The sequence below is a fragment of the Lathyrus oleraceus genome, chromosome 1 (genome assembly GCF_024323335.1).
Source record: "Lathyrus oleraceus cultivar Zhongwan6 chromosome 1, CAAS_Psat_ZW6_1.0, whole genome shotgun sequence".
Taxonomy (NCBI): domain Eukaryota; kingdom Viridiplantae; phylum Streptophyta; class Magnoliopsida; order Fabales; family Fabaceae; genus Lathyrus; species Lathyrus oleraceus.
The window spans coordinates 71,795,915-71,868,003 of NC_066579.1; the positions used below are offsets into that span (position 1 = coordinate 71,795,915).

At 39.1% G+C, this 72,089-nt stretch overlaps 3 protein-coding genes across 3 annotated transcripts; 1 reads left to right on the forward strand and 2 right to left on the reverse strand.

Annotated features, from left to right (window-relative positions):
• Positions 1–18,048: 18,048 nt before the first annotated feature.
• On the reverse strand, positions 18,049–19,128 carry LOC127115993 (uncharacterized; the record flags this gene model as incomplete). The annotated part of the gene is made up of 2 exons (XM_051047352.1): positions 18,049–18,226; positions 18,278–19,128. Coding segments are annotated over 2 exons (1,029 nt in total), but the record flags the coding sequence as incomplete, so codon positions are not given.
• Positions 19,129–29,555: 10,427 nt separating this feature from the next.
• On the forward strand, positions 29,556–30,740 carry LOC127091953 (uncharacterized mitochondrial protein AtMg00810-like). Its single transcript, XM_051030705.1, has one exon. It carries the CDS (start codon positions 29,556–29,558, stop codon positions 30,738–30,740), a length of 1,185 nt encoding a protein of 394 aa, XP_050886662.1.
• Positions 30,729–33,767, reverse strand: LOC127116009 (nudix hydrolase 20, chloroplastic). The gene is made up of 9 exons (XM_051047353.1): positions 33,412–33,767; positions 32,968–33,032; positions 32,688–32,865; positions 32,494–32,574; positions 32,190–32,315; positions 31,664–31,743; positions 31,287–31,402; positions 31,084–31,204; positions 30,729–30,969 (listed from the first exon to the last, which is right to left on the reverse strand). Exons 1-9 carry the CDS (start codon positions 33,682–33,684, stop codon positions 30,900–30,902), a joined length of 1,110 nt encoding a protein of 369 aa, XP_050903310.1. The 5' UTR covers positions 33,685–33,767; the 3' UTR covers positions 30,729–30,899.
• Positions 33,768–72,089: the final 38,322 nt, after the last annotated feature.

Consider the following 72,089-nt stretch of genomic DNA (forward strand, 5'->3'; position numbering starts at 1 on the left):
GAGCACCTTTAGGATTGATCAATACTGCCCCAACACCGTTACCGTTCATATTCACAGCCCCATCAAACATCAGTGTCCATTTGTCATCTGGATCCGGTCCTTCCTCGACAAGAGGCTCTTCGCAATCTTTCATCTTAAGATACATGATGTCTTCATCAGGGAATTCAAACATCATAGGCTGATAATCTTCAATCGGTTGCTCGGCGAGGTAGTCTGACAGAATACTACCTTTGATGGCCTTTTGTGACGTGTACTGAATATCATATTCTGTTAGAATCATCTGCCAACGAGCAACGCGTCCGGTGAGAGCCGGTTTCTCAAAGATGTACTTCACTGGATCCATCTTAGAAATCAATAAGGTAGTATGGTTCAACATATACTGCCTCAGTCGGCGAGCAGCCCAGGCCAAAGCACAGCAAGTTTTCTCGAGCAGTGAATATCTTGTTTCACAGTCGGTAAACTTTTTGCTAAGGTAGTATATGGCATGCTCTTTTCGACCAGACTCGTCATGTTGTCCCAATACACACCCCATCGAGTTCTCTGTCACTGACAGGTACATTATCAGAGGTCTCCCTGGAACTGGAGGTATAAGGATTGAAGGTTTCTGTAAATACTCTTTAATCTTGTCAAAAGCCTTCTGACAATCATCATTCCACTTGATCGCCTGATTCTTTCTAAGCAGTTTGAAAATTGGTTCGCACGTGGCTGTTAGATGAGATATGAACCTTGCAATGTAGTTCAATCTCCCTAAAAACCCACGGACCTGCTTTTCCGTTTTTGGTTCAGGCATCTCTTGAATAGCTTTGACTTTCGCTGGATCAACCTCAATCCCTTTCTCACTGACAATGAAGCCTAAAAGCTTCCCTGATCTCACCCCAAACGTACACTTGTTCGGATTCAACCTCAGCTTAAACTTTCTCAACCGGTCAAACAGCTTCTGCAAATTAACCAAGTGCTCCTCTTCTGTCTGCGCCTTCGCAATCATATCATCTACGTACACTTCAATTTCTTTGTGCATTATGTCATGAAAAAGAGTCGTCATTGCCCTCTGATAGGTAGCACCAGCATTCTTTAGCCCAAATGGCATCACCTTATAGCAGAACGTGCCCCAAGGTGTAATGAATGTCGTCTTTTCCATGTCCTCTGGCGCCATCTTGATCTGATTATATCCAGAGAAACCATCCATGAAAGAGAATACCGAGGATTGAGCCGTATTATCAACCAATACATCAATGTGAGGTAATGGGAAATCATCTTTCGGACTCGCTCTATTCAAATCCCGGTAATCGACACACATTCTGACTTTGCCATCCTTCTTCGGCACAGGAACGATGTTGGCCACCCATGGGGGATAACTTGTAACAGCCAAAAAACCCGCATCCCACTGCTTCTGAACCTCTTCCTTGATCTTAGCTGCCATATCAGGACTCGTTCTACGAAGCTTCTGCTTGACCGAAGGACATCCTTCTCTAAGAGGTAATTGATGCACCACAATGTCTGTATCTAACCCAAGCATATCTTGATATGACCAGGCGAATATCTCCACATATTCTCTCAGCATCTCAATCAGCCTCCTCTTGACAGAGTCCTCTAAAGCAGCCCCAATCTTGATTTCTCTTTTGGCGTCCTCAGTACCCAAATTAACAACCTCCAACTCCTCCTGATGAGGTTGGATGACCCTTTCCTCCTGCTTCAGCAATCTGACCAATTCTGCTGGAAGTTCACAGTCTTCCTCACTCTCCTCTTCAGCTTGGTAGATGGGATTGTCGAAATCATACTGAGCCATAACAGAACTGTTCATAGTGAATGCCATAAGATCGCTTCTGCATGTTTAATGCTTTGTTTTAGAAAAAGAGTTCAATAAAGTCACAAAAAACAAAAACATTGCCATTTTTATTGTTTTTGAAAAAAGATGAAAACAAAAAATAGAAAGACAGGGATCACAAAGTTTGATTGCAAAAAATGTCCTTCATTAATGATAATCATTAAAACATGATGAGGCCCTACAATGAATCACTACGCCTTGGGCAGATCGTAGGATTTTCATGCAAAATGAAAAAACAACAGAAAATTACTCTGTCAGAAGAGTAACTTGAACCACTTCTTCAGCCGTCCAGTTGTTGATAGACCTCCCTGGTGCACACGGGCGAACCCAGTTGTCCAAATCACAATCACTGTCACAGTCTTCACTACCGGTTGCAGAGACGTCGCCATGATTCATCAGCCCAGCGCTGGTAAAGGTACTCGGACCCGCTTGACCATTCTGCTCTGCTTGGAAAGGCTCGTAACCAACGCCAAATTTGTCTTCTTTGACAGGAAAATCCACCATCTTGCCCCAGCCTTCAGCTTTGCCAGAATCAACAACCTCCTTAGCCTGCTTGTAAGAAGTAATTGAAGCACCTGGCTTCCTCTGCTCAGCGTACGCCACTTTCTCAAGAGCCACAGTCTCAAACGCCTGGCATAGAGTTTCGTGGATCTCGCCATCCACCTCAACATATTTGAACGAGGATAGATGACTCACCAGAATCTCTTCTTCACCGCACACGGTCACAATCTGACCGTTCCAGACATACTTGAGTTTTTGATGGAGAGTCGATGAGACTGCCCCTGCTGCATGAATCCATGGACGCCCCAATAAACAACTATAGGCGGGCTGGATGTCCATAACATAGAAGATGATATCGAATACCTCAGGACCTATCTTCATAGGCAAGGTAACTTCCCCACACACAGAACGTTTGGAGTCGTCGAAAGCACGAACGATCAGGTCACTGGGAGTAAGCACAAACCCTTCCACATCAATCTTCTTCAGAATCTGCTTAGGCAACACATTCAGCGACGACCCGGTGTCTACCAATACGTGAGACAACACTGCCCCCTTGCACTCCATGGTGATGTGCAAGGCTTTGTTATGGTTCCGTCCTTCAGGCGGTAAGTCCAGGTTGGTGAATCCTACACCATGCCTGGTGCTCACATTGGCCATCACACCCTCCAGTTGATTGACAGAAATCTTCTGAGGCACGTAAGCCAGATTTAACATCTTCAGCAAGGCATTACGGTGTGCCTCAGAGCACAACAACAGTGAAAGTATAGAAATCTTGGACGGAGTTTGATTCAACTGATCTACAATCTTGTAGTCACTCTTCTTGATTATCTTCATAAACTCCTCCACGTCTTTCTCAAATGAGCCCTCGGGCGCTTCCTTCTGAACAGGTTCTTCCTCAACCACAACCTGTTTGCCCTTTGACTTGGCAGAAGCCTCAGCATTATTGTCCCTCAAAGGCTGCGGTGCGAACAGACGACCGCTTCTGGTAAAACCTCCTGGACCCCCTACATTATCCACAGCCGGACCAACAGTTGCAGGAACTCTATTCGGTAAACCAATGGTCACTGGAGTTTGATTCACTGGTCTCGTCTGACTTTCAGCCCTTCTGTTACTGCGGTAAGCATTATCATACTTCCACGACACGACTCTACTATTCTCAACAGCCCTTCTTCCAGACGCAACGATAGTAGTCGGAGCACTGATGGTTACAGGCACGGAAATGGTAACTGGGGTACCATTCGTTGCAGGTGCACTAACGACCCTTTGTCCACGTCCTTCAGTTGGTTTAAAGTAAATGGTGATAGTTGACACTGTTCCACGATCTTTTACAGCCCTACTGAATTGCAAACAACCCTCATCCATCATACCCTGGATACCGGCCCTTAGCCGGTCGCAACCATTCTCAGATTCTGCACAGCCCAAACAATCCTCATCACAGCCCGAGTAGACACCCCCATTCAGCAGACGGCCCTTCACAACTAGCAGAGAAGTCTGAACATCATCAACATTAACAACCAGATCTTCAGCTTCTTTCCCCTCAATATTGTTCACTCTATGCCCACCATGCTGAGGCATAGGGTTGTTTACGACGTTAGGCACTGGAGCGAAGTTGATCGCCTTGGCATCGATCAAATCTTGGACCTTGTGCTGGAGAGCCCGACACTTCTCAGTATGATGCCCTGGTGCCCCAGAGTGAAAGTCACAACGGACGTTGGCGTCGTACCCAGGAGGCAATACTGTAGGCGGAGCCATTGTACGCAACTCAACCAACCCCAACCTGAGTAGTTCGGGCAGCAGTTCGGCGTACGACATGGGTAGCGAATCAAAACGTCGATCAGGCATCCTTTGTCTGGGCTGATACGGACGTTGCTATTGTTGTTGTTGCAGTTGTTGAACTCTTTGTTGTTGTTGTTGACGAGGTTGAGGTGCCGGAATGGTCACTGCAGCAACCTGACAGCGTTGACTTCTGCTCTGATCTCTGCGGTATTGAACAACATTAGTTTCACCCTCTCTTCGACGAGGTGCCCCAGCAAACGGCTTCTTAGAAGAAGAGGAACCAGCATCTTGGATCTTCCCAGTTTTAATCAAGCTCTCAGTCCTCTCTCCACAAATGACGACATCAGAAAAACTACCGAATGGGCAGCTCCCCATCCGGTCCATAAACACACCCTGAAGAGTACCGATAAACATATCTGTCAACTCCCTCTCCAGCATAGGGGGTTGAACTCTAGCAGCCAGTTCACGCCACCTTTGGGCGTACTCCTTGAAGCTCTCTCCGGATTTCTGACATAGACTCTGCAGCTGAGTCCGGCTAGGCGCCATGTCCATGTTATGTTTATATTGCCTCAAGAAGGCCTCACCCAGATCCCTCCAGCATCGGATCGAATCTCTCTTTAATTCCATGTACCAGTCCAAAGAAGCCCCAGATAGACTATCTTGGAAAAAATACATCCACATCTTTTCATCATCGGTATACGCAGAGATTTTTCGATAATAAGCCTGCACATGGGTGCGAGGGCAAGAAGTACCGTTGTATTTATCGAAGGACGGTGCTTTGAACTTGTAAGGAATTCTCAAGCCTTCCACCAACCCCATATTGGTAACATCAAAACCGAGAGAATTTTGACATTCCATAGCCCGGATCTTCTCAGCAAGGGCATCAACTTTACGATCCCTCTCGTCAACCCTTCCTAGAACGTCTTCGTCTTCACTGAGCAGAGTGAACATATCCTCTTGTCTGTCAACAATCGGAGCAGGATTACGGGCCGGGGCACGGACCGCTCTGGCATTAGCGGCATCTGGAGCAATAGGTTGACCGTTGATTCGAATACCCCCCAACTCATCACCTACAGCATAGTTGTTGATGGGTACAGCAGCAGCAACATTATTATCATTGACCGGGCCTCCCTCTGGCGGAGCATGGTTGACCGGTGGAATTGCAGCCTCTTGTCTCTGAACCATGGCTCGAAGTTCTTCTTGACCTTGTGCAACCCCTTGCATCATATTCATAAACTGGGCCATGTTAGCCTTCATCTCAGCCAACTCGGCTTGAACTTGATCCATACCTCTCTGTTGATTCAGTCTTGTTGAGTAGCGGTGCGGACGTTGATCAGCTATCCTGCCTGAACAGGAACCAAGAGTGAGAAGTCACGACCAAGAACACCTGTTATGCAAAATGATATGAGTATGGTGCTAATGATGCGTATGATGCACATGATATGTTCATTCCTCAGGCATTCAAAGAGCCTGAGTCATCCTCAAAAGATGGCAACCTGCAGCAAGAACAACATAGAAGCACAGAAACAACATACACAAGAGTGATGAGTACAAGGTGAAACCAACAACCTCATCAATATGAGTAACAGGATCATACAACAAAGTCGACAAAGAAAATCCAAACAATCGGAGTACAACAATGAATCCCATCCAACAAGCCTGGAGGTGATTCTCAACATACATATCAAAGATACAAGCTAAGACAAACGGCCTCCCGGAATGAGAGTCTTCAAGTACTGACACTGGTCTATCAACAGGTCACATTCTGAACATTCTGGCAAAAGAGTGATCTTCTCCTTCAGTTGTCGTCTAAGCTCTACCACTTCTCCTCCAAGGTGGTTCTCTGATGCCTGTCTCAAGTCTACTTCCTTCTTCAACTGGATGTCTTTATCTCTGAGTTGCTTCTCCAAGTCTCTGATCTTCTTCTGATAGCTGGCCTCAACTCTCTGCAACCTCAAGCACTCCCGGTGTTCTGCATCTAACATGCTCTCCATCTCCTCGTAGGATCTCTTCTTGCTTCTTAGTCTGCTAGCATCTTCTTCTCGCACTCCTCTGAGTTGATGAGCCAAGTTCAACCTATCAGCTTTGGCTTTGTACAGCTCCATCTGGGTATCTTGCTCCTTCTCTCTCAACCAGCGATTCTCCATCAGGGCTTGCTTGTAGTGCTCCGCAGGCACACTCTCAGCAAGGATCAAAGGTGGTTGCTCCTGCAACGGCTCCATCCTATCGTAGGGTAACAACAAAGTTTCTACTCTCTCCTTGACCCAATCAGTGTAATCGGGCATAGCAACGGCAAACTTCTTCCCTAAGACAGATCCATCCTTCATACCAATAGACTTCCAAGCTCTTCCTATCTGCTCCAATCTATCCGGGTCACTCTGCTTCTCAAAATACACACTTTCTGCTACCTCAGCCTCAAGTGGTCTTCCCTTCATCACAAACCCCAACTGGCGAAGAGAAAGAACCGGGTTGTAATTGATGCAACCCCTAGTCCTACGAGTGGCACATTACGGAATCCTCCACAGCTCATAATGACGTTACGCACATCCATCCGGTAAGATTGCCACCTGATATCATAGGAGGTAAGAGACATAACCCTCTGAGTCCACTTATGCGTGCTCTGAGCATCCACAAAAGGTCCACTGACTGGCAGGAGAGACAAGAACCACCTGAGCAAAAGCGGGAGACAACACCTGATAGCCCCACCCTTACCATGCCTACTGTGAATAGCATAGTAAGTGTCAGCTAATAGAGTAGGAACTGGATTTCCTCCAATGAAAACACTGACTGCAGCATAGTCAACAAAATTGGGCATACTCGGAAACAGGACGATCCCATAGATCATGACGGCCAACTGAGCATGAAAGGCTTCCCAACTTCCCTTCTCTGCTTCTTCTCTAGCTACCCTCAACAGAAACTTCAAAGGCAATCCTACAACATCCCCACTGGACTTCCAACTATCACTGACTTCCTTGATACCCAAATGGAGAGCTCTGGCAACAACTCCGAAATCAACCTCCTTGGGCACATCCAAGAAAGGAACCTGATACCGGACCGAGACACTCAGCAGAATGGAGTACTCCTCAAGAGTAGGCACCAACTGATAATCTTGAAAGGTGAAACAATGAAGCTCTGGGTCGTAGAACTGTAGAAGAGTCTGCAACGGCACCGGATCGACTACCATCTTCAACAGTGTCAGAATATCTCCATACTGGTCAACAAACCCCTTCTGGTTACCACTGGTCATAAGGTTGCTCAACTCAATCAGAGACGTCAAAGGTTCACGGTGAAAGCTGTAGGAACAAGTCTTCCGCTTCAACTCTGGGACTGTTGCCATCTCTATCAGTGAACAAGCTCTGGAATGTACCTGAGAAATGATATGCATGCAGGGATTAGTTTTTTTTTCTTTTTTTTCTTTTTTTTTTTCTCTTTTTTTTTATTGCGTATTTTTTTGAAAATAAACATGTTATGATGCAAATGATGCAGACAAGACTGGTTGGCTGTGTCTCTCGGAACACAGGATCAAAGCTTCGGCTTGAACTCGGAACCACAAATTCATCTGAAACCCAAAGTCATCTGAGACCCCAAACTTCTGAACCAATAGTCACCAACAGGATCACAAGTCACCAACAAGTCACCAACAAGTCACCAACTGTACCTGTAATAATGATCATTCCCTCCCCACTCACGGGTGTCATCTAGGCCAGGGTAAGGTCGAGAGAAATGCAGCATAAATAACCTTTCGCAGAACATCATCATATACACACCCGAAGTATGTAACGATAATATCCCACCAGGGTCTGAACTGCTCGTGATATCAATGTTCTGCTAAGTGGTGCAATACCACCCGCTTCCCATGAATCACTCTATTCCTAAGTATCCTAGATTTCACTCATGGCCTGGGTATTGGGCCTTTTACCTCATGTAACTCCCACCCCAACAGAGAGAAACAGACAACCAGCCAGGTGAACAGATGAATATGAATGCAAACATTAATGCAAACAATAAATGCAAACAGTAAATGCAAATATATACAAATGAATGCAATAAATACAACAGCAAACAGCAACCAAAACCCTAACCTAGAGAGCGCTAGGAGAGACTCGCTTAGGGAAGACGGACCAGCACAGGTCAACTTCTCTATGGGTCCCCGGCAGAGTCGCCAGCTGTCGCATTACGCGAAAAACCGGCGGGAAAAACAAGAACAACAGAGCCGCCACCGTGCGTTATTTATCCCAAAAGAGGGAAAGGAAACGCTCAGAGTAAACCTGGAAAAAGCATGGTCTCGCGACCAAAGAGAATGGGATCGGGAGTCGGTTATGCGAAGGGAAGGTATTAGCACCCCTACGCATCCGTCGTACTCGACGGGATCCACGCACAATAGGAAGGAAAATGGTTGCTAAAAACGCTGCTCACACACACACACTGGCTGAAAGAGACACAAGAAAACAGACAAGACTGACTCGGCAGGATACCGCATCCTGGGCCTACTTAGTCTATCAGGCATAGACATCAGAGTCAAAGTAGTTCGGACTGGGGAAACGACACATGCTCGCTAGGATATCGCATCCTATGCATACGTATCTCCTCGGACGAGAGAAGAATCAGAGCATTCGTAGCTCGGCTATCACACACACAAACAAACACTGGCAAAGGCAAACGTGGAGCCTGAATGCCAATCACTGGACTTACATCAGCATCCGAACCAAAACACACATAAAGAGGCAAACGTGGAGCCTGAATGCCAATCACTGGACTTACATCAGCATCCGAACCAAAACACACTCAAAAAGGCAAACATGGAGCCCGACTGCCAATCACTGGGCTTACATCGGCATCCGAACCAAAAAAACCCACACTGGAACCCGAATGCCACTCGATGGACTTATATCAGCTTCCAAGCACACAACAAGGCAAAACAAAGACACGGGCGCCCGGAGAGATCTGCTCATCTCCTGCCTACGTACCTCATCTGGTATGAGGATCAGGGCGACGTAGTTCCCCTACAGAGGGATACAGGACTAGCCTAACCAGATAACAGAGGGAGACACAACACTAGGGAGACTACGACTCGAGCCTAGATGTTATCATGCAAAATCAACCCTAAGTTAAGGTTTCTAGCTAACTGGCACAGGGAGCCAGCCTATCCTAGTCATGACTTGCACAGGAAGCAAGCCACACACACACTTAACTTGCACAGGAAGCAAGCCAAGCAAAACCTAACTTGCACAGGAAGCAAGTCTAAACTAACCCTAACTTGCACAGGAAGCAAGTCAAACAAACATACAAGCACAGGTAGCACACACTATACACAAGCAAGGGGCTCAAACAAGGCTAGGTTTTGGTCGAGGGGTCATATCAACCTCAACAAACAAACCTCTGGAACTGGGTAGATGTTGCTCTTAACCTTGACATTGAGAGCCAAGGTGAAGCATATGAAAGGAGATGAGGGGTGTACCTCATTGCTCTTATCCCTGGCCAGGGAGAGCATTTGAATATCAGAAGGTGTGGGAGTTCAGAAAGGGGGAACTCTTTCCACAAGTTAGACTCTATAGATCTTGGGCTTTTACTCACTATGCATCAACACAGGTGTGTGAGCAATGTGAGTGACACACAGACTAGCAGGGGATAGATTGCTTATCCCTTGGGTTCTGCCAATTGCCTCTTCACTTAGGAGGACTTTGCATATGTACAGGGACAAATTGTAAACATGCACAAACATTGCCTCTTAAGGAGGACTTCAGACAGTTGCCTGGCCAAGTAACAGGCCAGGTCTTCCAGACTACATGAAGATTAGAAGTATACCTCAATGCAAATTGCTTATCAAGCAAAGCAAAGCAAAAGTTCACAAGGAACTGAGCAACTAAAAGCACCTGAAATAGTCAAGCAGACATTAGTATGTAACTTCAAAACAAAGCAAAAGGAAACAGACATCAACAGTTAATCATAAGCAAGTGAATGTGCAAGGCACAAGGCTCAAGGCATGTGAGCCAAGCCACCTACAAAACAAACAAGTTAATCAATGATTTTCAAGCAAGCTCAATCAAAAGAAATGGTCTCATTGGTCATTTGTTGGTCAACCTGAAAACATAAGCTCAAAGGTGAGTAACAGGACCACTAGGACAAGCCTAGGGTCAAAAGGGAATGAAAACATTAAAACAGCAAGTGGCAAGCATCCAAAATCATGTTCAAACAATCAAGAAACAATACCAATTGGTTTCACATTCATATCAATTATCATCATCATTTCATGAACAAGCTAGGTCAAGGTATTGTAAACAGAAGCTCATAGAAGTCAACAGCAAGACTTAGCTCAAAAGCAATCTTAAACATTTCCAAAAATCACCAAATAAATCATGATCAAACATAATCCATAGCATGGTAAGCACACCAAATTTCAGCTCATTTGGGTCATGGGAAGATAGTTAATGAAAATCAGAAAGGCAAGGCAAGTTTAAACATGCTCAAAGAAGTCAACCAAACATGTATCAACTTCAAAAAATCATAAATCAGTGATAACATATGATAAATGAATGGGACTAAAACCATGGCAAAGCTTAGGATTTCTAGTAATCATATGTCAAATTTCATGTCCATCTAATAAAGTATGAGAATTTCACAAATGATATGGGAACATGTGTCACAAAAAGTCAACATATGACTAAACAGGGGAGAAAATCTCAAACAATTAGGAAATGCCACAAATAATTCCAAGAAAATTCACATGTAAACTAGACATACAAGAGTAGGTTCATGCAAATATTCACATCAATTTGAGGTCAAGAAGCATGGTATCAAAAATCATGAAGTTGCACATCAATGGTGTGACACAAATTGTCACACCCTAATTCAAAAATTCATAACTCAACAACCAGATAAGATAAATTCACAAACTCTAAACCAAAATCACCATGAATGTGTCTAGTTTAAGCACAAAAAATTTGGGAGTCATTGAATAAAGCATCATCATTTCACAATTGTTTTGGCAAAAGGTACAAAATATGGACACATGAACAAAACCCTAATACCAAATAAAATCCACTTATCCAAAAAATCAGGAAAAAACATGATAAAAAAGTAGAGATCAAGCAGAACATAATGCAAAAATTCCCATGAAATTTGGATTTAAAATGGATGAGTTATGAATTTTGAAAGTTAGAGATCAAAAGTGAAATTAAAATGAAAAGAAATAACTTAATTCCAATAAGCCATGTGCCACGAATGGCATTTTTGAAATTCTGGAATCCACTTATCAAAACACAGCCGTTTTGCTCACTGAAACGAAATAATGCTATTGGCCCTTATGAATGAACAGCGCCATGCACGTGAGAGACAAAAAAATTCTGGGCAAGGCAATGTTCTAGGGTTTATGCGTGTACAGTATGAACTTCATCTTTCCCAAATTTGATCCGACCAAAAAAATTTCCAGAAAATGAAATTGAGCATACCAAAATGATCAGCAAGGCATAACTGACACGAATCCATCATTGATTTTCACTAAAACACAATACAACTCATGAATCGAGCAAAAATACATTTCATCTTCAAACTTAAAAACAACATATCTCCTAAACTACTCAACCAAATCATGTGATTCGAAGCTTAATGTACTCAGGGACAAGAGATCTACAAAGTACATATCATGGTTTTGAGAAATTAGAGATTCGTGTTCTTACTTGTTTTTGAAGAAAGTAGTGGAACAGTGGTTGTTTTGATGTTATGAGCTCGAACAGATGCAGACTCATGCTCCAAATGATGAATGGTGAAGATGCTTGGGCTTGAAACAGCTTGGTTTGGCTTCAATCACACTTTGCCATTGATGATGCTTTGGAAAAACAGTCCATGGAAACGAGCTTACAGTTGGAGAACATGAGTTGGAATGGGCTCACCATGTGGTTTAGATGATGAAGCAACAAAGGAGGGCTCGAGTTCTCTTGAGGTTTTGCAGATTTTTCAAGAATGAGAGAAAATGAAAATTTGGAGAGAGTGATATTTTCTGTGTGCACAATGGCTGCTAGGGTTTCCTTCAGAGAGAAAATGATGAATATATACTCTGTTCAATGGTACTTAATCAAGGTTCATGAAAAAGTGGAATGGAGTTGGTGAAAAGTGTCCTATTGCCAATTTTCAAGCAAGTTGGTAATGGGTGTATGTACTGCACAAAAATGGGCCTTGAACATGTCCAAAATATGATTTCTGAACATATTTGATTGGTAGAATTGGTTGGAAGTGGTTAATTTTGAAACTCATTTTTCAACCTCACTTGAAATTAATTCATGCAAGTCCAAAAATGCCATTTTGATTGGTAATGTTTTGGTGAATGATGGTTGCATATTTGGAAAGAGGGGATCAAATGTGACTTGTTGCAAAAAACCCCACCCAAATTGGCCAAATGGTTTGAGAGATATGGCCTTTTGAAGTTAAAAAATTTCTGAAAATGATTCGATCATAATTTGCCAACCATACATGGGAATCGAGTGTTCTTGGACTTTTTGGAAATGGGAGAACAAGATCTTCAACTTTCATGTTGGGCAAAAATTCATTTGAAGCTTGTATCATGATGTAAGTTTGGGATCAAGAAATTTCCATTTTTGGCAGGTTTCAATTACAGGTCCAGTTTCTATTTTTGGAAATTTCTTGTCTGGCTTCAAATTCTTCCATGATGATGTTTGACATGATATATGAGGCTTATATGGACATGAATAAGCTCTCTCAAACCAAATCCCACCATCAAAACCATAAAATCAGACACAGTTGACCAAGTTTGACTTTTTAGGGTTTCTGGTGAACTGAGCCATGACTGATGACTTCTGAACATCCAATCCTTGACCAAAACACTTCAAATGGATCCCCAAGTCATGTGAACATGTTGGACTAACCCTAGGGCCTTGTCTCCTTGGAAATTGTACTTGCTTGCTTGATTGACTGACCTCCTGACCAGTTTGACCTAATTCTTCTGACTGGCTTGCACTTGAGGCAAAGGGACAATGCAATGTTATGCAATGGACCATGTTATGTTATGACCTAATATGAGAATGTATGTACAAGAAGTAGGTGCAAATTTGAGGTGCTACAACAGGCTGTTAAAGATGTGCGATGGATAAAAGCCATGAATGAAGAGCTTCAAGCTCTTCAAGAGAATTTCACATGGGATATTGTCTCTTGTCCTCATGATGTCAAACCTATAGGTTGCAAATGGGTGTATTCTGTGAAATTAAATTCTGATGGGTCCCTTATGTAACACCCCATTTTCTACCCACGAGTTATAACAACAAAATCAGAGTCGTAAAATTTTCTATAAATGGAATATTACATGTTCAACTTTAAACAATTTCCACTTTAAGGAAACATCACAATATGTAACACTTTTCTTAATTCGACAAAACAATGTCATTCACTCCAATAATTCAACTTCATAAAATCTTACGCAGCGGATTCATAAAAAAATTCTTATCATCTCTAAGCAACATAAATACGACTTAACTTAAAGAGTAAACAACTATAATCCTTCAAACAATTTAAATTTTAGTAACAATTAAAAGATCCACAAAGCAGACACGCGACAATCCCCCCGAGTGCTACGTATCAGAGCGACTGACCACTGACCCGACCAACGGTAACCGGCTACTTCTCAGGATTACCTGCACGTTGTCACATAAGGACAACATTCAACAGAAGGGGTGAGTTACAATAATTATAATCAGTATATGAAAAACAATACAGTAATTAAGAATCGTACACAAACACCACTTCTCAATTAAATTAAATACCCATACAACAAACCAACAAAAATGCAACTCTAATGAGACTCGACTCGTCATGCATGTGGTACCATTCGGAGTAAAACTCCCAACTTAAAATTTGCCGATTTAACGAGGCATCAAGGCTTAAGCCTTCAACTTTCAACTTTTGCCAATCCAGGCCAACGTGGTGTGAGCAAAGCTCCGACTTAATGCATATGAATTTACATGACATACACGACTTTAAAATTCCGACAACATAATAATAATAGCAACACAACAATGTTTTCAACATAATCAACTTATAATCAACTTTGGCTCACCAAGCTTACAACTCAGTATCTTTAACAACTTTCCGTACACGGAATAACTTAACAACTCAGTCATACTTGTATCGACACTTCATAACATAAACCCAACAAAATTACTCATCAAAATTAACTATAATATTACCCGACTCACCCCGACGAACTTCATTAAATTCTGAGCAATTCGATTTTTCACTTTTCCAACAGCGTTAACCCGTTAACGCCCTGGGTTAATCCGTTAACGCAAGACAGAATACAATTTTTCAGCTTTTCAACAGCGTTAACCGGTTAACGCCCTGGGTTAACCTGTTAACGCAAGACAGAATGCAATTTTTTTCAGTTTTTCAACAGCGTTAACCGGTTAACGCCCTGGGTTAACCTGTTAACGCAAGACAGAATGCAATTTTTTTCAGTTTTTCAACAGCGTTAACCCGTTAACGCCCTGGGTTAACCCGTTAACGCAAGACAGAATCAAATTTTTCAGTTTTTCAACAGCGTTAACCCGTTAACGCCCTGGGTTAACCCGTTAACGCAGGACAGAATACACTTCCTGGAAAATTTTAACAGTGTTAACCGGTTAACGCCCTGGGTTAACCGGTTAACGCAAGACAAACAGCAATTTTTCACAATTCATAACAGTGTTAACCGGTTAACACCCTGGGTTAACCGGTTAACGCAAGACAGAAAGCTGTTCCTGCGCTAACACGAAGCAGAATGCAGAATTCCCCGCATTTTCCGCCGTTGGAGGACTTCCGGACCTCCGATTCCAATTCCGTAAGAAGCTACGTTTTCGGAATATCACTACCCATCCAATTACAGATTCAATTTCAGTTTTAACACAACTTATCCAACACAATTTTTCAGCATTCAACATCCCAATTAGGGTCAAATCAACGGTTCATCACTACCCATTACATGTTAACCCATAATACCCATTAAACGACGATAAACCCCCCTTACCTTATTATTTTGGATCGAAGGTTGCTCTAAGAATCAGATTCCGGAAGTTTTCTTCTCCTTCCCTCTCGTTCGTACAACAGTTCTCAAATTCCTCTTCTGCTCACTTCTCTCCACTGCTGTTTTTTTTTTCTCTTTTCTATCACTTCTTTTATTTTCTCTTTATTAAATTAACTAAATATCCTAATCTCTAATGGGCCTAATATAACACCTCTCATTTTACTAATTAGCACACAATGATAAGCCCACTTACTCAAATAACACCACAATTATATTATTATTTCTTATAATAATTTCTACGACTTTCGACTAATTTCCGACTAACCACAATAATTACGTAAATATTAAAAATAACAAATAATTATTTTTGGGCGTTACAACTCTCCCCCACTTAGAATATTTTCGTCCTCGAAAATTTACCTGCTCCAAACAGCTCAGGATAGGAGTCTCGCATCTTGCTCTCCAATTCCCATGTCATGCTTTCGCCCGCAGCTCCCAACCAAACGACTTTAACCAACACAATCTCTTTTCCTCGAAGAGTCTTTGTTTCACGATCTTCAACTCGTACAGGCTTCGTCTCCATTGTTAAATTATCCCGCACTTGCACATCATCCATACTAACCACATGAGACGGATCTGAGACATACTTCCGAAGCTGCGACACATGGAATACATCATGCAAATTCGAAAGATTAGGTGGTAATGCCATCCGATAAGCAACTTTTCCAACTCGTTCTAAGATTTGATACGGACCAATGAAGCGAGGAGTGAGCTTTTTAGACTTCAAAGCCCTCCCAACACCGATCACAGGCGTGACTCTCAAAAACACATGGTCACCAGCTTGAAATTCTAAATCCTTCTTCCGCTTGTCATGGTAACTCTTCTGCCTACTCTGAGAAGCTTTCATCTTCTCTCGGATAAACTTCACTTTCTCGGTAGTTTCTCGAACTAACTCTGGTCCAAGTACTACACCCTCACCAGATTCGTGCCAACACAACGGAGTTCTACATCTACGACCATACAATGCTTCAAAAGGCGCCATTCCGATACTAGAATGGTAACTATTATTATAGGTGAACTCGATCAATGGAAGATAAGTGTCCCACGAACCTCCTTGTTCAAGAACACAAGCTCTCAGTAAATCCTCCAATGACTGAATAGTTCTCTCAGTTTGGCCATCAGTTTGAGGATGATATGCCGAACTCAACCTCAACTTAGAGCCCAACGAATCTTGCAGACTTTTCCAAAATCCCGATGTAAACCTCGGATCTCTGTCCGACACAATACATAGAGGAACACCATGCAACTTTACAATTACTCGGATGTAAATCTCTGCCAACTTCGCAATTGGGTAAGTGATGTTAATAGGTATGAAGTGAGCCGACTTCGTGAGCCTATCAACGATCACCCAAATCGAATCATGCCCTCTTAAAGTAGCAGGCAGCCCCGTTACAAAGTCCATCGAAATGCTATCCCATTTCCATTCTGGAACTTCCAACGGTTGCATCAACCCAGCAGGCTTCTGATGCTCAATCTTCGACTTCTGACAAGTTAAGCACGCATACACAAAACGAGCCACATCTTCTTTCATTCCGGGCCACCAAAATATTTTCTTTAAATCCTGATACATTTTAGTAGCTCCTGGATGAATACTCAAACTGCTTCTATGACCCTCTTCTAGAATGCTTCTTTTCAAAATCGCGTCATCAGGAATACAAATTCTTTCCCCTAATTTCAACACACCTCTCGCATCAATCTTAAAGTCACTCTTCTCTGATTGACCACAACGATTAAGGATATCTACTAATTTCACATCCAATTTCTGTGCCTCTCGGATACTATCCATAAAATCATTATTAATCTTTAGCATTCCTAGCATTACACTCTGCGGGGTTACTTCGCAAACCAAACTCATATCACGAAATTGCTCAATTAATTCCAACTCCTTAATCATCATTGCCGACACATGCAAGGTCTTTCTACTTAAAGCATCGGCCACAACATTTGCTTTTCCTGGATGATAATTCAAACCGAAATCATAATCCTTAAGCAATTCTAACCACCTACGTTGTCTCATGTTCAGCTCTTTCTGATCAAATAGATACTTTAAACTTTTATGATCGCTGAAAACTTCAAATCTGGAACCATAAAGGTAATGCCTCCAGATTTTTAGCACAAACACCACAGCAGCAAGTTCAAGATCATGCGTAGGATAGTTCTTTTCATGAATTCTTAACTGTCGCGACGCATAAGCAATTACTCTATTATTTTGCATGAGCACACCTCCTAAACCCATCAATGAAGCATCACAGTAAATTATAAACGGTTCCCCCGGATTTGGCAAAGTCAAAACCGGCGCCGACGTCAATCTCCTTTTTAATTCATTAAAACTCTCTTCGCACTGAACATCCCACACGAAAGCTTTACCTTTACAAGTTAATTTAGTTAACGGAAATGCTAACTTAGAAAATCCTTCAATAAACCTTCTATAATATCCAGCTAATCCCAAAAAGCTTCTAATCTCGGTAGCCGACTTAGGAGTCTCCCATTGCAATACAGCTTCTACCTTGGAAGGATCTACAGCAATACCTTTTCCTGAAATTACATGGCCGAGAAAACTGACTTCTCTTAACCAAAACTCACACTTGGACAGCTTCGCATACAATTTCTTATCTTTCAAAACATCCAACACTAATCTCAAATGTTCCTTGTGCTCTTCTTCGGACTTAGAGTAAATCAAAATATCATCAATAAATACTACCACAAAATGGTCCAGATAAGTATGGAAAATATGATTCATGTATTCCATAAATACTCCCGGCGCATTAGTCACACCGAAAGGCATCACAGAATACTCATAATGTCCATACCGAGTTCTGAACGCTGTCTTCTGGATGTCTTCATCTTTCACTTTGATCTGATGATAGCCCGATCTCAAATCAATTTTACTGAACACACAGGCACCCACTAATTGATCCATCAAATCATCTATTCTCGGTAGTGGATACTTATTCTTGATCGTTACTTTATTCAATTGTCTATAATCAATACAAAGCCTCATACTACCATCTTTCTTCTTTACTAGCAACACTGGAGCTCCCCACGGTGACACACTTGGTCTTATAAACTTCTTCTCAAGTAAGTCTTCCAATTGCTTCTTTAATTCATACAATTCAGATGCCGACATTCTATACGGTGCCATCGAAACAGGCCTAGTACCAGGTACCAGATCAATAGTAAATTTAACCTCCCTCTCTGGCGGCACACTAGGAATTTCATCAGGAAAAACTTCAGGGAATTCTTTCACCACTAACAGTTCCTCAATCTTAGCTTTACTCTCAACCGACAACGTCGCCATCAAAGAAAACATCTGAGCTCCCTCTTTCATCAATTTTCGCAATTCTCTGAAAGGTAATAAGTCAACTCCTTCCTCTTCAGGAGTGGAAAACCTCACCGACTTATGATGACAATTTATATGAACATAATTATACTCTAACCAGTTCATACCAAGAATTACATCCATCCCATCCAACGGCAAACATACTAAATCAACATAGAAATCTTTATCGAAGATCGACAAAGGACATTTTAAACATACCAAAGAAGTAGTTATTGATCCCTTAGCTGGGGTCTCAACAATCAATTCACCATCCAAAGCGGACAATTTTAAACCCAGTATTCGAGCACAGTTAGCAGAAATAAAACAGTGTGTAGCACCGGTATCAATAATAGTAATTAAAGGAGTACCATTTATGAAACATGTACCTCGGATAAGTCTGTCCTCACTGGAGGTTTGAGTTCCGGTCAATGCGAACACCTTTCCAGTTTGAGATTTCTTTGGCTTCTGACACTGACTTCCAATATGCCCTTCTTCGCCACAATTAAAACAAATCATTTCCTTGTGCTTGCAATCAGCTATTGCATGGCCAGTCTTACCACAGCGAAAACACCTCTTAACTTCAGCAGTGCATACATTACTCTTATGACCAGCCTGACCACATTTGAAGCAAACTATACCAGCAGGAGCACCTCCCCTACTAGTCCTCTGAGCCGGAGCAGCTCCTTGTTTCCCTTTTCCCACTGGAGCATCATACGGCTTGCCACGGTTTTGATGTTGCTTGCCCCTGCGATCACTGACAATCTTGTAATGAGCATTATTGTCTTCTTCAAATATCCTGCAGCTATCAACCAATTCAGTAAAAATGCGTATCTTCTGATACCCAACAACCTTCTTAATTTCAGAGCGCAGTCCGTTTTCAAACTTGATGCACTTTGAAAATTCAGCACCAGCACCAGTGTAATAAGGATAAAATTTGGACAACTCCACAAATTTTGCAGCATAATCAGTGACAGACATGTTTCCTTGCTTCAGCTCAAGGAACTCAATTTCTTTCTTACCACGGACATCTTCCGGATAATACTTTCTCATGAATTCCCTACGGAATACATCCCAAGTAATGACTTCACCTGCCACGGTCAACCTCTCGTGAGTCTCTAGCCACCAGTCATCAGCTTCGACTCCTAGCATGTGAGTACCATACCGAACCTTCTGAGCTGGAGTGCAATCCATAACACGGAAGATTCTCTCGATCTCTTTCAACCATCCCAAGGCTGCATCTGGATCATGCTTCCCTTTAAACACCGGCGGATTCTCTCTTTGAAAAGTCGCCAAGCTACGTGATCCAGCATCTCCACCAGCATTTGGCAAGTTCTGCACAGCTTGTGCCATCGCTTGCATTGCGGCAGCCATTGCAGCGTCATTCCTTCCAGCCATTTCAACTTATCACTACAACACAACTTAAAAGTTAGATTAGTAACAATACCCAATTGTTAGACAGTAACGACACGACAACTGGCCGGACAGACCGACCTGCTCTGATACCACTAATGTAACACCCCATTTTCTACCCACGAGTTATAACAACAAAATCAGAGTCGTAAAATTTTCTATAAATGGAATATTACATGTTCAACTTTAAACAATTTCCACTTTAAGGAAACATCACAATATGTAACACTTTTCTTAATTCGACAAAACAATGTCATTCACTCCAATAATTCAACTTCATAAAATCTTACGCAGCGGATTCATAAAAAAATTCTTATCATCTCTAAGCAACATAAATACGACTTAACTTAAAGAGTAAACAACTATAATCCTTCAAACAATTTAAATTTTAGTAACAATTAAAAGATCCACAAAGCAGACACGCGACAATCCCCCCGAGTGCTACGTATCAGAGCGACTGACCACTGACCCGACCAACGGTAACCGGCTACTTCTCAGGATTACCTGCACGTTGTCACATAAGGACAACATTCAACAGAAGGGGTGAGTTACAATAATTATAATCAGTATATGAAAAACAATACAGTAATTAAGAATCGTACACAAACACCACTTCTCAATTAAATTAAATACCCATACAACAAACCAACAAAAATGCAACTCTAATGAGACTCGACTCGTCATGCATGTGGTACCATTCGGAGTAAAACTCCCAACTTAAAATTTGCCGATTTAACGAGGCATCAAGGCTTAAGCCTTCAACTTTCAACTTTTGCCAATCCAGGCCAACGTGGTGTGAGCAAAGCTCCGACTTAATGCATATGAATTTACATGACATACACGACTTTAAAATTCCGACAACATAATAATAATAGCAACACAACAGTGTTTTCAACATAATCAACTTATAATCAACTTTGGCTCACCAAGCTTACAACTCAGTATCTTTAACAACTTTCCGTACACGGAATAACTTAACAACTCAGTCATACTTGTATCGACACTTCATAACATAAACCCAACAAAATTACTCATCAAAATTAACTATAATATTACCCGACTCACCCCGACGAACTTCATTAAATTCTGAGCAATTCGATTTTTCACTTTTCCAACAGCGTTAACCCGTTAACGCCCTGGGTTAATCCGTTAACGCAAGACAGAATACAATTTTTCAGCTTTTCAACAGCGTTAACCGGTTAACGCCCTGGGTTAACCTGTTAACGCAAGACAGAATGCAATTTTTTTCAGTTTTTCAACAGCGTTAACCGGTTAACGCCCTGGGTTAACCTGTTAACGCAAGACAGAATGCAATTTTTTTCAGTTTTTCAACAGCGTTAACCCGTTAACGCCCTGGGTTAACCCGTTAACGCAAGACAGAATCAAATTTTTCAGTTTTTCAACAGCGTTAACCCGTTAACGCCCTGGGTTAACCCGTTAACGCAGGACAGAATACACTTCCTGGCAAATTTTAACAGTGTTAACCGGTTAACGCCCTGGGTTAACCGGTTAATGTGACACCCCGATAATAATATGGTAATTATTTAAATTAAGTTAATAATATATTTATTAATTTAATTAGATAATTGGATTATTATTATTATTATTATTTTGGAATTATTGAATTATTATTATTATTGGAATAATAATATAATTTGGAAAATATATAAGTTGGAATAAGGAAAAAGAGTTTCATTTTGGAAAATAAGGTTTTTACGTGAAACTCAGAGAAGCGGCTGAAAGAGGAAAAGGGCAAGAGGCAGAGCAAGAGGAAGAGGGTTGAAGAAGAGAAGAGCTTGGAGCTTGAAGATTCGCCGGATTAACTCAGGTAAGGGGGGTTTATCGTCGTTTAATGGGTATTATAGGTTAGCATGTAATGGGTAGTGATAAACCGTTGAATTGACCCTAATTGGGATTGTTGAATGCTGAAAATTGTGATGGATATGTTGTGTAAAAACTGGAATTGAACCTGTAATTGAGTGTGTTGTAATTTCCCTAACGTATAGCTTTTTACGAAATTGGAATCGGAGGTCCGGAAGTCCTCCAACGGCGGAAAAAGCGGAGAATTCTGCATTCTGCTTTGTGTTAGCGCAGGAACTGCTGTTTTGTCTGTGTTAACCGGTTAACCCAGGGTGTTAACCGGTTAACACTGTTGCGAATTGTGAAATTAGTGTTGTTTTGCCTGCGTTAACCGGTTAACCCAGGGTGTTAACCGGTTAACACTGTTGCGTTTTGCCAGAAAGTGTGTTTATGCTGCGTTAACCGGTTAACCCAGGGCGTTAACCGGTTAACACTGTTGAAAAGTGAGAAAATTGATATTTTAATGTTGTGTACATAATTGATGTTTGGCCTATGGTAGCGTATGATGTGATAGGGATTAATTCCCGCTATTTTGAGCAGTATAGGTATTAGTAGAGTGTGCTAATACTGTGGTTAATTATTTAACATGATATGATGTTTTGATACATATTTTGATGATGTTGATAGTATGCATAATGTTGTGAATGTACATGTTATGTATGCATTGTGAATGGACTGTTGTATGGCTTAGAGTGTGAGCATATGTCCATTGTGGATTTTGTTGTTGATGTTGCATTGCTAGATGATTAGCATGCATATTGTGGCCTTTAGGGTGGTAGCTAATTCCCATGGTGAGGAATTAGTGAGTTAGTCATTTTGGACTGTTGTTGATGTTTGCATGCTAGGTGATTAGCGTGCATAGCATGGCCCATTTGGGGTGGTAGCTAATTCCCATGGTGAGGAATTAGTGAGTGAGTCACTAGGTCTCAAATGAGTGGGACTAGTGGGCTTGGTAGCCGTGCCTGGATTTGGACGGTGAGGTGAACTATATGTTCACAAAGAGTCGGTACCGCATGCATGGAGTCTCATTGCATAATTGATGTATGGCGTATAATATGAATGGATGTATTCCAGTATTATACGTGTGTTGTGTGTGGTGTTGATGTTGAGTATGATTGAGTTGACATTGCTGTTACTGAATGTGTAATCTGATTTGGGTGATGAAATGTGTTATTTACTTAGCATTACATGATGTTTTATAATGCTTATTATATCGATTGAGGAACTCACCCTTACAACTATTTTTCAGGTAACGAGCAATGAGTTGAGTAGAAGCTAATGCTTGGAGTCTAGTGTAGTCTCCTTAGTGGGTCGTGCTCTGATAGATGTAACATCGGGATGGGATGTTTTATTTTGTTGAATAATTTCACATGTAATATGTTACATGTTTTACATGATTGATGAGATTTCTATCCGCTGCGGTTTATGCAAATGTTTATGTTTGGATTAATAAAAGAGCATGACAGTTATTGTGTTGAACTGTGTGACACCCTTGATTGCATATTACTCTGATTTACGTAATGTTATTTTAATTAAATATTTGGGGTATTTTAGAAGGGTGTTACATTAGTGGTATCAGAGCATAGTCGGTCGAGTCGAGTCGTAATTATTCTGTTTCCCCTGTACGGGATAGGTGTTGTGTAACCCTATCAGTACTTATTGTTTTAGCTTGTTGGGTTTTCAGAATAGAGATGGCTGGAAGAGGTAGAGATGATGCTGCGATTGCTGAGGCTCTGGGTATGCTAGCTGGAGTACTTGGAGGGAATCCGAATGTTGTGGGATTGGGAGCTGCTCGTCAACTGAGTGAGTTCCAGAAGAACAATCCTCCAATGTTCAAGGGAGCATACGATCCAGATGGCGCTCAGAAGTGGTTGAAGGAGATCGAGAGGATCTTCCGAGTAACTGAGTGTGCCGATAACCAGAAGGTCAGGTTCGGTACGCATATGCTGTCAGAGGAAGCTGATGATTGGTGGGTTGCTACCCGCACTGAGTTGGAATCTGCTGGAAATGCTGAGATCACTTGGGCTGTGTTCAGAGAGAGATTCCTGAGGAAGTATTTTCCAGAGGATGTTAGAGGGAAGAAAGAGATAGAGTTCTTGGAATTGAAACAGGGTAACAAGTCTGTTACGGAGTATGCTGCTAAGTTCACAGAGCTGTCGAAGTATTATACTCCCTATAATGAGGCTGCTGGGGAATTTTCGAAATGTGTGAAGTTTGAGAACGGGTTGCGTCCCGAGATCAAACAGGCTATTGGATACCAACGGATCAGAGTGTTTTCTGACTTGGTTGACTGTTGCAGGATTTTTGAACAGGATTCCAAAGCTAGAACAGAGAGCTATCAGCAAGGGGTTGATAGGAAAAGCAAGCATCAGAATGATCGTGGGAAACCGTATGCAGCTGGCAGAGGTTTCCAGAGTCAGAGTGGGATGAAGAGGCCCAGTGGGGGAGACTCTAGTGCTCCTGCTAAGTGTTACAGATGTGGTCAGGCTAGACATTGTGTTCATGAGTGTACCAGTGCTGAGAAGAAATGTTTCAAGTGTGGCAAGGGTGGTCATTTGGCTGCAGAGTGTCGGTCGAAGACTGTGACTTGCTTCAACTGTGGAGAGGTGGGTCATATTAGTCCACAGTGTCCTAAGCCAAAGAGAGAGAATCAGTCGGGAGGCAAGGACTTTTGCAGATGATCGTTTTTTTGGTGGAGACTTTGGGATGGACCTCGTGTGTCTTCCATTAGTGCAGATTGATGTTATCTTGGGTATGAACTGGTTGATGTTTAACCGAGTTTCTATCAATTGTTTTGATAAGACTGTGATCTTTCCTGAGATTGAGGAAGGGAAGAGTTTGTTTCTATCTGCAAGGCAGGTGAATGAGGCAGTAGCAGATGGGGCAGAGTTGTTTATGCTGTTAGCGACTTTGGAGGCTAAAGATAAACTGGCGATTTGCGATCTAGCCGTGGTGTGTGATTTTCCTGATGTGTTTCCTGAAGAAGTGAATGAATTACCGCCAGAGCGTGAAGTTGAGTTCCCGATTGATTTGGTACCTGGTACTAGGCCGATATCGATGGCTCCGTACCGTATGTCTGCTGTTGAGTTAACTGAATTGAAGAGTCAGTTGGAAGATCTGTTGGATAAGAAATTTATTCGTCCGAGTGTGTCACCGTGGGGTGCACCAGTGTTATTGGTTAAGAAGAAAGAAGGTACTATGAGGTTGTGTGTGGACTACAGGCAACTGAATAAAGTGACGATCAAGAATCGGTATCCTTTGCCGAGGATTGATGATTTGATGGATCAGTTGGTTGGTGCGAGTGTGTTCAGCAAGATAGATTTGAGATCTGGGTATCATCAGATACGTGTGAAAACTGAGGATATTCAGAAGACTGCTTTCAGGACAAGGTATGGACATTATGAGTATTCTGTAATGCCTTTTGGTGTGACTAATGCGCCTGGAGTATTTATGGAGTATATGAATAGGATTTTCCATCCGTACCTAGATAAGTTGTTGTGGTGTTTATTGATGACATTTTGGTGTATTCGAAATCTGAAGAAGAGCATGCTGAGCATTTGAGAGTGGTTTTAGAAGTTCTACGAGAAAAGAAGTTATTTGCTAAACTGTCTAAGTGTGAATTTTGGTTGGAAGAGGTTAGTTTTCTTGGTCATGTGATTTCAAGAGGTGGTGAATTCAGAGTGGATGAGGATGGTGTTTTGAAATTTGGTAATCGGGTGTGTATTCCGGATGTTACCGAACTTAAGAAGAGTATTCTTGAAGAAGGACATCGTAGTGGCTTGAGTATTCATCCTGGAGCTACGAAGATGTATCATGATTTGAAGAGGTTATTTTGGTGGCCGGGAATGAAGAAAGAAATTGCAAGTTTTGTTTATTCCTGTTTGACTTGTCAGAAGTCAAAGATTGAGCATCAGAAGCCGTCTGGGCTAATGCAACCGTTGGCTATTCCAGAGTGGAAGTGGGATAGTATCAGTATGGATTTTGTTTCTGGTTTACCGAGGACAAGTAAGAATTTTGAAGCTATTTGGGTGATTGTTGACAGATTGACAAAATCGGCTCATTTCATTCCGATCAGAATGGATTATCCGTTAGAGAGATTAGCTGAGTTGTATATTGAGAAAATTGTAAGTTTGCATGGTATTCCGTCGAGTATTGTTTCGGACAGAGATCCTAGATTCACATCGAAGTTCTGGGAAGGTTTGCAGAGGGCTTTGGGAACTAAGCTGAGATTGAGTTCTGCATATCATCCGCAGACTGATGGTCAGACTGAGAGGACGATTCAGTCACTAGAGGATCTTTTGAGGGCGTGTGTTTTGGAAAAGGGAGGTGCTTGGGATTGTTATTTACCTTTGATTGAGTTTACCTACAACAATAGTTTTCATTCGAGTATTGGTATGGCACCGTTTGAAGCTTTGTATGGTAGGAGATGTCGGACACCTTTATGTTGGTATGAGTCCGGTGAGAGTGCTGTGGTGGGACCGGAGATTGTTCAACAGACTACGGAAAGGATTAAGATGATTCAGGAGAAGATGAGAATTGCTCAGAGTCGTCAGAAGAGTTATCATGATAAGAGGAGGAAGTCACTTGAGTTTCAAGAGGGAGATCATGTGTTTCTTCGTGTTACTCCGATAACTGGTGTTGGACGAGCTTTGAAGTCGAAAAAGTTGACACCTCGATTTATTGGTCCTTATCAGATTTTGGAGAGGATAGGAGAGGTAGCCTATCGTATCGCTTTACCGTCGTCGCTTGCGAATTTGCATGAGGTTTTTCATGTGTCTCAGCTGAGGAGGTACATTCATGATCCGTCGCATGTAGTCCAAATAGATGAATATACAGGTGAGAGATAACCTGACTGTTGAAACATCACCTATGAGGATTGAGGATCGAGAGTTGAAGCAGTTGCGGGGTAAAGAGATTGCCTTGGTGAAGGTAGCTTGGGGAGGACCAGCAGGTGGCAATGTGACTTGGGAACTGGAGAGTAAGATGAAGGAGTCTTACCCAGAGTTGTTCGCTTGAGGTATGTTTTCGAGGACGAAAACTCTTTTAGTGGGGGAGAGTTGTGACACCCCGATAATAATATGGTAATTATTTAAATTAAGTTAATAATATATTTATTAATTTAATTAGATAATTGGATTATTATTATTATTATTTTGGAATTATTGAATTATTATTATTATTGGAATAATAATATAATTTGGAAAATATATAAGTTGGAATAAGGAAAAAGAGTTTCATTTTGGAAAATAAGGGTTTCACGTGAAACTCAGAGAAGCGGCTGAAAGAGGAAAAGGGCAAGAGGCAGAGCAAGAGGAAGAGGGTTGAAGAAGAGAAGAGCTTGGAGCTTGAAGATTCGCCGGATTAACTCAGGTAAGGGGGGTTTATCGTCGTTTAATGGGTATTATAGGTTAGCATGTAATGGGTAGTGATAAACCGTTGAATTGACCCTAATTGGGATTGTTGAATGCTGAAAATTGTGATGGATATGTTGTGTAAAAACTGGAATTGAACCTGTAATTGAGTGTGTTGTAATTTCCCTAACGTATAGCTTTTTACGGAATTGGAATCGGAGGTCCGGAAGTCCTCCAACGGCGGAAAATGCGAAGAATTCTGCATTATGCTTTGTGTTAGCGCAGGAACTGCTGTTTTGTCTGCGTTAACCGGTTAACCCAGGGTGTTAACCGGTTAACATTGTTGCGAATTGTGAAATTAGTGTTGTTTTGCCTGCGTTAACCGGTTAACCCAGGGTGTTAACCGGTTAACACTGTTGCGTTTTGCCAGAAAGTGTGTTTATGCTGCGTTAACCGGTTAACCCAGGGCGTTAACCGGTTAACACTGTTGAAAAGTGAGAAAATTGACATTTTAATGTTATGTACATAATTGATGTTTGGCCTATGGTAGCGTATGATGTGATAGGGATTAATTCCCGCTATTTTGAGCAGTATAGGTATTAGTAGAGTGTGCTAATACTGTGGTTAATTATTTAACATGATATGATGTTTTGATACATATTTTGATGATGTTGATAGTATGCATAATGTTGTGAATGTACATGTTATGTATGCATTGTGAATGGACTGTTGTATGGCTTAGAGTGTGAGCATATGTCCATTGTGGATTTTGTTGTTGATGTTGCATTGCTAGATGATTAGCATGCATATTGTGGCCTTTAGGGTGGTAGCTAATTCCCATGGTGAGGAATTAGTGAGTTAGTCATTTTGGACTGTTGTTGATGTTTGCATGCTAGGTGATTAGCGTGCATAGCATGGCCCATTTGGGGTGGTAGCTAATTCCCATGGTGAGGAATTAGTGAGTGAGTCACTAGGTCTCAAATGAGTGGGACTAATGGGCTTGGTAGCCGTGCCTGGATTTGGACGGTGAGGTGAACTATATGTTCACAAAGAGTCGGTACCGCATGCATGGAGTCTCATTGCATAATTGATGTATGGCGTATAATATGAATGGATGTATTCCAGTATTATACGTGTGTTGTGTGTGGTGTTGATGTTGAGTATGATTGAGTTGACATTGCTGTTACTGAATGTGTAATCTGATTTGGGTGATGAAATGTGTTATTTACTTAGCATTACATGATGTTTTATAATGCTTATTATATCGATTGAGGAACTCACCCTTACAACTATTTTTCAGGTAACGAGCAATGAGTTGAGTAGAAGCTAATGCTTGGAGTCTAGTGTAGTCTCCTTAGTGGGTCGTGCTCTGATAGATGTAACATCGGGATGGGATGTTTTATTTTGTTGAATAATTTCACATGTAATATGTTACATGTTTTACATGATTGATGAGATTTCTATCCGCTGCGGTTTATGCAAATGTTTATGTTTGGATTAATAAAAGAGCATGACAGTTATTGTGTTGAACTGTGTGACACCCTTGATTGCATATTACTCTGATTTACGTAATGTTATTTTAATTAAATATTTGGGGTATTTTAGAAGGGTGTTACAGTTAACGCAAGACAAACAGCAATTTTTCACAATTCATAACAGTGTTAACCGGTTAACATCCTGGGTTAACCGGTTAACGCAAGACAGAAAGCTGTTCCTGCGCTAACACGAAGCAGAATGCAGAATTCCCCGCATTTTCCGCCGTTGGAGGACTTCCGGACCTCCGATTCCAATTCCGTAAGAAGCTACGTTTTCGGAATATCACTACCCATCCAATTACAGATTCAATTTCAGTTTTAACACAACTTATCCAACACAATTTTTCAGCATTCAACATCCCAATTAGGGTCAAATCAACGGTTCATCACTACCCATTACATGTTAACCCATAATACCCATTAAACGACGATAAACCCCCCTTACCTTATTATTTTGGATCGAAGGTTGCTCTAAGAATCGGATTCCGGAAGTTTTCTTCTCCTTCCCTCTCGTTCGTACAACAGTTCTCAAATTCCTCTTCTGCTCACTTCTCTCCACTGCTGTTTTTTTTTTTCTCTTTTCTATCACTTCTTTTATTTTCTCTTTATTAAATTAACTAAATATCTTAATCTCTAATGGGCCTAATATAACACCTCTCATTTTACTAATTAGCACACAATGATAAGCCCACTTACTCAAATAACACCACAATTATATTATTATTTCTTATAATAATTTCTACGACTTTCGACTAATTTCCGACTAACCACAATAATTACGTAAATATTAAAAATAACAAATAATTATTTTTGGGCGTTACACCTTAACCGTTACAAGGCTCGTTTGGCTGCTTTAGGAAACAAGCAGGAATATGGAATTGATTATGATGAGACATTTGCACCGGTTGCCAAAATGACAACTGTTCGCACGATCATCTCTATAACTGCTTCTAGTGGGTGGTCTCTTCATCAAATGGATGTGAAGAATGCTTTTCTTCATGGTGACCTGACAAAAGATATTTATATGACTCCACCTCAAGGCTTATTCTCTTCATCTAAAGGCGTGTGCAAACTCAAACGCTCCTTATATGGTTTGAAACAGGCACCTAGAGCATGGTACGAGAAATTCCGCTCCACTCTACTTGGATTCTCCTTTACTCAGAGTCAGTATGATTCCTCTTTATTTATTCATAGTACATCTGCGGGCATTGTTCTGCTTCTTTTGTATGTTGATGATATGGTTATTACTGGTTCTGATCATGCTTCCATTCAGCGACTTAAGCAACAGTTACAGGCCTCATTTCACATGAAAGATTTGGGTAATCTACATTATTTTCTTGGTCTTGAGGTTCATTCTACATCCAAGGGCATCTTTCTCCATCAACACAAATATGCTACAGATCTGATTTCTATGGCTGGTCTCGAATCGGCTAATCCGGTAGATACTCCTCTTGAGGTTAATGTTAAATATCATCGTGATGATGGTGATCTTTTGCCTGATCCCTTATTGTATCGTCAACTTGTGGGTAGCCTCAACTACTTGACTATTACTCGCCCTGACATATCTTTTGTTGTTCAACAAGTAAGTCAATTCATGCATTCTCCTCGCCATCTTCACTTAGCTACGGTTCGTTGTATAATTCGCTACTTAAAGGGAACCTCTCACCGCGGATTATTCTTTTCCGTTGGAATTTCTCTTCAGTTGAGTGCTTATAGTGATGCTGATTGGGCAGGGTGTCCTGATACTCGTCGATCTGTTACTGGTTGGTGCATGTTTCTTGGTTCTTCATTGATCTCTTGGAAAAGTAAGAAGCAAGCAAGAGTTTCTAAATCTTCTACTGAATCAGAGTATCGTGCCATGTCTGCTGCTTGTTCAGAAATACTTTGGCTTCGTGGTCTTTTGGCTGAACTTGGATTTCCCCAAATAGAGCCAACTTCACTTTATGCTAATACAAGTGCCATTCAAACTGTTGCAAATCCTGTTTTTCATGAACGCACAAAACATATCGAAGTTGATGGTCATTCAAATCACTATCACAACTGCATCACCATTGATGCCCCCTCAAAAGAGCTATACACAATAATATTGACTTGTTGAAATCTTTTCAGTTTTGCATAGAATAATTATTTTGACATAAATAAACGATGTTCCAATGAGATCACATCTAACCAATTATTGAAAAATACAAAAAGAATAACAACAAAGATACTCAACATATGAATGCTTGGTTCAATGAATAGGATGATCCTTTGTGTATCAGGAAAAATCTCCTATTCTTAAGCTTCTTAAGAGATCCAAATATCCATCATTTTCAGGACTTATGTATCTGCAATGTTTATTACAACAACATATAATCCGTTAGAACATCAATTAATAACAAAAAAAGTAAATAGAAACGTAAATCATTAACAACAGAGTGACAAATTTCTCGAAGAAATACCCGTGTCTAAAGAGGAAGTCAATGATCACGATAGTGCAATTTGGTTTGAAAAACTGTGTCTTGCGGATGACTTCTGCAACTTGCTCAACCGGGATTAACTTGAAGCTTTCAACTTCTCCATCTGAAGTTTTATTTAGCCAAAGTGTGATCAAGATACCACTTGAAAAGAGAATAAAATTGGAGAATGAGTTTAAAAGGCACACCTATGTTTTTTGGTTCAAAATTTTCGGGAAGTATCAAATCATAGCAGAATAGAACATCTCTTTTGTATCTATATCCTTCGATGTCCTTGTATGAAACGACACCAACTGATTTAGCTCTGCAAGAACAGCAATGAAGAAATAAAAAGAAGTTCAATTAGCTCCTATGAAGTATTGACACAAACGCGGACACCAACATGTCGCACCTGTAATAAAAGTACTTGAATGCAATCATATATGTCAGTGTCATGTCGAACATCAGACACACTTTTAATTTGAAATTGTCGATGTTACGTAGGTTGCGAACCATTCCAGAAGAAAAATTGAAATTTGTGCGGTAAAGGAGGAGAAGGATGAAGGTGTTGCAGTTGCAAACTTACTTAATAGAGATGGACCTGGGAATTCCGGCTTCCTCTTCACATTCCTTTACAACATTTTCCAGACAACCTATTCCATGCGGCTGTGACAGGAGGAGCAATTAACTCAGAAACTCCAAATGATAGTACATATTAACGTAAAGAAAACACTTAGGTCTGTTTTGATTGACTTATTTGAACTTATCAACGCTTGTGAGACTTTTTGTAATTTCTTATGGAAACAATTTTCTACATGTTCGTAAGTTGTTTTCAGCTTATTTTCATAAGCTCTCCGCGATTGTTTAATGAAAACAGCTTGTATGAAAATAGTTTGACTTCAATTACCTTTTACTATAGAAATAGTTCATACATAAACACTTATATGATAAACGCGTATACTATGAACATTTAATTGAGTTGTTCATCCAAACACAGCATAGTGAACTGTTTCAATCCACAAAGTCTTTGAAAGAAATGCTTAACATGTCAAGGCTCAAGTTTGAAATATTAGTTAGTTTATTATGCAAACAGATAAAACAAAACTACAAACCAATCCTCCTGCAACTAGATGATCAAGCATTCCCGGATATGTGGATTTCATGGGACTTCTCTTCCCTATCCATAGGTGTTTCTGCCCGTTCAGCTCAACATAGCCATTCATATGGACTCCATAAACCTAATATTGTAAAATAAGTAAAAAGTTTAAAGATGACATATTATAACAAATGGCGTGATCGCCTTCAAAATAATTCCAACAATAAGATTGCAGAGAGGCGGCATTCGATTCCACAAAATATATGCAACTTAGATTATCATTTTTAATTAGACAACGAATTAGTACTTGACTTTTGTACCTTTATGCCAAAATAAGGAGCGGCAGCGCGTTCTAATGAGAAGAAAGCATGTGCGCTAAACGAGGATTTAACCGGATATAGCTGGTAAAAGATAGATAGCAAATGTAGGTTAGGTAGTTTAAGTAATAGAAAAACATCCAATAGAAAAGAATGATGAAAGCTTACATATTCTAAACTTACAAAAAGACTAATACCTCGTTTCGTATACCTGGAATGTGCTCCTCTCCCAAATGCTTGATTACATAACCAACCGCGCTGGTTCTTTCCTCAGCCGTCTTCAGTAATGGATGCAATGTAACATGATAACCAAAGGGGCCTCCACCATTGGGAAAAACAAACACGTCGTTGAAGCCTCGCAAATGTTCAACAAACCTTAACAAATCAAAGTTTAACCAAAGAAACATTCATGAATAACTAAACATAAGATCACACAAGCATCAAACATGTGGAATAAAGAAATGGAGTAAAATTTACCGATTGTGAATAAATCCAACATCGTGGCCCTCAACAATAAACGGAACGAATTCAGATTGTTTGTCCTACAATCAATTCCAAACTCAATAACACAGTTTATGAGTAAACTCTAGTTTGTTGGGATCACTGATCACTTCCCAATAAATTACAATAAACAGAAAACACAAAAAGTAGATCCTATTCCTACACTTCAAAATTAGCTAAACCCAAATTTCATAAATTATGGTATTAATTATAAAGATTAAAACTTTATTGATAGAAAAAAAGTGGGGTGATGCAAAAATGCACAATTGGGTGGTTAAAATTGATTATTACTCACAATTCTCAGTCAAAAGAAAAAAGGGCACAATGTAATAGTAAAGGTAACAACTTTGCTTTGTTTCATTCATTGTTTTCTAAGAAAACCAAACAAAACAAAAGAGGGGTGATAAAGTAAGAACTCACAGAACCACGGTTGCAGAGTTGGACTTTGTGGAAGTAACCTTGGAGATAAGAAGAAGGGTCGTCTTCTATGGCAGTTTCAGATTCAGAAATGCGAAAAACATCGTCCCACGTGAGTGTGCACGTGCCACCAGTGGCTGAAAGAGAAAAAGAGGGAAAGGTGTGGTAGATGGAAGATGAAGAAAAAAGGTGAGAGGTGATGAAGGATGATAATGGAGAAGAGAAGGGTTTGTAGCAGCAGAAGGTAGGAGCAAACATGTATGTCACTCCTGTCATTTTACGAGCACAACAATGTTTCTGAACAAATTTCTACAGGTTGAGTAAAAAAATGCATGGTTCTGCCTCTCTTAATTAAAAAGTCAGATAATTCACTCATATATTATCAAATAATAATAAAATTTATCATATTTGAATAACAACTTCTTATTTAATATACGAAAATCAATTTAGACAAATGTGAAATAAAATACATTATAATAAAACATAAAAAAACATAAGAGATGAGTTATTAGAAAAGATGAAAAAAAAATAATAGAAGAGAAAAGAGATTGGAGAAGAAGGTGTATAATAAAAACGAAATTGGAAGAGAGAGCAACAACATAAAAATGAGAAGATGAAAAAGAAAGAACATAAGAGACGAGAGATTAAAGAAGAAAAAGCGAGATATACCTGACGAAAAAAGATGAGAAGAATGTGTGATACTGTTAGGAAAAATTTGAGTAGGTTGAATTTGAAACCTTAAATGCGAAGAAAAGAAAATCATTTGAAATCGTAAGACATAGGCATAATAGGTTTGAGTTTAGGTTGGATGTGGGTTAACTGAAGTTTAGGTAGTAATGTAATGCAGTTTGTTTTAGTTTGATTCGGTTTGCAAAATAAAAACCGCAAATTGAACTGAACTGCGCAGTTATGTTAAAAAATGATCCAAACACACCCGAACTAAATGCGATTTTTTTACGATTTTCAATTTGGTTTAGTTTGGTTAGTAGTTTTCTCTGGGGCCAGTTTGGCTTTAAACGCCCATGTTTACCGTTGTTTTTGGTAAACAATCATAAGTTTTAATTCACTTACAAACTTAAACTCGAAAAAATCTCACGACATATTGTGCAAAAGAGTTTGAGAAATATGTGTTCATGCTTGGAAATTAAGCATTTGAATGTGAGATAATTGGATGAAAACTTCAAGAACAAAGTGTTGAATTGCTTAAAGATAAAGTAAATAAAAGGAAAAAGATAAAAGTAAATGAATGAAATGCTTAAGTTAAAAATGAGACGCAGATTCATACATTTTCTCAGAAATTCATTATCTCTGTAACTTAGATGTTTGAATTCTATAGAGACTAATAATAAAAATGGTGAACCTTTGTTACAAAGACTAAATCGACTTTTATATATATATATATATATATATATATATATATATATATATATATATATATATATATACACACGCACACACACATTAGTGTCAGTCGACAACGATCAAATCTCTAACGCTTGACACATGCAGTGTTATGTGACCTTTTCTCCTCTACATTGCTTCCACGTGTCTTCTGTCTTTGCACTATTACAAAACTGTCACTTATGTCGAGAAATATTCTCAAGTTTTTCATCTGTCTCGGTCGAGAATCCTTAGTCGAATCTTGTAATCTTGGTGTCAAACCAAGCTTCAATTAATTTGTGTTTAGTCTGTGTATTTACTTCACACCATTTTCCTGTCAAATATATCAAATCACTACAAATATTTTCGAGATTTTGAACATGTTTTGAAGATAGAGTGATCCTAATCTTGTGGATATGTTCCTGAGATTCTTCCTAATCTTCGAAAAAATCCTAGGATATATTGTGCAAAAGAGTTTGAGAAATATGTGTTCATTCTTTGAAATTAAGCATTTGAATGTGAGATAATTAGATAGAAGCTTCAAGAAGAAAGTGCATAGTTGCTTAAAGATGAAGAAAATAAAAAGGAAATGATAAAAGTAAATGAATGAAATGCTTAAGTTAAAAATAGGACGCAGATTCATACATTTTCTCATAAATTCACTATCTATATAACTTAAATGTTTGAATTCTATTGAGACTAATGATAAAAATTATGAATCCTTGTCGGAGACTATATATATATATATATATATATATATATATATATATATATATATATATATATATATTAATGACCGTCGATAACTGTCAAATCTCTAGCGCTTGACGCGTACAGTGTTATGTGGCTTTTTGTCCTATGAATTGCTTCCATGTGTCTTCTGTCTTTGAAATGCTACAAAACTGCTACTTTTGTCGAGAAACATTCTCAAGTCCTTCAACTGCCTTTGTCGAGAATCCTTAGTCGAATCTTGTAATTTTGGTGTGAACCAAGCTTCAATTAGTTTTGTTTAGCCTGTGTATTTACTTTATCCCTTTTTCCCGTCGAATACGCCAAATCAATGCAAACCTTTTCAAGATTCTGAACATGTTTTAAAGAGAGAGTGATCATAATCTTGTGGATTTGTTCATGATATTCTTCCGAATCAGACTTAGTGGGTTTAGATATAGCTTGAGTCGAAAATCACAGGCTAATAGTCCTTAACCAAATCATTTGATTTTAAGTTATTAGTAATTTATTTGCTTTTTTTCCGAGTATTCTTTTGCTTAATTAAGAAAATATAAAGTTATCATATTATTTTGAAACTTTATTTCACATGAAATAGAAAGGTACATGCGTGGATACACAAGTATTGACATTGTATATGTTCAGAAACTTGGGTTGAATCTTTACCCGAACTCAAGAGAGCTTGTTCCGGTCTTCAAGCATCATATGTGACATCTCCAGTCTAGATCAAAGTTGACACATCCAATTGATAGTTGATACACTGCAATACACAAACATAACTTTAAGAACATATTAACGGCCATAAAAGTTGATCTTAAACAAAAAAACATGAGACTTAATTCCATTTATTACTTTCAGTCATATAAGGAAACACACCATAATGGATAATAAGTTGGTCATAAAAGATTCTACGTAAAGAAGACCATATATAAATCTATAAACACCAAGAATAAGAGGGCACACTCTTGATACGACTCACAGACACTCAATTATTTTTGACTTTTGCTGGCTCCGCGTCAGTGAAGTTATCAATAATATATTCTAAGGCACATTTGGCGACTACATGAATCTTAAGTTCAATCCTAATGAAACTATCACCGAAGACAATGACAAAGAAACTATTGTCGGTGGCGACTTGCGAGTACAAGAACAAAGAGGAAAAAGACGACGATGATTAAGAAACCGGTGTGTGACAATGACAACGACACGAAAATGAGATGCTTATATTTTAGAGAGTCTCGTACCTTTTATTAATTTCATGTAAATGTGATTAATTCATTTTGATTATATGTAATTTTGTTTTTAATCTTTGACACTTGAACATTGCTTATTTTTAATTATACTACTCGATCCAAAATATGTGGTGCTAAAGAGACCAAAAGGCACAATCTAATTTTACGATTGTTGTCAAACCAACGTATTTACGAATGTATCCTTATATTCTGAATTATGATGCATTATTTAACATGTTATACAACAAATATAAAAGGAAACTCTCATCATAAGTGGACATGCTTGAGTGAATTTTCTACAGGGGTCATAAAATTATATCCCCTTGGTCCTTTATATATGAAGATTTTTGAAAGATTTTTTAGTCCTAAATGTAAGAAAAAGCACAAATTTTGTCTCTTTACTCCTTAAATATTGTTTAAGGCCAGCCACGAGCCCAAGAAGTTATGATCCAAATCAATGTCAATCCACTCCAAATGACTTAAGGTATAAAAGTTATCTCGCGAAAAATTCAAGGTACACTCTTTGATCTCCACTCTTATTACACTCATCTTGAATTTTGAACCGACTTAGGCGTTGGAGTGCTAACCTTATAGGTTCACCCCCACACTGTCATATCAGAGACCAGTACCACCAGTTCATGATTCCTAACTGTCAATGTGCACCTGATTCTGGTTCCATAATGAAATAGTGGGGTTGTATGTGGGAAGTGACCCCTAATTCCCGCTAAATTCAACAAGTATATCATTTTCGATCTAAAATAAGATCTCTACAGTAAGCATTGGAGATGGAAATAGTAACTTCATTCGCCACACTAAAGAGACTTGTCAAATTTTCATATTCAATAATATGCCAATTATCATTTGTCAATGAGATACATAGTGCAATAACATTTAGTGTAGATCCACCATCATAGTGCATTTCCTGAACCATAAGTTTGGTAGAATAGCAAAGCAAAGATCGACTAGAGATATCATTTCTAGATCGAGAAAAGATCAATGGAACTCTAAACTTTGACCTTCCATTAGTCTTAGTAACCACTGTCCCGGATCATACTCTGACAAGATTCCTCGTAGATGAGGAAATATCTTACAAAACCTTCTACACCCTCACTCTAAGGAAATTAGGTGTCCAACAACCATATCTAAATCCATATTGTAGTGATTTGATAACTTGGCCTGGTAGAATGATATATATGTTGCTATCGTTAGGCGAAAGAGTGCGTGGGGAGAAAGATTACTCTCAGTTTCCTTGTAATTCCATGTATAAGTTCCTTCAAGGGTATCCCAGGGAGATCCTTTTTGGCGAAGCTAGATGCAGTAGTATCTCTGGTCCATTTGAAGATAACATATCAGGATATAGAAGGGAAGCCGATAGTTATCAACGCTGACATTGAAGAAGCAAAACGTGCACTCACCATCATGATTTCAAATTTCAACTTCCAAGACCATCATAGGCCACATAATTAACCGCTTTAAATAAAATCGTTTAGTTGATTTTAATTCAGAAAATTAAAATGTTAGTGGACTTCTAATTAAAGGAGGAAAACAGAAGATTTTTCTTGCAATATATTTACACTCTCATTTTCATATTTCTCCTTTTTGCAACTCCTTCTTCTCTGAACCCTAAGAGCCTTCCATCTTTCTTCAATCTTTACTTTTTCTTCTCCTCACATTCTAAAACAATGGCATTCACTTCAGACGCTAGCAATCAGTCTCATGTTCCTTTTGATGCTGATCTCCAAGGACATATCCTTATTAACAACCATACATATGTTCCAAAACCTCCAATGGAGAAAGAGAAATATGTTATTTAGGATTCTCAGGTACTCATACTATTTTCTCTTATAGGTATTGTTCATGTGTTTATGGGCACTTTCCAAGGTCATCCATGAAACAAACGAACTAAAAACATTTTCCCTAACTCACCATCGACCAAACCTCGTGCGTTTGAAGATAGAAGTTTTGAGTTAGGGTTCATGGAACATCCCAACAGTGTATTTCGTTCTTATCTGGCCACCAACAATGGCGTTTATCTTAGTTGGTTGCATAGATTAGAAAAGAAGAAAGCACAAATCTTGAAAGACCAGTGTATTGTTGACTTAATCCAACTATCTAAGACTAGACCCGGGTATAACCCTTACATGTTCATAAGTGTTATCTATTTTTGGGAGTCTTTGACCAACACTTTCCATCTACCATGTGGAATGGTCACTCCCACTATATTCTACATTTCGGCTATCACTACTCTTCGACCAACCGGTGAAACTTTCAACCCCACTCTCAAATACAAAATCAAACCTAACTTTACTTTCAATCATCCCAACTTTAGCAATTATATCAAAGACCAACATGACAAAACTGGGGAAGTCTCTGACTATGAGCACATTGTCTTTCTCATTCTATGAGCACATTGCCTTTCTCATTCTATGGTTATCCCATTTCATTTTTTGTTCTAGCTCGCTCAAAGTTCCCAAGAAATCTATACCTCTTGCAACTCTAGGATGTCTGTATACATATTTAGGCATTGCTTCTCGTGATCTCAAGGCACAAACTAATCCTGAGGAAAACTTCCTCGTCTCTGACCCTATCTGGCTTTTGTAACTTTGGCTTAACTCCACTTTTTATCCCTCTCTAAAAACTAGTGTTTCGTCAAATCTAGAAAGACGATTCGAAGGTATAAGGCTTGATATGCTGACCCCAGCTGACAATAATCTTCCGCCTAAAAAGGCTTTTGAAAAACATTTTTTCATGCTCAATTTTGTTAATAAATTTGTATCCATTATGGCACCTTTTGCCAATCGAAGCTATTGGCAGGAGTGGTTTAGAAGACCATTTCCAGCCTCTACACCTGGAAGCCAAGTTGAAACTCTCAACATATGGGTGGAATTACTTAAGCCTACTATCTTGTTGACCAAAATTTCAATTGCAAAAACTGGTTTTAGGCTTATCGCCTAGCAACCAAATATGGTGGCTCGAAAATTTGACTTCAGTCAATTTCTGCCAAAATCCTTTTTTAACAAAGAATATGAAGTTTTCTTGGCTACTGATACGCAAATTGAGGCACTTTACAAGGAGTGTTTAGACTTTCACGGTAATAAAGTCATTACTTTGAACCCTTTAAATTCTAAACCTCTTTCCACTGCACCAAAGAATTTGAAGATTGGTGGTCTTACTTCCACAATCGTCTTATTGTGGACACTTCAACCCTTCTTCAACATATAACATATATTTTTTCCTGACTGTGGTGCAAAAGGAAGAAAAGTCAAGGTATGCATATCAAAGAGATTCAAGGTTTTCAAAGTTACTTCGAAACTATGTATAACCCTTGTCAACTTGGTCGAACTATCTATGATGCAACTTCTACTTTAAAATAGAAAACTATAGAAAAATCTCCTCAACTTCATTTTCCTCCTTATATAAAATATATATGAATTTTCTTTAGAATTTCATCTCCCAAAATTCCCACTATTGCCAACTTGTGAATTTGGCTTAGCTTTTCGACTATCAATTCCAGACTGGTTTCCTTGCGAGTCTTTGCCAGGTTTAAATAACGAGTTGAAAAAACCTACCCCAAAATTAGTTTCAACTAAGTGTAATATATACAATTTCCCACAACCTTTAAGAATCGATCTTGATCATGTTCAATTCATCGACACCATCCAAGAAGGTGAAATAAAAGGACTTGTAGAACTCATTAACTCCACTTTATATTTTCACCTTATTTACTTGTGTCGAAATCTTGCAGCTCCACCTCATGCTCCAAAAGAGTCGAAGAAAAGGAAGGAAGTTGAAGAAGTTGACACCAATGAAAAACCTAGCCAACCCAAAGAAGTACAATATGTCTATAATCTGAACCTTTTTTTTTCTTTTTCCATAGGTCTTGCTTTGTCTCTTGCTTACTCTTCTTATTTTTCCAGAGTCAAAAAAGAGGAATTCGTTATACTACTGCCACATCGATTCAGAAGAAGGCAAGGAAATACAAAGGGGCCTTCATTCCTGATAATGAAGGAACACAAGTCAAACCTACTCTCTGACCCTCTTTTATTTCTTCACATTCATCATTTATTATACTAATAATTATACATGATTTAGTCTAACAAATGAGTTCAATAAGAAAATAAAGAAGTCGAAGCCACTGATGAAATTGATGAAAGTGAGGTTTCTCATAGACCTATTCCCCCCAAATATCATATTCGCTAGCAAGATGATGTTGATATGTCAGCAAAAAGGAAAGAAGTTGTTGTTGAAACTTTAACACTTCGAAAAGCTAAAAAGAAGAAAACAAAACCCTAAGCTTTTGAGGATAGTTCACCAAAAAAATCAATGAGGGAATTCATTGTCAACATTAATGATGATGAAGAAGAGATGGATTAGAAGGAGAACCTAAATTAACTTGAAAAAAGCCAAAGCTCCAAAGGCGACCCACACCTGAAGAAATCTAAGAAATTACAGACTCAAGTCCTGACTTCAGGGTGTCCATGGTAAATTAAGTTTCATTTAATTATCCCTATCGGTCTATATCTCCCAACTCTATTATTTTATTCAACTTTTATCTTCTTTATAGGAATAACCTATTTATGTTATACATCCATCACAACAACCCACTACTAACAATCCAGACGAGGAAACAATTGTTGAACAACTACAAGACATGGTTGAAGATCAAAATATTTCATAACATACCATACCAAAGAACAAAAAATTTAAACGTCAAACACCTCTAGGAACCCCAGATTCTGAACAACAATCAGTTGGTGCAGAGGCTCATAACTCTGATTCTCGATCAAATGGTCCAAGAAATACTATTCCAACACCAGAAAGCCTATAACACAATGATCAACTACAAAAGGACCAAAATATTTTTCGAACCCAAGAGGATCAAGATCAAAGAGAACCTCAATCTCTTATTGTCGAGAATGAACAACCATACATGGCTTAGACTTCAACAATTTCACCAGCAGCCAATAAACATCCTTTCTCGACTATAACAACTATTGTTCATCCTCCAACTCGAGATTCTTCGTATAACATTTATGACATTCCTCTCAATTGAGAGGAATTGAAGGCTATCAAAGGGAAAAACCTTGTAGAGGTTTTGAATATGTTCATGAGAAGTCAAGGCATTTCCGTTGACAAATATCCAAGCTCTTCATTTTCATCAGGCCATAAGCCTTATAGTAACTTTTATGTTGTGCTGGTTCAACAATTGAAAGTGAATGTTTTCAACATGGACCTATTCTAGGCCATTGAAGACAACCATGTTATTGTCTATGAAATCAAGACCTTGTTGAAACAAATTAATAGTCCAAACTCACCTGATTCTATTATTGGCTGTATCCTCGAGTTTGAGTCGTTTCTTGAGTAAACCGCCCAAAACATCAAACTGAAGAAAGAGTCTTCCAGTAGACTCAAATAATAGACTGGTGCCATGTCCCAACAATGGACCCCAATTTCTCAATCTTAAATTCTAATTAATGATTTAGAGGCACATGCTAAAAAGGATAAGAACCAGGTGACACTTTGCAATTAAAACATATAAAGCTGGACGGAATAGGTGGAAGAGCTACAACTAAAGATTGGGTAAGAGAGACGAAAAAAAATTGAAATAGAGACCTCAAGACTGACCTATATTGATGAAAAGCTAGTTCAGGAAGCCAATGTTGGTATTTAAGATGTTGATTTTTCTTTTATGCTAGATGAGGTTCGTTGTTTTGTTGTTTTTCTCCATCCGTAATTGTTTCTAGATCTCTTTGCAAACAACTTACTCGTTTATCTTTCAGCAGAACGAGTTTCACAAAGGAGAATATTTGTCTCTTTAGTACCATCAAATGAATAAGAGGGCGATATATGTCTACAACGATGATGACAATATCCATGGTGGTATCCTCGAGACTCATATCTGGAGGGTGAATGTCTCTAGGGAGTTAGAGGGCATGTTTTACGCCTCTTATGGTTGTGGGGTCAATGATGGCGAGATAATTTAGCCTGATCTTCATTGTAATACACTAACATTCCATCATTTACTTGAATCGAACCTCTCACGGGTCATTAAGATTCTTGCAGAATTAGTTTCTTATGTAGATTGACAGAAGTGTATGGATTATAGACGTGAACTTTCTACATCTATTATAATTATAATGTCGTGCTAATATATTTTGACTTGTAGGGAAGGTGAATGAGGAAAAATTATAAATGGTTTGTGTTGCTATGAAGAAAAATTACAAGGAGAGGATGAAGCGGAAGTAAAAGCTGTAAACTTGTGTGAAAGACCAAAAATGGCATTCATTCAAATTTAACATAAGTTTGCAGCTTTCATTTCAGGTTCATCCTCCTTTCATTGTGGATTCCATTCTAATACAAGTAGATCATTTCTTCGTAATCATTCTCCACAATTTTTTTCAACAAAAGGTACGTCCGTTAAACATTTTATGAGTTGATATATTGTTGTTTTTTAAAATGCTTTCTTTTTGAATTTTTTTATAAATGTTGTTGTTTGTATTATTGTTAATGTCCTAGAGTATGAGTTTATTATATTGTATGTAGATTGCTTGTTTCACTAACCCCTCACTGAGCATGCATTCATTTAAATTGATTTAGAAAATAATAATCTGAAAATTAAGTTATATTTGAAAACCAACTTAAATCAATCAATGTTTTACAAACTACATGCATCTTATAATTCATCTCTCGCTCTTTAACATATACAATTTGGTTCAATGCCTCAAGTTCTTCACAACAATGATTTTTCTCTTCTAGTTTATTTTGCAAAGCATCAAATTTGTTGAGAAATTTTGATTCATTGCCATCATAATAATCATCATCATTTTAGATAATGGTGATGATAGTAATGACGATGAATCTGAATTAGTCAACAAATTGTTTCTTTTCAAAATAAACTAGAAGAGAAGAAACTGTTGCTTTGAAGAACTTGGGTCATTGAACCAAATTCTATAGAGCGAGAGATGAATTACGAGGTGCGTGAAATTCTAAAAACAATGGATCGTTTAAGTTGGTTTTTAAGAATAATTTAATTTTTTAGATTATTATCTTCTAAATAAATTTGAATGGTCGTATATATTTAGTGAGTGGTAGGGAAAAACAAACAACCCACATATTTTATAATAAACCCATGTATACATACCACAACAATTATCTTTTATAACTGTGGTGAAATATTAATTTTATTTTAATTAAATTGCTACTGATGGGGTTTCAAACCCATGAAATATATATATATATATATATATATATATATATATATATATATATATATATATATATATATATATATATATATATATATATATATATATATATATATATATATATCATAATAGTTGTTTAAGATAACCATTATGGTAAGTAGCAGGGCTATCTAGTTTATCATCACAACCACACGTCTATGGTGAAAAGCACCATACTTACAATCACATGCTACCTAACAACAAACAAACATCATTATATGTATTTTATAACCGTTGTCATATGTGTTTTCGTATTATTTTTGAAAAAAAATGGTTATTTTAAAAAAAAAATTGCAACCCATCATAGATAACTCTTAATGGCCAAAGTTAAAGTGGAGGATGTAGATAGTTTCAAGTGATTAATGACGTTTCTTTATCTATTATAGATATCATAAGGCCTTTATAATGGACAAAATTTAAGTTTCACGCGAATCACTAATGGTAGTGTCTTGAGTGTTGATAATTATGAAATGAACGACAAAGATTTGTTTAAGAACAGTGATCAATATCAAAAATTGTCACGCTAAGTTATCTCCTCGATTTTGTTAAAAATGGAGGTGAACATGATTTTAAAAAAAATACATTGTTTATACAAAATATTGAAAAATAATAATACAGCAAAAGGAGAATTTTGATGTAAGAAATTATTTGCTCCAAATATTGCACGCATCCAATTTCTAGGAGTTATATGTTCCAACTATTGAATGCATCCAACTTCTAAAGGAATTATCTATTCCAACATTGAAAAAATGTTTTTCCTGCTCTCGCAATCCATCATAGAGAACTTTTTCAAGGTTCTAAATACAACAAAAACAACACAACACCATTTTGTGAGATGGATCCGAAAATAATGATGCGTTCGAGTTTGGAGTGGTTAAATATATGTTAGAATTAGGGTAAAATCTGTTTAATGAGTGTTGTTATAGTAAAATATGATTATCTTATCCCTCGGTTATTAAGGAAACCGACATGATATATCATTTAGTTTACAAAAAAGATTATAATAATAAAAAAGGTTTCTGAATTGTTTTCCCCCTCAGATTTTTTGAATAACCGAGATAATATGTTGACTGTTGTCATACGGTGAACTGACTTGGTGTGTTTTTGCTTTGGAAAGCAAATGTCGCGGATAGCAAGAGTCGCCACCGACTTTTCTTTTATCCAATAAGGAAAGGCGGAAAAGAACAGGAAAGACCTTGATTAGATTTTGGGTTCGGGAGGTACATTATACAAAGGGAAGGTGTTAGCACCCTTTGTATCCATGGTTATCCATGGGCTCTTAATTGCTTAATCACTTATGTTTTTCTTGTCCGAAAAGGTGCTTGAGAACTGTTTAGAAAATATTTTGAAAAGAGAGTTTAACTTTGTAATGATTCTTGTACGAATGTATACAAAGTATTTATCTCGTTTAATTTTGAAAGCTGTTTAGAAAAATATAACTTGGCAATGATTCTAGTACGAATGTATACCAAGTGGTGATTTTCTAATAGATGTTTTGCAAAGTGTGAGGTGTGAAAAGTATTTTAAGTTGTGAGTCAGCATTTAAGAGTTATACCTACCCAAGGTCTTTATGGGTATTTCCTATCCTTATGAAGGTAAAACTGTCCTTACTATTGAGAAGTAAGTAGTCTTGTCCTTTGGATGTAAGGGACATCGTAGGGTCATCGATTGGTCATTGAAGGCAACATTTGTAAGGATAACTTAACATTCGAAGGGACGATCATCATTTAACCGTAGGCTACAACGACGGGCCATCGAGGGACAAAATCATATATTCGCAGGCAACATCCGAGGGACTATAATTTATCTTATAGTGACATGATGATTTAATCGAAGGGTCTTTGCTAAGTGTATCCCCACATTCACGGGACATGACCGTAATACCGTAAGGCAACAAAGAGAGGGCCAAGATCATATATTCAAAGGCAACATTTGTAATCAGTTAGGTAATTAGGATGAATCTCCACAAGGGTATCCCACAAATAAAGTGGAATACCTAGCAAGCTACCTTCTTCGGGAGTATGTGAGCCCTCACAAAATTCAGCAAACAGGTTAGAATACCAAATGGGGTGCAATCAATAGTTGCACCGAACAAAGGAATCATAGCAGTAATAATGTCAGGCAAATAATACATAGCTATGATAGAACATGTCAGATAAGCACATAACAGAACGGAAAAAAAATCAGCGACTGTCATGTTCGCTACTGCCTCGCCTAGCGAAGGCTTGGCGAACACTCGCTACATGTTCACTTAGCGACATGCTAGCGAACGGCTGCGGGTTTTGAGTTTAATAACAGTACGATTTCAGCAAGCTCCAAACCCTATGGCATCCATTACAGAAATTACATGGTTAAACATTCAAGACATCCATGCATACTTAAATCCACATGCAAAACCTAAGATACATTTATAAATTCGATCATAATGCCACATGTAAATTGGGAGCATAAAGCGGTAGTGGTAGTGCAAACCTGTTTGCAATTGAATTGCAATGTTGAATAGGCAGATCACTCTTAGGGTTGGTGTCGGATTGAGTTGGGCGGAGGTAACCTTTGTGTAGATGAGTTTCCTTCAGGGTTTCCTTTAGGGTTGTTCTGAATTCTCTTGGTTAAGTTAGCCTTCAGGGTTTTTCCGGTTGCCTCTGTTAGGGTTTGCTTGTTCCCTCTCTGTCCTCCGTCTGTCTCCTCTTTTATGAATGAAGCTCTTCTATTTATAATAATTTTTGTGACCTGATGGGCTCAGAATGAAGCCCAAAATTTCTGGTATTAGCAAGCTTCGCTAGGCGAGTGGTGCAGCGAAGGATTCGCTAGGCGAATGATTTTGCTCGCCTAGCGAGCAAGCCATTTTAAGTCATTTTCTGGATTTGGCCACCTGTGTGTTGGGTCTTCGTTCCCTTAAGATCAATGTCTTGAAAAATGAGTTAGGGTGCCTTGAAAAATGTCTTGCAAGATTAACGGACAAATTTTTGGGTATGACAGCTGCCCCTGTTCAATATTCTTAGACCGAGAGAGTTGGAATGGTATGTACGCGATTCGTGGTCTGGAGGTGGAAGATTATTGAACACTTAGAATGCCCAAAAATTTGCGCTTGCTAATTAGAACTTAGTCTTGATGGAGATGGGCTTAGAGATGCCATCCGGGAAGTTTGATGATGAAAGATCAGAATGGATCATACGCTGCTGGGGATAAAGGATCAGAATGGACCATACGCTAGATCGTATCTGAATTGCAGAATGAACCGTCTATTAGGCTGCCTCTAGAGAGGTAAAGATCAGAATGGATCGTACGCTAGATCGTATCTGAGTAGCGGAATGAGTTATCCATTAGGCGGGTGACTTCGCTGGGGACGAAAGATCAGAATGGATCGTACGCTAGATCGTATCTAAGTTGCAGAATGAGCCGTCTATTATGCTGTATCTGAGAAAAGGGTCAGAATGGATCGTACGTTAGATCGTATCTGAGTTGCGGAATAAGCCGTATGTTAGGCTGTATCTGACAAAAAGTAGTCGTACGCTAGACTACACCTCGGAATGTACCGTACACTGGGTAGTATCTGAGGAAATGAACATCCAAATGGGTCGTACGCTAGACCGTATTGGACTAGTTGAAGGAATCATATGTTGGGCTGAATCAGAATGAACCGTATGTTAGGCTATATCTGATAACATTTGTATGTGTTGTATTTGCCATAAATGTCTGGGATGGGCTTAAAGATGCCACCAATAGGAGGATATCAGAGTACTTATCCGAATGAATGTTTATATGGATTATATCCGAAAGATGTATTTGAATCTTGAATGTAATCGATAAAGATGTCCGTCTGAATGGATCTTTATTTTGACTGTATCAGGAGGATAATTAACCTGAAAAATAAAGTTAGCTTTATGCCATGTCATGATGCATGAGATGTTTTATGCTTTCGAAAATAAATGCGAACATTGCATGCATGCGTATGCTGTGAAACGATGAATGAATTATGCGTCTGAAAATTTCTTCCAGGGGGAAATAAATCCCAATATTCTGGTTGGAGATACTTGTATTGATGACCCTTTCTTAGCTGGGGATACTTGATTTCTTGTCTGATGGTAGAAACATTCAACAGGACCTGGCCGGGGATAAAAGAGATGACCAGTCTGTCTAGTAATGCCAATTTCTTCTGGGAAATAACTGGTTTTGCTGGGGAATAGAATTAGCCACCGGATTCATTGGAAAGCATGGTTAGACCTTATCCTCGACCCTAAAGTCTTTTAGTAACTGCTATTGCTATTTTATGCATGTATTTTCGGTAAGCATCAATCATGTTCAAACGCACATACTCATTCGAATAAAATCAATGGACATTTATGCAAACAAAACAGAGAAAGTAAAACAAAAGCATCCTTTTGGAAATAAAATTGTATTGATTTTGACAGAGGGCCTATAAACAGGCAATTTGTGTACAAGGAGACAAAAATCCTAGTAAGAGGAGATTGTCAAGAAAACAAAGAGAAAGCTATGCAGAAAAAGTCCTATTGATTTTAATTCCACTACTGTCATTATGTCTTCAAACCGCTCATCTCCTGCTGTCAGATAGAAGTGATTGGCTTGTTCAGTCCTTTTGACTTGGGTGAAGTTGACCGAGAACGGGACATAGTCATACGCTTTAATCCCTAATTTTTGCCTGGACCGCCTTTTCAGGTTTTCAGTCCACCAGGATACCCTTTTTTGCCTAAGCCGCCTTTTCAGGTTTTCGACTTGCCGGGTGTACATTTTTATATGTTTATCCCTAATTTTTGCCCGAACCCTTTTGGTTCGCCGAGATGCCCTTACTTTTGCCTAGATACGTCGACCTAGCGGGTCTATTTTATGCGTAGTATTTTTTAACTATGTCCGCATTCACGGGATGCGGGAAATCTTCGCCATCCATTGTAGCAAGTATCATGGCTCCACCAGAGAATACCTTCTTAACTACAAATGGCCCTTCGTATGTGGGAGTCCATTTGCCTCTGGGATCACCTTGTGGTAGAATGATACGCTTGATCACCAAGTCGCCAATTTGATACACCTGTCTCTTGACCTTTTTGTTAAATGCCTGGGTCATGCGCTTCTGATATATCTGCCCATGACAAACAGCCGCAAGTCTCTTTTCATCAATCAAATTTATCTGATTGAGTCGAGTCTGAACTCATTCATCCTCGTCTAAACCTGCCTCTTTCATAATTCTTAGAGAGGGAATCTGAACTTCCACTGGTAAAACAGCTTCCATTCCGTAGACCAAAGAGAAAGGAGTTGCCCCTGTCGAAGTGCGTACTGAAGTGCGATAACCATGAAGGGCAAAGGGTAACATCTCATGCCAGTCTTTGTATGTTACTGTCATTTTTTGTATGATCTTCTTAATATTCTTATTAGCAGCTTCCACGGCGCCATTCATCTTTGGCCGGTACGGAGAAGAGTTATGGTGTCTTATTTTGAACTGCGTGTAGAGTTCAGTAATCATCTTGTTGTTCAAATTAGTACCATTATCAGTGATAACTCTTTCAGGGATGCCATACCGACAAATAAGACTATTCTTGATGAACCGCGCCACCACATTCTTGGTGGCAGAAGCAAATGAGGCTGCCTCTACCCACTTTGTAAAGTAATCAATAGCAACAAGGATGAAACGATGTCCATTAGAAGCAATAGGTTTAATCTCTCCAATCATATCAATGCCCCACATTGCAAAGGGCCAAGGTGCTGTCAACACGTTCAATGGAGTAGGAGGTACATGTACTTTGTCCGCATAGATCTGGCATTTGTGACAAGTTCTGGAGTGATGGTGGCAATTAGCCTCCATGGTAGACCAATAATACCCTGATCTCAGAATCTTCTTGGCCATCGTATGTCCATTAGAATGAGTCCCAAAAATACCGTCGTGTATGTCTTCCATAATCTTTTCTGCTTCCCTTTTACCCACACAGCGAAGCAAAGTCGAATCATGATTACGTTTGTATAATACCACATTACTCAAAAAGAATTTAGCGGAGAACTTCCTCAGAAATTTTCTGTCGTTGATGGATGCCCCTTCAGGGTATTCCTGAGTTTCTAAATATCTTTTTACTTCGTGGAACCAAGGTTTCTCTTCTACTTCATCAGCATTAAGTTCATAACAATATGCTGGTTCATCCAATCGTTCAATGGTGATCATGGGAGCTTCATCATCCCATCTGACCCTGAACATAGATGACATGGTAGCCAATGCGTCTGCCAACTGATTCTCTTCTCGTGGGATATGTTCGAATGTAATCTCTTCAAAGTATGGGATTAATGTCAACACCCGCTCTCGATAAGGGATGAGATTCGGATGTTTAGTGTCCCATTCTCCTTTGATCTGACTGATTACCAATGCTGAGTCTCCGTACACACTCAAAAACTTGATTCTTAGGTCTATAGCAGCTCTGAGTCCCAAAATACATGCTTCATACTCAGCCATATTATTGGTACAATCAAAACATAGTCTAGCAGTGAAAGGCGTATGGCAACCCTTGTGGGAAATGATTACAACACCAACACCATTGCCCAATGCGTTAGAAGACCCATCAAAAACCATAGTCCATCGGGATCCCAGTTCGGGTCCTTCATCTGGTCCAGGTTCTTCATAATCAGTAACAAGCATGACATCCTCATCTGGGAACTCAAAATTCATAGATTGGTAATCATCAACTGCCTGATGAGCCAAATGATCGGCTAACACGCTTCCTTTGATTGCTTTCTGAGTAGTGTATTGGATATCATACTCTGTTAAAATCATCTGCCACCTTGCTATTCTTCCGGAGAGGGCAGGTTTCTCAAATATATATTTGATAGGATCCATCTTAGAAATCAATAAAGTGGTATGATTCAACATATACTGTCTTAGTCGGCGAGCAGCCGAAGCCAAAGCACATCAAGTTTTCTCAAGCAGTGAGTATCTTGTTTCACAGTCGGTAAACTTTTTGCTAAGGTAGTATATGGCGTGCTCTTTTCGACCAGACTCGTCATGTTGCCCCAACACACACCCCATTGAACTTTCTAACACGGTCAAATACATGATTAGAGGTCTTTCTTCAACTGGTGGCATCAAAATCGGAGGTTCTTGGAGATACTTCTTGATTTTGTCAAAAGCTTCTTGACATTCATCATTCCATATCATCTCTTGATTCTTCCTCAGTAATTTGAAGATGGGTTTGCAGGTAGCAGTCAAATGGGAGATAAATCGGGCAATGTAATTCAAACGTCCCAAGAAACCTCTGACTTCTTTATCTGTACGAGGAACTGGCATTTCTTGAATAGCTCTCACCTTAGCCGGGTCAACCTCAATTCCTTTACTACTGACAACAAAGCCCAAGAGTTTACCGGATCTTACTCCAAAGGTGCATTTGTTCGGGTTCAATCTCAACTTGTATTTCTTCAACCTCTCAAACAGTTTGTATAAATGATCGAGATGTTCTTCTTCAGTATGAGATCTGGCTATCATGTCATCCACATATACCTCTATTTCATGATGGATCATATCATGGAACAAAACCACCATAGCACGCTGGTACGTTGCCCCTGCATTCTTTAAACCGAATGGCATTACTTTATAACAGAAAGTGCCCCATTGCGTCACAAACGTAGTGTTCTCCATGTCCTCAGGTGCCATCTTAATCTGGTTATAACCCGAGAATCCATCCATGAATGAGAATACCTTGTGTTGAGCGGTGTTATCTACCAGAACATCAATGTGCGGAAGTGGAAAGTCATCCTTGGGACTTGCTTTATTCAAATCTCTGTAATCTACACACATTCGCACCTTTCCATCCTTCTTTGGCACTGGTACCACATTAGCAACCCATTGAGGATAAGAAGTAACAGCCAGAAAACCTGCATCAAATTGTTTCATAACCTCGACTTTGATTTTCTCAGACATTTCAGGATGCATGCGACGAACCTTTTGCTTAACAGGACGACAATCTTCCTTCATTGGCAAACGATGCACTACTATATCAGTATCCAGTCCTGGCATGTCTTCATAAGACCAAGCAAAAATCTCTATATTGTCATGTAACATCTGAATCAATCTTTCTTTGACACTGTTTCCCAAGCCTACTCCTATTTTGACTTCTTTCTTGTCTACTTCAGTACCCAGATTTACAGTTTCAATTGATTCCTCATGCGGCTGTATAGTCTTTTCCTCTTGCAGTAACAGTCTGGCAAGCTCTCCAGGTACTTCACAATCTTCCTCACTTCCATCCTCGGCTTGGTAGATCGGATTTTCAAAGTCATAATGAACAGTAGCAAAATTATTATCAACAGGATCCAGAGTGGATATGGATCTGCAATTTGTTACGTGAGTGTGTGTAAGAAAGCATAGCTTGTTTAAAAGATGATAGGAAAGATAAAGAGCGCAATATTTGAATGCAAAAAGTCCATTGATTTATTGAATGTGGATATGCTTATGAAAATGACAAAACCCTTAACAAATTAGCTATTTGTGCCCCGGGCATAGACACAATGCTTTAAGAAGTTCAATTGTAAAAATTAAAATTTGCAACACTAAAATAGGCAACAACAATTACTCCTGACTAAAGGAAATCGGGATAGTGTCTTCAGCCTTCCAATTATTGAGTCCGTCACCAATTGTTGGGAAAATCCAGCTATCCAAGTCGCAATCGCTATCAGCATCTTCTACATCATTAATCTGATCTTTGACTGCCTTTTCAGAGCGAAACCCCAGGCCAAACCTATCAGACTTGTATGGTACATTGATCAGTTGACCCCAGCCAGTACAACCACCATCTTCAACCACGGTTTGAGCATCTTTCAGAGAAATCATAGCAGGAGGAGCGCGAATAACCTTGGGCACACGGGAAGTTGGCTTAAGGACAGGACTAGTTGGAGGAACTACTTCAAATGACTGAGAAGTAGTCTCAAAGAATTCACCATCCATCTCGATGTATCTGAAGGTATGCACACTACTGACAATATACTCTTCTTCCCCACACACAGTGACGATCTTACCCTCTATTGGATACCTCAGCTTTTGATGGAGAGACGAAGCTACAGCACTTGCCCCATGAATCCAAGGGCGTCCCAGCAAGCAGGAATAGGCAGGACGAATGTTCATTACGTGAAAGATAGTGTTGAAAACCTGAGGTCCTATCTTGATAGGGAGAACCACTTCACCATGGACAACACTCTTCGCACCATCGTAAGCACGCACCACAACGTCACTAGGCTTCAGTTCAATGCTTTTACAGTCAAGCTTATCGAGTACAGCTTTTGGTAGCACATTCAAAGAAGAGCCATTATCGATCAACACATGAGACAAGGTGATCCCCTTACATCCAATGGAGATATGCATAGCTTTATTGTGATTCTTTCCTGCTGGTGTCAGGTCATCATCGGAAAAGACTAGGCCATTGTCAACAGCCAAGTGAGCAACATAATTTTCGAACTGATCGACAGATGTCTCCTGAGGTACATGAGCGGTCTTCAAGAATTTTATCAATGCATTGGCATGAGATTCAGAAGATAACAACAAGGATAACATCGAAATTTTAGACGGAGTATGCCCTAGCTGTTCTACCACATCAAAATCACTCTTACGGATGATTTTCAGCATTTCTTCCATTTCCTGCTTTGCAACATCTTCGGTAGTAACTTCGACTGGTGTCTTTGACTGAGAAGGATTGATTACTGGTCCCTTTCCTCGAGTTTCAGGGGCGGGAGGTGAGATTTCTGGAGAGAAGATCCTTCCACTTCGAGTAATTTTACTAGTCCCAACAATGTCAACGTCATTAGGATTAGCAGAATTATCATCTTGCTTTATGCCGTAGATGTAAACATCACCTCCATAATTCCATGGAACGGGTTTGCTTGAGGAATATGGTACTGGGCCAGGTGCAGTAATAATTAGGGGAGCTACCTTGGGCTCAGCAGTAATCTTCACAGGCACTCTAGTAGCGGTAATCTTCACCGGAACTTTAGATCTGGAAATCACAGATATTTCTGCAATAGGGTTTTCCATCTTAGGAATCTTTTCGAAGAGAATTGTGCGATCATCCATCAGCCGTTGAATACCATTTCTCAATTTTAAGCAATCATTGGGTCGGGGTATACAGAGATCGCAATTTTTAGCACAACCTGGAAATAAACCAGCTTGCAATAAATTCTTCTTGATGGTCAGGAGAGGAGATGTTAAGTCAGCTACATTAGAAATGTGAGAATTGTCATCCACATCATTGACAGTCTTGTCATGATTAGGCATAGGAGCAGTGATGACATTAGGAGTCTCCGGAGGATCAAATTCAATTTCTCCAGCGTCGATCATATCCTGAATCTTATTCTTCAACAACCAACAATCGTTTGTATCATGCCCGGGGCTATCGGAGTGATATGCACACCTGGCATTGGGATTATAACGAGGAGAAGTAGTGTTGGGATTTACAGGAGGATCTCTGAGGGTAATTAAATTTGCTCTTAGCATACCCTGCAGTGCTTGTGCTAAAGTCATATTGATCTTCGTAAACTGTCTTCTTGGTCTGTCTTGTTTGTGCTAGAAGTTTTGAGATGGCGGTGCTGCAATCGTAACTGCTCCGATAGCATGGTCACGATTTTTCCTGTTATGACCCCTCTGGTGGTACACAACATTTGATTCGTTCCTCCCCTGATAGGACTTTTTGGTGCTTGCAGAGGTAGCCACCTGTATCTTTCCACTTCGAATGCCGCTTTCAACACGTTCACCTGTCAATATAAGTTCAGTGAAACCTGATGAGGAACTTCCCAATAGATGGCTGTAGAATGGGCTAGTCAGTGTACCCATGAACATGTCCACTAATTCTCGATCAGTCATAGGGGGTTTGACTCTGCCAACCAAATCTCTCCATTTTTGAGCATATTCTTTGAAGCTTTCTTTAGATCCCATAGTCATATTCTACAACTGTAGCCGAGTAGGCGCCAATTCATAATTATACTGGTAGTGCTTGTAGAAAGCTGTCGCTAAATCAGTCCAGGTACGGATGTTAGAGCTCTCGAGCTGATAATACCACTCTAACTGCATGCCAGACAGACTCTCTTGGAAGAAATGGATCCATAGCTTCCTATCAGTGGTATACAGCTGAATCTTTCTCACATAAGCTCTCAGATGCATCTGAGGACAAGACGGACCATCATACTTAGTGAAAGCGGGGACTTTGAATTTGCGGGGAATGACCACATCAGAGACCAGACCTAAGCCTTCGAAGTCCAGACCGGGCGCCTTCTGACCCTCCATAGCTAGCATGCGTTCTTCCAGCAACTTATACTTATCATCTTTTGGAGAGTACTGTTCATTTTCATAATCTTCATCGTCGTCCTCAGGGTCGAAGGGATCCACATTTTCCTCTTCCGAATCATTTTCTGTCTCATCTTCTTGATCCTTCGGAATTCTAATCTTAACTCCTGCGGCCTGTCCTTTAAGCCTTCTTCCCGGGTTAATGTAACTCACAACTTTCTTGTCTTTCTTCTTCTCGAGCAAGAGAGCCTTCAGCTCATCCTGCCCCTTGGATAAGTTCAAGATCATCTCCTGGAATTGAGCATTTTGAGCCTGGAGATCTTTGACAGTTTGCTCGAGAGCCATCTGTTTGTTTAGAAGGAAAACCGTGAGAACAATGATCCTTTAGAATACTTGTTATGCGATGTTATGTTATGCTATGCAATGTATGAAATGTTTTCAAGGACTTTTGGAATTTAACTTTGCGTAAACCACCGAGAAAGGAACTTTTATTAATAAATTTTTTAATCAACGTTTATTACAACAAAAATAATAAAATACAATGAAAGCTCAAGTCTCCCAGGGACGGCTTCTTTTTGGGCGAAGATATGCATTGAGTCTTCGTTCCTCATTAAGCTGACTGGTGAGCTCTAATACTTTCTTCCTTTCTGCACCGAACTGAGTTTCAAAAGTATCCCTTTCCTCTCTCAACTGGATCCAGGACTTCTTCAATTCTTCAACATTGGTAGGCATATCTGGATAAGGAATGATCTGAGGGGCACCTCCTTCAACTTTTGGTTCGACAATCAGAGGTCCAATTGCAAGATATGGCATGGTAAGCTCACGAGCTCTGGCGCGCACCCATCTGAGATAAGGTTCCATAGGAATAGAGTTTTTCTGTCCTAAAGTACTTCTTTTCACCATGCCCCAAGCTCGTACAAACCTTTGACGGAGACCTTGAGAGTCGTTGTCATAGTCAAACACAATGCCTTGAATAATTATTTCATGTGGACCGTCTCTTCTAGCATAACCGAACTGACGTAGGGCTAAAGCAGGATTATAAGTAATAGCTCCCCTCATCCCCAGGAGTGGTACGTTAGAGAATTCTCCACAACGGTCAATGAGAATTACATTTTCTTCGAGATGAGGACACCAACGGATGTCTGAATGGGAGAGCGACATTATCCTTTGAGACCATTTCAGATTCTGCTCATTCTTTAAGACTGATCAAGGAAGGTGCGAAATAAACCACCTAGATAATAAAGGTATGCAGCACATGAGAGTCCCTTGCCTCTTCATAGTACGAGTGTGAAGGGAATGCAAAATGTCTCCAAGCAAGGTAGGCACAGGGTTATGAGTGAGAAATATCTTAATGGCATTCATGTCTATGAATTGGTCTGGATTAGGGAATAACACCAAACCATAGATTAGTAATGCTAGGACATCTTCGAAAGCATGGACATCCATAACCTTTAAGAATTCTCGGGCCTTATTTATCAGAAATTTGGCAAGTAAACCCTTAATTCCACTTCTTGTTACCCAATTGGTTTCAATGTCGAACTTTGTCATGTGTAAAGCTGCGGCAACTTTTTCGAACTTCGGACTCTTTTCTAAACCACTGAAAGGTATTTGATCAAGGATAGGTATCCCAAGCAGCCTGGAGAATTCTTCTAATGTGGGCACCAACTGATAATCTGGGAAGGTGAAGCAATGATGTTTAGGATCGAAGAACTGGAATAGAACTCTCATCATATCTTCTTTGAAACCAGTGGTAACCAAATTGAGGAGAGAACCATATTTCTTGATGAACTGAGCATGATCGGGCAGTTCTGACACTAAATCCTTGAGTTAAGGAGAGGTCGCTACAAAATTGATCCGGATGGTCTTCCTGGAAGCTATAGCCTATTTAACAGAGCAAAGTTAAACCCCTAAGTCCTTGAAATGGTTAGTACAATGTCATGATGTTATGATGTTATGATGTTATGATGTTATGATGTTATGATGTTATGATGTTATGTAAGTAACAAACACAAACAAGTCACACCGCAATCATTCCTAGGTTTTAAGGCTTGCATGAGTTCCATAGGTAAGTACCATCCCCACTGAAGTTTGGTTGGTTCCACCTGTCCTAGAATAGTAACCGGGTTCTAGAAGGATCTCAAATCATCGACCTTTCCTTAAGTCCACTTCAGTGCAACACCAAGCGGTTGACCAAAATTTCCCTAAAGTCCAATCTCAAAGAGTGTAGTATCGAGTATCAACCAACCCCAGTCGGAACCGAAGTCAGTTATCTCACTACTTTCTAATGGCTAGGATGAGTCAATTAGGGTTCTAAAGGTCTGGTTAATGCTTTGATGACACCACGCAGACGCCAAATTTTTCCTCAAGTAAACATGAGGAACATCAGGACATCCAAAGCGTCACATTAACCGTAGCCATCATTTTAACCATTCCAGTATACGCCGGACAGTCGCGATGATCTCTTGCTACTTACCTAAGGTACACTAGATCCGGGTGTAGGATCTTTCACTCAAGCATAGAATACCCAAACAATCCCTTAAAAGTAAATCAGCTGAAGGAACAATTCGAAAACATAAATGACCTTATTTTTTAAGGTAACCTCTCTTTTAAAGGTTCCCCAACAGAGTCGCCAGTTTTGTCATACGGTGAACTGACTTGGTGTGTTTTTGCTTTGGAAAGCAAATGTCGCGGATAGCAAGAGTCGCCACCAACTTTTCTTTTATCCAATAAGGAAAGGCGGAAAAGAACAGGAAAGACCTTGATTAGATTTTGGGTTCGGGAGGTACATTATACAAAGGGAAGGTGTTAACACCCTTTGTATCCATGGTTATCCATGGGCTCTTAATTTATTAATCACTTATGTTTTTCTTGTCCGAAAAGGTGCTTGAGAACTGTTTAGAAAATGTTTTGAAAAGAGAGTTTAACTTTGTAATGATTCTTGTACGAATGTATACAAAGTATTTATCTCGTTTAATTTTGAAAGTTGTTTAGAAAAATATAACTTGGCAATGATTCTAGTACGAATGTATACCAAGTGGTGATTTTCTAATAGATGTTTTGCAAAGTGTGAGGTGTGAAAAGTATTTTAAGTTGTGAGTCAGCATTTAAGAGTTATACCTACCCAAGGTCTTTATGGGTATTTCCTATCCTTATGAAGGTAAAACTGTCCTTACTATTGAGAAGTAAGTAGTCTTGTCCTTTGGATGTAAGGGACATCGTAGGATCATCGATTGGTCATTGAAGGCAACATTTATAAGGATACCTTAGCATTCGAAGGGACGATCATCATTTAACCGTAGGCTACAACGACGGGCCATTGAGGGAAAAAATCATATATTCGCAGGCAACATCCGAGGGACTATGATTTATCTTATAGTGACATGATGATTTAATCGAAGGGTCTTTGCTAAGTGTATCCCCACATTCACGGGACATGACCGTAATACCGTAAGGCAACAAAGAGAGGGCCAAGATCATATATTCAAAGGCAACATTTGTAATCAGTTAGGTAATTAGGATGAATCTCCACAAGGGTATGCCACAAATAAAGTGGAATACCTAGCAAGCTACCTTCTTCGGGAGTATGTGAGCCCTCACAAAATTCAGCAAACAGGTCAGAATACCAAATGGGGTGCAATCAATAGTTGCACCGAACAAAGGAATCGCAACAGTAATAATGTCAGGCAAATAATACATAGCTATGATAGAACATGTCAGATAAGCACATAACAGAACGGAAAAAAAATTAGCGACTGTCATGTTCGCTACTGCCTCGCCTAGCGAAGGCTTGGCGAACACTCACTACATGTTCGCTTAGCGACGTGCTAGCGAACGGCTGCGGGTTTTGAGTTTAATAACAGTACGATTTCAGCAAGCTCCAAACCCTATGGCATCCATTACAGAAATTACATGGTTAAACATTCAAGACATCCATGCATACTTAAATCCACATGCAAAACCTAAGATACATTTATAAATTCGATCATAATGCCACGTGTAAATTGGGAGCATAAAGCGGTAATGGTAGTGCAAACCTGTTCGCAATTGAATTGCAATGTTGAATTGGCAGATCACTCTTAGGGTTGGTGTCGGATTGAGTTGGGCGGAGGTAACTGTAACACGGTGGGAGAACTGACTTTAGTTAAATGTTGCGGATAGCAAGAGTCGCCACCGACTTTTATTTTATCCAAAAGGAAAGGACATAAAAGAACAGGAAAGACCTTAAAAAGATTTTGAGTTCGGGGGGTAGGTTATACAAAGGGAAGGTATTAACACCCTTTATATCCATGGTTATCCATGGGCTCTTAGTTACTTAGCTCACTTTGTTTGTTTGCAAGAGTGTAGTGTGTGATTAGAAAAATTGTGAGGTGTAAAAGTAATTTTGAAAAGTGTGAGCAAGTAACTATGAGATACCTACCCTAGATTAAGTCTTTCGTGTTCTCGTATATTCTTTCAATGGTAAGACTGTCCCTATTATTAAGGAATAGGTAGTCATTACCTTGGATGTGTTTAAGGGACGGGCGTAGGGTCATCGTATGGTCAATGAAGGCAACATAAGGGGTGTCTTTAGCAACTCGTAGTGACTATCATCATATTTACCGAAGGGACAAGATCATTATATCGTAGGCAACCTCGTAGGGACTTGATCTTTTAAGTTTATAGGGACTTGATGATTTTTCTGTTTGAAGGGACTTTGCTTAAGACACCCATTTTTTCGAGGGACTTGACCATTTAAAGAAGGCAACCAAGAGGAATACCCTAGGAAGTACAGATGGCGATCAAAGATCGACTTACGTGTGTGAGTGTTATTTTTCAGATATTTGTCTTGAATTTAATTTTCTAAGTTCAATTATTTACAGTTAGTTTTTTGCACTCCCTAAATTACTAACCACGCAATAAATATTTACAAAAATAAAAGCAAGAAAAAGAAATTCCTAAACTATTACATGGCTATGGGACAGATACATAATAATCAGGCGAGAAAGAATAAATTTACAACCTATACATTTGTTCCTAATATTATAAATAAAACAAAATTAAAATAAGGAAAATAATGAAGCAAAAATAGAATAGATAAAAGCAAATAATAATAAAATAATAAATAAACAATGGTAATAAAGCAATAATAATAATAAAGTGATAATAAAAAAGTTAGAATTTTAAAAGAAATTATTTTAGGTTAAACAAGTTAGATTTTTTTAGAAGTTATTGGAAAAATATGAGTTTAAAATAAATTAGTAATAATAAAAGAATTTAAAATACATTAATGTACAAAATATAAAATAAAAAAGTTATATGAAAAATATTAAGTTAGTTATTTACAAAATAAATAAAGATTATAGAAAATATCAAATTATTATATTAATAGGTTTATTATTATTATTCAATTAGAAAAATGGTCAATTAGATTTTATTTACAAAATATATAAGGATTTATTATTATAAGTAAGTAATAAAAAAAAGTTATTAAAATAGTTAGTATTTATTATTTATTTACAAAAAATATAAAGGTTATAGAAAAATATTAAATAATTAATTTAGTAGGTTTTCACGCCCTACATTACTAAACCACGCAGTTAATATAGGATCAATGGCAGAAAAATAAATGGCAGAAAAATAAAATGGTAGAAAATAAATGGCAGAAAATAAAACCCTAATTATTATAACGCTTTGGTGCAGTTACATAATAAAGATGGCGAAAAGTAAAACTGGAAATATTACAAGTTAAAACTTAAAATATTACAAGGGCAAAGCAGTTACAATAACGTAAATATGAGCGAAAATAGGAAATAATAATAAGGTTTGTTAAGGTTTAAGAAAAGGTTTATGGTTTAGAGGAAACAACACGGTTAAAGTTTTAGGTTTGAAATTTAGAGTTTGTGGCGAAATTGTCAGGGTTTAGGAAAAATCAGGGTAGTTAGTTATAAAAAAAATGTGCAGATCTAAATATATGTATATAAAAAAAAATATGAATTAAAAAAAAAACAACGGCGTTGCTAGCGCAAAATTGCGATCATCGCAACTGGATCGGATAACACAAATGTCACGCCTCATACACGTATATGTGAAAACGACGTATTGACACGATCCGATCCGAAAACATAATCAAATTATAACATAAAATAGAAATATATATATATATATATTTAACCAAACCGCATGTATCTGGAATACATAACACAGTCACACATATGAAAATGTATTTGAAACACAGTAACAAATATATCAACAAAATAGATAAAGTATATATCATATATAAACTATTACCAAACTGTGTGTACGATAGTATAGATCAGTCACTCTCAGTTTCTCTTTTTTGTTCTGTCTTTCGGCCTCCCTCTATCAGTCATGCTAGTAAATATATATAAGAACAAATTAGGTTAATGATAATGGGCCTAAGTTTATTTTGAAACCCAATATTAAATTAAAAACTGAATAAAGTTAAATAATTAAAATAGTTAAAATTAAAATAAAAACTAATTAACCTATTTATTTATTCTAGACCCAATATAAAAATAAATAGACTAAAAAAAAATAAAAGTCGGGCACCAAAATGCTCGAAAAAATAAAATGAACACGTCAAAATAATCAGCGCGAAATAAATGACTCGGAAAAATACAGCGTTTGGTCGGATTTTGAAATAAAAATTATGACCGTTTAAACTGCTCAGACTGATCAACATATGACCAAAAATAGTCATAAAAATATTTTTAGCATGTCAAATTAAACCACGTGAACCGCAGATTAATGTTACCGACATTTGCAAACTTAAACTTGACATTTTTTTGTTGACTAATTTTAGGCACAATTAAAAAGTTAATTTGACCAGTCTGTTTGTAAATTCCGAGAAATTATTCCGGCTAATATTAAGACAGAAAAAAATGTTATGCTATGAAGATGATGCAAATGAATGTGAAACAAAAAATTGGTTAGAGTTAAAAATAGAGGGCAAATTTTGGGGTGCAACAGCTGCCCCTGTTCAATTTTCTGAAACCTGAGGAGTTAGATTGGCCTGTGTGCCATTCGTGACTTGGAAGGTTGAAGGGGATTGAACACAAAAGCCTAAAAATTTGCACTCGCCGGTGCGTAAAGTAACACTGATGACTGGTTGTATATGCTTAAGTGGGCTTGAAGATGCCACTTGGAAGAACTGGAGATGGGCTTATAGATGCCATCCATAATATCAGGAGGTGATAATATCTTGATGTTGATACTGGATATCAGTACTAGGTCTTCGTATAGGCCGTCTCTGAATCGTATCTAAGAACATACTTTTAATTTAAGTGTCAGAACCAAATCTTCGTGGCGATTTCTTTCTGAATTAAGTATCAGCACTAGACCTTCGTATAGATCGTCTCTGAACTGTTTTGAATTGTTGAATAAACCAGTAGAAATAAATCTTCGTGATGATTATCTCTTCTGGAAATATCCTGGATTAGGGAATAGATCTTCGTATAGACTGTTTGCCTAATATCCAAGAACAAAAGAGTGTCAGGATGAAATCTCCTGAAAATATCCTGGACTAGGGAATAGATCTTCGTATAGACCGTTTGCCTACTATCCGAGGACAAAAGAGTATCAGGATTAACTCTCCTGAAGACATCCTGGACTAGGGAATAGATCTTCGTATAGACCGTTTGCCTACTATCCAAGGACACCTTAAGTAATGATTAAGTATCAGCACTAGATCTTCGTATAGATCGTTTCTGACCTGTTGTGAATTGTTGATAGTATTTTATCTGTATATAACCATCCTGCAAGGGAAAGGTTAGTTTATGCAATATGTATGCATGCATGGCATGTTGCATCTAAGTAAATGTATTATGCACTTATGGATATGCCATGGTATGATGTAAATGATGTATGTATGAATCATGCGGCCTGAAGCGTCCGGATATCTTTGTATAACAACTGCTGGCTAGGGAAAATAAATCCCGATTCGTTGTTGAAGAATATGAGGAACTCGTTCCCGTCTTGTTTGATAGTATAGTATTTGTCACTTCCCGTATTCGTTCGTCGTACTTCTATTGAAGGAATAAGTTCCTGAGTATCCCGACTGAGGATAAAAGAGATGGACATAAATTCAAGGGGAGACGTAATTCGAAGCATCTATAAAGATAGATTTGCTCTACTAGGGATTTGTAGTGGGGATGAACCGGCGAAGCTTCGTTGAACTACTACCCTCGTTCGTCCTTAGTAAATACTATTACTGCATTTTATGCATTTCTGGTAAACATCAATCGTATTCAAAAGCATACATACATTCAAACACAACCAATGGACGTTTTCGCTTATATAAATAGAGTAAAAGTAAATCTGGATTCAAAGATGAAATTTTATTTATATCACAAAGTGACCTATACATAGGCAAGTTTGTACAAGGAGACAGAAATCCTAGTAAGAGGAATTCGTCGTAAATTTTTTATAAAACAAAGAAAACAGCTATGTGAAAAATGATCCTATTGAGTTTCAATTCTACTATTGCCATTATCTTCAAGTATCTCATCTTCTGCTGTTGAGATAGAAACGATTGGATTGATCTTTATCTGTTTGAACTTGATTTAGGTAGCACCATCAGTTGAAGTTACATGAGTGATCCAAACGAGACATAGTCATACGCTTTAATCCCTAACTTTTGCCTGGATTGCCCTTTCAGGTTTTCAATCCACCGGGATACCTTTTTTTGCCCAAGCCGCCTTTTCAGGTTTTCGACTTGCCGGGTGTACATTTTTTTTATATATATCCCTAATTTTTGCCCGAACCCTTTTGGTTTGCCGGGATGCCCTTATTTTTGCCTAGGCCAGTCAACCTAACGGGTCTCTTTTTATGCGTAGTATTTTTTAACTATGTCTGCATTTACAGGCTGTGGAAAGTCTTCACCGTCCATAGTAGTAAGCATCATGGCACCTCCTGAGAATACTCTTTTGACCACAAATGGTCCTTCATATGTAGGAGTCCACTTGCCCCTAGGATCACCCTGTGGTAGTATGATACGCTTGATTACCAAGTCACCAGCCTGATATACCTTTGGCTTAACCTTCTTATTGAAAGCTTTGATCATCCGTTTCTGGTACATCTGACCGTGACAAACAGCTGCCAACCTCTTCTCATCAATCAAATTTATCTGGTCGAGTCGAGTCTGAATCCACTCATCTTCATCCAAGCCTGCATCCTTCATGATTCTTAAGGAAGGGATCTGAACTTCAATGGGCATAACTGCTTCCATACCATAGACCAAAGAGAAAGGAGTTGCCCCTGTCAAAGTGCGCGCTGAAGTGCGATAACCATGAAGAGAAAAGGGTAACATCTCATGCCAGTCTTTGTATGTTACTGTCATCTTTTGTATGATCTTCTTAATATTCTTATTAGCAGCCTCCACGACGCCATTCATCTTTGGCCGGTACGGAGAAGAGTTATGGTGTTTTATTTTGAACTGCGTGCAGAGTTCAGCAATCATCTTGTTGTTCTTCCGGAGAGAGCAGGTTTCTCAGATGTATATTTGATAAGATCCATCTTAGAAATCAATAAAGTGGTATGATTCAACATATACTGTCTTAGTCGGCGAGCAGCCTAAGCCAAAGCATAGCAAGCTTTCTCGAGCTGGGAGTATCTTGTTTCACAGTCGGTACCTTTTGCTAAGGTAGTATATTGCATGCTCTTTTTGACCAGACTCGTCATGTTGCCCCAACACACACCCTATTGAATTTTCTAACACGGTCAAATACCTGATTAGAGGTCTTCCTTCAACTGGTGGCATCAGATTTATAGGTTCTTGGAGATACTTCTTGATTTTGTCAAAAGCTTCTTGACATTCATCATTCCATATCATCTCTTGATTTTTCCAGCGAAAACCTCTACATAGTCACGTAACATCCGACTCAATCTTTCTTTGACACTGTTTTCCAAGCCTGCTCCTATTTTGACTTCTTTCTTGTCTACTTCAGTACCCAGATTTACAACCTCAATTGATTCCTCATGCGGCTGTGTAACTTTCTCTTCTTGTTGTAATAACCTAGCAAGCTCTACAGGTACTTCACAATCTTCATCCTTTCCATCTTCAGCTTGATAGATCGGATTCTCGAAATTATAATTGGCAATAGTAGAACTGTTATCAACAGGATCCAGAGTGGATGAGGATCTGCATTTTAGTGATGTGGGTGTGTGTAGGAACACATAGCTGATGAAAATAAAATAAAAGAAAAACAAAGAGCCCAATATTTACGAAAATGAAACGTCCATTGATTTTTATTGAATGAAGTATGCAAATGAAATGACATCCCGAAACTAGCATACCATTGTGCCCCGGGTAAGGCACAAGGCTTAAAAATAACAACGCAGTAATAGTATTTACTCCTGACTAAAGGAGATAGGAATAACGTCTTCAGTCTTCCAATTGTTGAGCCCATCACCCACAGTAGGAAAAATCCAGTTATTCAGATTGTAGTCTTCATTATAGTCACCCACAGCATTGATTTGATCTTTCATGTTCCCTTGATTGGTGATACGAACAGCACGGGCACGACGAACAGTCTTCTGGGACTCTGCAGTGAAACCCAAACCAAACTTGTCAGGCTTGTAAGGAATGTCGGGAAGCTGACCCCAAATAGTACAACCACCTTCTTCAACCACAGCTCTAGCATCTTTGAGGGAAGCCATTGTAGAAGGTACTCTGGTAACCACAAGAACTCTTTTAACCACAGGAGGAGCTTCAGCAACGGGAACGACCCAAGGAACTACTTCAAATGTCTGGCAAGGAGTCTCAACATATTCACTTTCCACTTCAACATACTTAAATGTATTCACATGACTGACCATATATTCTTCCTCTCCATAAACAGTTACGATCTTTCCCTTCACTGGATATCTCAGCTTCTGATGTAGAGTGGAGGTCACAGCACCTGCCCCGTGGATCCAGGGGCGCCTGTCGCATCCGCGAAAAAACAACCGGCGGGCTGAAACAAAAACACAACACAGAGCCGCCACTGCGCGTTATTTATCCCAAGATGGGGAAAGGAAACGCTCAGAGAAACCTGGAAAGGAAATGGTCTCGCGACCAAAGAGAAAGGGTAAGGGAGTCGGTTACGCAAGGGGAAGGTATTAGCACCCCTCACGTCCGTCGTACTCGACGGGATCCACGTTCTAAAAGAAAGAATAGGTTGCTAAAATAAACAGACAAACATCATACGCACACGCTAAGACAACACAGGTGGGGTTAAGGGGAAGAGAGCTCGATAGGACATCGCATCCTATGCCTACGTATCTCGTCTGGAACGAGAATCAGAGCTGCCGTAGTTCGGCTCACGCACGCCAAACAAGCAAACACAAACACAGGCAAACTGGGAGCCTGAATGCCAATCACTGGACTTACATCAGCATCCGAACCAAAACGCGCACAAAACGGCAAACGTGGAGCCCGACTGCCAATCACTGGACTTACGTCGGCATCCGAACCAAACACGCACAAAACGGCAAACGTGGAGCCCGACTGCCAATCACTGGACTTACGTCGGCATCCGAACCAAACACGCACAAGAAGATAACAAGCAAACACACACAAAAAGAAAAAAAAGTGCCCGGAGAGACCTCGCACGGTCTCCTGCCTACATACCTCGTCTGGAACGAGGATCAGGGCGATGTAGTTCCCCCTAAAGGGGAAGAAAATCTAGCCAGAAACCAAGGGAAGACACACTACCAGGGAGCTGGACTCGAGCCTAGTGTTGTCATGCATCATTGCCCTACATTGAGGTTTCTACCTACTTGCACAACTGCAAGCTAATCCTATCCAGGAAGAAAGCAAGCATACAAGCATACAAGCAAACAGAGCAAACAAATATTCACAAAGCACACACTATAACCAGTCAAGTGAGGCTCAAACAATGGGTTTGACTGCCGAAGCAAGTCATCTGTACATGGGTATTATTCGCTCTTAACCTTGCCATTGCGAGGCTAAGGTGAAGCAGATGAAAGGTAAGTGAAGATTAGACTTCACAGCTCTTATCCCTGACCAGGGAAAGCTTCAAACAAAGGAGCGTGGGTCCAGAATGGAGGGACCCTTCTACGCTCAAGACTCTGACTCGATTGTGCAACAACACAAGATCTTGGGTTTGTGTCCCAATGCATCAACACACAGCCGTGTGAGCAGAGGGACGACTCAACAGAATAGTGGGGGATAGATTGCATATCCCTTTGATCCACCAATTGCCTCATAGAGGTCTTTACCTGCTTGGCACAAATGTAAACAACCACAAACATCGCCTCTTAAGGAGGACTTCAGACATTTGCCCGGCCAAGTAACAGGCCGGGTCTCCCAGACTACATGAAGAATAGAAGTCCTACCTCAAGTGGTTTAAAAACCAAGCAGCAGCAAGCAAGTTCTTAAAGAACTGTAAGCGACTAAATGTACCTGAAATCAATCAAGTATCATCAGTACTCAGACAAACCAACAGTAAACAGCAAAAGTCAATCTATACAGACAACACAAGTTAATGCACACAAGTGCAAGCTATAAGCCCAAGCTCAAGCATCACAACCTACAAAACAAAGTCAAGTTAGTTTACAACATCAAACAAATTCAATTTGCAACTTACACTTTTTCCCTTAAGCCTTTTTGCATGTCAACCTGAAAATCCAAACCAAATGTGAGAAACTAGACCACTAGGCCAAGCCTAGGATCCAAAAGGGAGAAAAAAAATCTAAACAGCAAGCCAAACCAATCCAAAATCAAATTAAAACCATTCAAAAGCAAATGCAATTGGTCCCATGCTTATACCATTCACCAATATCATTTTATGCACAATTTAACATCAAACATGCAATTTGCAACTTCAATTGACCAAACAGAACTATCTCACTCAAAAGCATACCAAAACAATTCCAAAAATCCTCAAATAATTCACACCTAAACAGGACACAATCAACAAGTTGCATGTAAATTTTCAGCTCAATTGGACAAAAGAAACTAGGTCAATGAAAATCAAGAAATCCAGACACAATTATTCAAGCCAATTCATAGCACCAACATATGCATTCACTTCAAAAATTCACAAAACAGTGAGAACAATTAAGAAATGAATGGGACCAAAACTATGATGTCCTACAATGTGTCTACAATCAGCATACCAAATTTCATCTTCATCCAAAACCATATGAGAATTTCACAAAAGATATACCAACATGTGTCACACAAGCTTGTAAAATGGACCAACAGTGAAGAAAATTATCAATCAATTTGAAAATGCAACCAAAAATCCCAGAAAAATTCACATGTTATCTCAACACATCAATGATCATTCATGCAAAATTTCAATCCAATCCAACAATCATAGGTCATGCAAATAAATTCAGAAAGTTGACCTAGCTAGGTGTGACACAAATTGTCACACCTAGATTCAAAAAATCATATCTCAATCATCAGGTATCCAAAAATCCTAAACTTTACATGGAAATCACCATCAACATGTCCAGAATGAGCACAAAAAATTTCAATCATTTCTTTAGAAGTATGAGCATTTCATGAAGGATATGGTGAAACATGTAAAAATGTACACATGAACAAAATCAATAGGCCAATTAAATTTCCACACGTGCAAAAATTTCACAAAAATCATCATAAAATTCTACACATTCTCATGAGCATGGCACAAAAAATTTCACAAAATTTGGATGAGTTTTGAGTGATTTATCAATTTTACAAGATCAAGCATCAAAATGAAAAAGAAATTGCAAAAGAAATTGAAATAATATAATAATTAAATAGAACAATGGCAAAGTTGTAATATTAAAGCAGTACGCCAAAACGACGTAGTTTTGAAAAGAAGCCTTGGCGCGCGCTGATTGGCTAGCGCTGGAGGGAAACACAAATTCAAATTGGCACGCGAGAATGAAAGATCAAACACGGCTTGTTCATCACTTTTTTTCCAGAAAATTTCCAGCAATCTCAAGAACACATGAACAATGAATCTCAACAAAAATTAACATGTGTATAGTCATTGGAAAGGTCTAAGCAAGAGGATCTCAAATATGTGATCCATTCATCCTAATTCTAACTACATCTCATGGATCGATCAAATTAGGTTTTGCATTCAAAGCTTTCAATCGAGATTTCTCTCACCTCACTCAATCATTTTGCAAACCACAAGTTTCACGTTAACCTATGATGAACGATCTACACAACGCATATGATAATTCACCAAATCATGAGATTCGAAAATTTACCTTAATTTGAAGGCAGTGTCGAATTCGCGTGTGATTGGAGTTGTTTCTTCAAAACAGGTGAAGAAGAAGCTTCAGGAAGGAGAATGCAACAGCTAGCTTGATCCAATGTTGCTCCTAGTGCAAGAAATTTCCATTTGCCATCGTTAAGTCAAAGAGGAACAATGGAGATTCGTGAGGATTTTGGCAACAATTCCTCAAAACAGTCCAAGAGGAAGATGATTGGAGGAGGAAGCAAAAAGAAATTCGTGAATTGGTAAAGAATTGGAAGAGTTTGGATCCAAAATGCTTGATGAATGTTCTTGAGCTTTGGAGAAAAATGGAGGGAAAAACAGTTGCAATTTCTTGTGAAATGTGATTATGATCAAGCGTTAGTTATGATTAAGTATTTATACTTCCATTTAATCACATCCTTAATCATGAATTAGCAAAATGCACTGTGATTAGCAAAATGCATTTTACTAAGCAAGGGCAAAATGGACTTTTCACATAGGCCCTGTGACAGCTGTATGACAGCTCACACACTCTCAAAATGCCATTTGTGATGAGTTGGCATAGGTCCCACATCCATTGGCATTGTAATTTTCATTTTCACTATGCTATGCCACTTTGTGCAATTTCAAATGCAATTCAAAAATGACTTGGTCAAATATTGAACCTTAACATGTTATGACAGTTGAAACAATTTCTAATTTGCATTTGTGAGGTGTTGCAAAAATCCCCATTCCAAAATTCCCATTATTTCTCAACTTGGACCATTTTGCCCTTGGATTTTTAACTGTACACTTGAAAATTGACTTTTTGCATTGACCATTTTTGATGAATTCCAATTATGCACCATGAAAGTACATGTCAAATGGAGTTTGCACATAAAAAGATCACCCAATTTGGACACTCCATGTGGAAATTATGCCCCTCTGATTATGGGTCATTTTTGAAATTGAATGGACCATAACTTGTCAACCATACATGGGAAATTCAAGTTCTTGGACTTTTTGGAAAGGTGAGACCAAGATCTACAACTTTCATGTTGAACAAATTTTCATTTGAAGCTTCCTTGGACATGTAATTTTGAGGTCAAAAACTTTCCATTTTTGGAAACTTCCATTACAAGTCACTTTCTATTTTTGGCAATTTTTGTTCTGACTTTATTTTCTCCATTCTTGAGCTTTGACATGTCAGATAACACTTGTTCCAATATGAATGAAGTATATCCAACTCATTTCCACCTCCAAATCCATTAAATCATGCACAGTTGACCACAGTTGTCTTTTTCTAGTTGATATATGACTTGGTCATGCACTAATCACTCTGAGCCCCAATTCTCTGATGAAATGGCTCAAGGGTGCAACCCTAGCCTCAATAAGCTCAATACAAACATGAAATGATCCCCATATCCATCATAGACCCCATCTCCTGATCATGCCCTGATTGGCCCAATGCAACTGATTAGGGTTGACCAGTGGTCAAAACCCTAATCTCAAGGAATATGCTTCAACACTTGAATCTTCTGATGATAAACCATGATGATGATGTATCCTTTCAAACAAGATGAAAACCAATCTTCTTGAGAATCACAAAACCCTAATTTGGACCTCCACATCCTCAGATGATTAATGACCAGTCCAATGAAACCCTAGCTTGCACATGACCTCTTCTTCTCCTGATCAAGACTTAAGAGGATGACTTGCACAATGTAACCACATGATATGCAATATGCAATGCCTAATGACCTAAAATTTATATGCAATATGATATGCTAGTCCCAAGAGAGGAGGGCAAATTTTGAGGTGTTACAGCTGCCCCTATTCAATCCACTGTGAACTTGTCGATATGAATAGCCTCGGCTTTCAGATGATCAGGATGAAGAGTGATTGAATACTAAGAACAGACAAACAATTTGCACTCTGATGGGATAATAATTAACAACGCCTGTCAGAATCGGCGAAGAAACAATCTTGAAGAAAAATCCGTCTGGAACGGAGAAAGTCGGCCTAATCACCGAAACAGCAACGTCGACCTGGATACCAAAATAAATGGTAACACAGGGACAACCACGGCCCGAACGCCACATCCGCTCGGGATTATTATTCTTTTTCTTTTTATGCTTTTCTTGAACCCCGAAGTTTTCTCTATTTTTTCCATTTTCTTGAACCCCAGAATTTTCTCTTGCGCAAATGATCCTCGGATCACCGCATTTGAACCCCGCTCTCCTGTTTGCCACATAATGAACCCCATTCTCCAGTTTGAACCCCAGTCGCCTGACGATAACTCGCGATCGCCAATGTGAACCCCGTTCTCCAGAAAATGCCGCAACATCTCCCTTTCTCCATTTGAACCCCGTTCTCCAGAAAATGCCTCAACATCTTCTTTTCTCCATTTGAACCCCGATCTCCAATCTCTCGTGATAATTCCGCTGGCAACGTCGGAAATAACACCAAACACCACTCTGAGGGCGACATGTCAGAGGGTATACCTTCACAAAGGAAGGTAGCATGTGTATCTCTTCCTCAGAAGACACCTATAACGACCTCCATTGGCATCCGCCAAAGTCTTAGGTGACACATGAACAGAAGATAATCCTGCGGACCTCATCCTGGATATAATCTCCAACTCCAATCTCCATTTGAACCC

Coding starts and splice junctions, on each gene's coding strand:
- LOC127116009 (XM_051047353.1), bottom strand. CDS start 33,684: ATGACAGGAGTGACATACATGTTTGCTCCTACCTTCTGCTGCTACAAA. Junction 32,316..32,493: donor CTCCTTATTTTGGCATAAAG/GTACAAAAGTCA, acceptor TTACAATATTAG/GTTTATGGAGTCCATATGAA. Junction 31,205..31,286: donor TTTTGAACCAAAAAACATAG/GTGTGCCTTTTA, acceptor ATAAAACTTCAG/ATGGAGAAGTTGAAAGCTTC.
- LOC127091953 (XM_051030705.1), top strand. CDS start 29,556: ATGACAACTGTTCGCACGATCATCTCTATAACTGCTTCTAGTGGGTGG.